At 53.1% G+C, this 62,721-nt stretch overlaps 2 protein-coding genes across 9 annotated transcripts; both read right to left on the reverse strand.

Annotated features, from left to right (window-relative positions):
* Positions 1–7,496: 7,496 nt before the first annotated feature.
* TBL2 (transducin beta like 2) lies at positions 7,497–12,997 on the reverse strand. Of its 2 annotated transcripts, XM_047779853.1 has the most exons (7): positions 12,813–12,997; positions 10,628–10,752; positions 10,181–10,365; positions 9,544–9,695; positions 9,099–9,225; positions 8,415–8,567; positions 7,497–8,182 (listed from the first exon to the last, which is right to left on the reverse strand). In XM_047779853.1, exons 1-7 carry the CDS (start codon positions 12,937–12,939, stop codon positions 7,720–7,722), a joined length of 1,332 nt encoding a protein of 443 aa, XP_047635809.1. In that variant the 5' UTR covers positions 12,940–12,997; the 3' UTR covers positions 7,497–7,719. The 2 variants fall into 2 exon arrangements, with proteins under 2 accessions (XP_047635809.1, XP_047635811.1); XM_047779855.1 differs by lacking the exons at positions 10,628–10,752; positions 12,813–12,997 and adding an exon at positions 10,460–10,621.
* Positions 12,998–19,226: 6,229 nt separating this feature from the next.
* On the reverse strand, positions 19,227–37,240 carry MLXIPL (MLX interacting protein like). Of its 7 annotated transcripts, none has more exons than XM_047779859.1 (17): positions 36,903–37,240; positions 33,134–33,240; positions 28,829–28,911; positions 28,596–28,685; positions 28,272–28,316; positions 27,575–27,776; positions 27,376–27,456; positions 24,306–24,475; positions 22,421–22,976; positions 22,146–22,213; positions 21,921–22,071; positions 21,655–21,764; positions 21,435–21,554; positions 21,140–21,267; positions 20,932–21,055; positions 20,216–20,345; positions 19,593–19,938 (listed from the first exon to the last, which is right to left on the reverse strand). In XM_047779859.1, exons 1-17 carry the CDS (start codon positions 37,199–37,201, stop codon positions 19,820–19,822), a joined length of 2,583 nt encoding a protein of 860 aa, XP_047635815.1. In that variant the 5' UTR covers positions 37,202–37,240; the 3' UTR covers positions 19,593–19,819. The 7 variants fall into 7 exon arrangements, with proteins under 7 accessions (XP_047635814.1, XP_047635815.1, XP_047635816.1 ...); XM_047779860.1 differs by having other exon boundaries at positions 19,690–19,938; positions 21,655–21,674; XM_047779857.1 differs by having other exon boundaries at positions 19,690–19,938; positions 21,655–22,068.
* Positions 37,241–62,721: the final 25,481 nt, after the last annotated feature.

Below are 62,721 nucleotides of genomic sequence, written 5' to 3' on the forward strand. Positions count from 1 at the left end.
ATAACATTTAAGATCAAGGCAGACTAGCACAGGGCATGGTTCCCAAACACTGGTATCAGACTCACCTGAGAGTTCATAAAGAACACAGATGCCCAGGCCCGTGGAAACAGGAGAGGTCCTGGGCCCTTTGTAGTTAAACCCTGGCCCCAGGTGATTCTGATTCCTGCCACAGCTGGAGAACCAGCAGGAACATGAGCTCTAGACCCAGACTCCGCCGCCTTGAATCCCAGCTCAGCCATGTGCTGCCTAAGTGACCGGCAAGGCTGTCAAGTCACCGATTGTGATATGGAAATTGTAAGAGTCAGAGACCTGCTGGGAGGACGAAATGAGTTACTATCAGTACAGAACTGAGAATGGTGTTCGGACTATAATGAGTACTCGACAAATGGCACCATGATCATCTCATCAGTTTTAGCTGTGGCAGAAAGGAGCCATTAAAGAAGAAGAAGAAGAAAAAAAGGAAAGGATTAGAGGGTAAAACAGGGTATTCAATCACTAGTTTCACTGAGATTTTTATTTTTTATTTTATTTTTTTGCTTTTCAGGGCCTCACCCACGGCGTGTGGAAGTTCCCAGGCTAGGGGCTGAATCAGAGCTGCAGCTGCAGGCCTACACCACAGCCACAACAATGCGGGATCTGAGCTGTGTTGGCGCAACCTACACCATAGCTCACGGCAACGCCAGATCCTTAACCCACTGAGTGAGGCCAGGGATCGAACATGCAACCTTATGGATCTTAATTGGGGTTTTGTTAACCACTGAGCCACGAAGGGAACTCCTCACTGAGATTTTTACAAAAACAAAAATCCTACTCAATAAGTAGCATACACAAACAGCCAGAAAGCGGTTTGAGACGTTTAAGCGGGAGGAAGCCAAGTTCGCCTTGGGCGCTGAGAGCATCCACGATGACTTCGGGTGGAAAAGCTCCGTCAGTTTATAAGAAAGACAGTGTGCTCAGCCCCCCACAGCTTCCCTGCTGTCCTGTCAGACTGATCCTGGGATGTGATGGAGGAAGGATCAGGGTGTAGATGGTGGCCATGTTGGCACCCTGGCTGCAGCTGGTCTGTGGGATGCTTGGAAGAATTGAAAGGTGAGACTGGAGAGTCAGTAATAAGGCCACAGATACCTGTTAAGAAAAGGCACAACTGGGAGTTCCCATCCTGGCTTAGTGGTTAACGAATCTGACTAGTAACCATGAGGTTGCGGGTTAGATTCCTGGCCTTGCTCAGTGGGTTAAGGATCCTGTGTTGCCATGAGCTGTGGTGTAGGTCACAGACATGGCTCGGATCCCACATGGCTGTGGTGGAGGCTGGCAGCTGTAGCTCCAATTCGATCCCTAGCCTGGGAACCTCCACATGCTACAGGTGTGGCCCTAAAAAGCAAAAAATAATTAAAAATAAAAGAGGCCTCCTCCAGAGGGACCTGTCCTGGCCCTCACCCTGCCAGGCCCCTCCCCATGAGGCACAGCTGTAAGACCAGGGAAATGTGATTACCCACTAGACCCTGGACTCCCTGTCCAAACCACCCCAAGCCTGCTTCAAGGGCTCGGATGAGCCTCTTTCCTGGCCCATTCTCACAGAGGTGATGCTAGCATGAGGCACACCCTAAGGCCCTAGTGGCTGCTGGCTGAGAGGCAGGTGGGGCCTTTCCAGGGACAGGATGGCACGACACATACCTGAATCTGAGAATTCTAAATTTGAACTTGGCCTTCCAGGATGTTATATCAAGGTAGGACATAACATTCTTGCACTCAGCTTAATTCATAACAAAGTCATGGTCTCCATTTGTATTCTTGCCTCTGCCTTTTTTTTTTCTTTTTTCTTTTTTATTTTTTTTGTCTTTTTGCCATTTCTTGGGCTGCTCCCGTGCATATGGAGGTTCCCAGGCTAGGGGTCTAATAGGAGCTACAGCTGCTGGCCTACACCACAGCCACAGCAACTCGGGATCCAAGCCGCATCTGCGACCTACACCCCAGCTCACAGCAATGCCAGATCCTTAACCCGTTGAGCAAGGCCAGGGATGGAACCCGCAACCTCATGGTTCCTAGTCAGATTTGTTAACCACTAAGCCACAACGGGAACTCCTTGCCTCTGCCTTTACAACTACTGGGGATGGGCTGTGCTTAAAGGCATGCACTTTAGTACCAGATAGGCCTGAGCTCTAGACAAGCCATTTATTGGTTATGGGCCTTGGGCAGTTTACTTGGACCCTCTAATAAACTGATGTCAAGGCTCTTTCAGTTCTGAATATCCCAACTCAAACTGAGAGTCAGGAACAGGAATTTATTGGCTCTTCTATGGCCAGTGGTGTGTCTGGATCCAGCAGTCTAAGCAAGCAACAGCCCCAGCTGACTTTCGACATCGTTAGCGGCTTTCCTGTGCTGCCTTCATTCTCTGGCGGGACCACACAAAGTTTACCTTACCCTCTACATACTAGGCAATCTCAGCAGAATATTAGAGATATTTTCACTTTCCTAAAGTTCTGGCAATGTCCAGGGATCGGCTGATTGGTCATATGCCCACCATGGAGGGTCTGGGTCTAACCCCTGTAGATTATATGGATTAAGAGTCGGGGAAGTGGAAGTTCACCCCATTAAAAACTAAGATGTGGTTGGTTACTGGGTTTTGCTGAGGCAAAAACAGAAGTGAGGTGTTGGTGGTTGAAAGCTTAGCATTCAGTGTTAGACACGATTAATGTGATCAAGAAAATGAAAATGGGCTCAGACTGGGTCTGTATACTGAAGAGAAAGCAAGTGCAAACCACATTCATTTTCTGGCCGCCCTGAACTCTGGGATCAGGGTTGGAAGCTTGAAGAAGTGAAGAGCTGGACATACAGTCACAATCTCAGAAGATGCTGCCAGGTTTGGATATATGACTCACACTTTCAGTTGCAGTGGCTGATTCTGCAATGCCGGCCTGTGCCCATCAGTGGACCTCAGCCTCAAGAGCTGTGTGCTGGAGTTCTCTGGTGGCTCAGCAGGTTAAGGATCTGGCGTTGTCACTGCTGTGGCTCGGGTTCGACCCCTGCTGTGGCTCGGGTTCCACAAGGTGTCGGGGTGACCAAAGCAGGGGGGAAAGAGCTGTATGCTGAAACTAAGACATACTCACCTGGAAGACTCATATTTCTGGAATTTTGTAAAGGAGTACATGAATCCCCAAATTACTAAGTTTCTAGATATATGGCCAATTTAAGGTCTATGATATAACCCACCCGCACCGAACACTCATAGCACAGAGTATGTACTTCCTAGTCACCTCCTCTAATCTCCGACTACAAAACACTTTTTTTTTGGTCTTCTTTGTCTTTTTTAGGGCCAAACCCACAGCATATGGCAGTTCCCAGGCTAGGAGTTGAATTGGAGCTGTAAGCTGCCAGCCTACGTCAGAGCCACAGCCAAACCAGATATGAGCCATGTCTGCAATCTACACCACAGCTGACAGCAACAGTGGATCCTTAACCCACTGAGCAAGGCCAGGGATCGAACCCGCAACCTCATGGTTCCTAGTCGGATTCATTTCCGCTGCGCCACAATGGGAACTACACAGAATACTTTTTCTTTTTTTAATCTTTTTTTTTTTTTTGGTCTTTTTGCCATTTTTTGGGCCGCTCCCACGGCATATGGAGGTTCCCAGGCTAGGGGTCGAATCGGAGCTGTAGGTGCCAGCCTACGCCAGAGCCACAGCAACGCGGGATCCAAGCCGCGTCTGTTACCTACACCACAACTCACAGCAATGCCTTAACCCACTGAGCAAGGGAGCAAGGGCAGGGACCGCACCTGCAACCTCATGGTTCCTAGTCGGATTCGTTAACCACTGAGCCACGACAGGAACTCCTTTTTTTTTTTTTTTTTAATCTTTTATTTTATTTTATTTTATTGGTCTTTTTGCCATTTTTTGCAGAATACTTTTTAACATGAGTCTTGTTATTACCCTAACCAAAAATTTGGATTTTTCCCGTGGCATACAGAGGCATACAGAGGTTCCCAGGCTAGGGGCTGAACTGGAGCTGCAGCCAGCAGCCTACACCACAGTTCACCGTAACGCTGGAGCCTTAACCCACCAAGCGAGGCCAGGGATTAAACCAGTGTCTTCATGGATACTAGTCGGGTTCATTAACTGCTGAGCCATGACGGGAACTCCTTACCTTAACTGAAATTGACTACAAGTATAAACTCGTCTTTAAATGTGCACTTCTGTAATTTTTTTTTTTTTTTCATTTTTGGCCACCCCACAGTATATGGAGTTCCCAGACCAGGGATCAGATCCGAGCTGCAGTTGCGACCTAAGCCACAGCTGTGGCAATGCTGGATCCTTAACCCACTGTACAAGGCCGAGGATCAAACTTTTGTCTCAGCACTGCCAAGATGCTACCAATCCTGTTGCACCATAGCAGGAAATCCTATTTTTTTCTATTCTTGATGACTGATAAAAATAGTCTATATACCATTTTTTACTATTTCCCCAAATTTTTATTTTGAAAAATTTCAAACCCATAGAAATTGAAATATTAATATTAAAGTATTAATGCTGCCTTCATACACAAGTTTTTTTTAAATTAAAAAAAAATACAATGGCCTCTGGTCTACATTAATATCCAGGTAACTTCTCCATGCTTATAAGAGAAGCAGCCTCATCTTCACTGAGAAATTTGTCCTCACGAAGTCTCTGTAATGACTTTCTTGTAGTGCTGTCACTCATCTTAGATATTCACAGCCCTAGAAGGCAGGCGGGACAGAGCTTATACCCATTTTACAGAAGAGGAAACAAATTCAGAGACGTCAAGTGATCTGCATGCTCAAGGTCTCAAGTCTCTAAGTGCCCCAGCTGGTTCTAGTAACTCAATATTCTGTGGTCACTTCCTCTCCTGGTCATACAATGAAAGTAGAGCCAGAGCCAAGCAGATATGCAAAGTGGTTTAGTCTCATTCTTCTGACAACCAGAAAGCAAATATTCACCAGGACCCACGTGCACAGTGTTATCAGTCTGTTAGGAGGAACATAAAACCACAGTACACAGAGGGTACTGAAATTTCTGTCAACTGCCCTGGTTTGAGTCCAACATTTACTGAGTACTTACTCAATCCCAGGTACCGTGTTTGGGATACAGAGCAAATCGGAAAGACTAGGATTCCTACGGAGCTCACATTCCAGCGGGTTAACGAACAATCCAGAAGCTGCCAAACAGAGACTGTTGGGCTGCCTTCTCCCCAAACTAGCTTTTTGTTTGGCCCATATAATGCTTAATTTTTTTTTTTTCACAGTAAATTGCCAACTTCTAGCTCCTTTCAAACAGGCAACTGCTGCTGGATTCCTAATGATTAAACCACAGCCACCTCTGCCCCTGGCCCAGGACACAGGCCCTGTTAAAGACCACCTCAGTCTCCACCATTTCCTGCACAGACGACAGTGGCCCAATTCACGCATTTATAGTACCCACTTGACGTCCATAAGCATTTAAGCTGAGACCCTGAAACTAACAAATACCCAAACAAGGTAATTCCAGATAGCATTAAGGAATGCAAAATATGTCATCTCATTGGTGGAAAGGGCTACTTCAGATTGGGTGGTCAGGGAGGGTCCCTCCTAAACAACTGAGAACTGAATTCTGACAAGCGTGACAAGTCTGCCAACAGAAAAATAATAATGCTTCTAAGCAGAGGAAAAAACACAGGTACAAATCCCCCTTGATGGCTGGAAATAACTTGGCTTGGTCCAGGAACAGCAAGGTTGGGATGGCTGGGAGAGTAGGAATAAAATCTCAGAGCAAGAAGCCAGATAACACAGGACTTTATAGGCCTTGGAGAGTATTTTGGATTTTATTCCAAGGGCAATGAGATGCCTTTGGAGGGTTTTCACTTGGGAACAATGTGATCTGTTTTAAATTTTCAAAAGATCACTCTGCTACATAGAAAAGTGACTTAACGAGACAAGAGAGGAAGCAGGGGGGTGGATGAGGAAGCTATGTTATGGCAGTCCAGTAGGTGACAACGGCTAGGACCAGGATGGTAACAGCAAAGATGGAGAAAGGTAGCAGATTCAGGATATAAACTGGAAAGTGACTAAGAGTTTTCTGATGGAGTGGATGGAACTAGTGTAGCAGGGCAGAGGGAGCAATGAAAAGGGAAAAATTAAGGGGGGCTCCAAGGTTGGGACTTGTTCAAACCTTTTGAGTTGAGTGTGGCTGGCGGAGGCTCTAGCTTTAGGGAGAGGGAGTAAGAACTTATTTGGATGGAGAAATTTTGCCTAGGCTCAAGTCTTCCTAGATTCCTCATTTCCCTCACGTCATATCGAAGCCGTCCTCAAAGTCCAAAAACTTGAACTTCTACATACTTAATATCTCCTATCAAGTCTGTCCTTCCGATTTCAACTTCATATCCATTGCCTCTTGTCCTAAGTCAAGCCTCTCTTGCCTTGACTTTGATTAACAGCCTTTGCCAGCTATGAATAAACTAACAAAAAGCACTTCACAGACGTGTGTACCTCCCTCCCGCCAGCCGTCCTGGATGGCAAAGATGTCTTATTCATATTTATCTCCAGTGTCCAGTGCTGGGCTAGGCACAGCATAGGTCTTCGGATATTTGATGAACTGAAAAGAGGTTCTCCTCAAACAGGCTCTACCCTCCTGGAAGAGAAGAGCCCCACCTTGGCTTTTTTTTTTTTTTTTTTTTTGGTCTTTTTGCCATTTCTTAGGCCGCTCCCGCAGCATATGGAGATTCCCAGACTAGGGGTCGAATCAGAGCTGTAGCCACCAGCCTACGCCAGAGCCACAGCAACGCAGGATCCGAGCTGCGTCTGCAACCTACACCACAGCTTACGGCAATGCCAGATCGTTAACCCACTGAGCAAGGGCAGGGACCAAACCTGCAACCCCATGGTTCCTAGTCGGATTCGTTAACCACTGTGCCACGACGGGAACTCCAGCCCCATCTTGTGATTCTGTGATTCCCCCACACAACTTAAAGCAGAACCAGACAGGAAATGTACGATCAAGTCCCAGAAACTTGGCCTTCCCAAGGGATATGTTTCTTTCTAATGTAGTTTCAAACTGCCCTGTTTGAGTCCCACTTTTACCCAGTAGTCAATAAATCATGTTGCACAAAAGGTAACATGTATTATGACTTTTCCACTTTTCTTCCAAATCTAGGAATTTTATACTCTCATACTGTCACATCTTTGTTAAAGATGTCAAGAGATAATTCTCCATTTTACAAATAAGAAACTGAGGCACAAAATGAAATCCCTTAATTACTGTGTGATGGAGTTAGGAGCTTTGCCTTTCCCTGAGCCATAGCACAGTTCTGGAATTGGAAGCTATTCTCATCTCCTACCCCTGCAAAACTGCTGGTTGGTACCCCGGCGTTCCCTAGGTTCTCCCCCACAATTACAAGCTTCTTTGGGTAGCAGGGTGTGTTGCCACAGGTCAAAGACCATGTTCTCTCTTCTAATTACCACTCTCCTCAGTGCCTGGTGAAGACAGACTCCACTCCTTGGGCCCAGGAAAAAGAGAAGCACCTTGATCATTAGCCTGGGAGGTCAAGTAAGGCCAAGAGTCACAACCAGCAAGAAGGGAGAGAGAGATCTAAGTAGGCAAGAATAGTTTCAATGGGAAAAGAGAGGAGCCACCATTAAGAAAATTAGGACACTCCTTTTGAACGGTTTCCAGCCAGGGTGTACCTGGAGAAGAGGCAGCAGTGGCGGCAGCAGTGCTGTACCCCCCAGAGTCATTTCTTCAAGGCACCCAGGCTCTTCAGGGCCTCCTGGGCCTGAGTCAGCTGCTGCTGTAGCCTCTGGCGGGTGCTCTCATTGGAGGCCCGCTTCAAAAGGCCCTGCATCTCTTCCACCACTGCTCGGTGGCCAGGGGCGTTGTGGAAGAGCCGCACCGCCCGGTCCCCGCAGGAGGCCAGAAACCGGCCAGTGATGTCAAAGGACAAGTCAGTGATACACTCTCCATGGACCTGCTCAAAGCGCTCCTCCTCCTCACCCCGCCGGGTACTGTACAGACGAATACTGGTGCCACAGGCCAAGGCCAAGACTTGGGAGTCAGGGGAGAGTGCCAGGCGACACGGCATGGTGCTCGCTTCTTGAAAGCGGCCTGTCCTCAGCAAGTAGGGGTCCTGTTGCTTCTTGTACTCCACATCTGTGTCCCACAGTTTCCAGGTACCGTCCTTGGAGACAGAGGCCATCCTGCAGCATAGAAAGTCACAGCTGTAGCCCCAACACTCCCCAAAGGGAGGCCACTGGGACAGCACTAGGGAATCCACTCCAGTCGGGAAGCCAGCTCCACCACTCTAGCTATTTCCTGCTGAGAGCCAGGCACCCCACCTGCTTCAGAGCTGCTGCAGGGAATGGCACAAGGATCCTGGTTGCCAAGAGGGGCTGAGAGCCGTTGCTAAGAAATCAGAGAGGGTTCACTCACCTCCGGGAGTCATTGGAGAAAGCGAAGAAGTGGACAGCTGCAGAGTGGCCCTTCAGTTCAAAAGCTCGAACAACTTCCTGAAAGTCCCCTTTTTTCCCAAAGCAGACTTCCCAAACTTTTACATCTGGGGTGAAGCCACACGAGGCCACAAACCTGCCAAGAAACCCAGTTTCCTTTAAAACAATTTCAACGGCAGCTTTTTCTGCAAAGCCACCAAACCTTTTTCCTGAGAAAGTTAATAATCTTGTATCTAAATAACACCATCTTTAAACTTTTATACGTGACCTCAGTTCCTCCTCATGGCCATGCTGTAAGATACACAGTACGCCCACCCAAACTCTTTAAAAACTATGGATGAAGAAAAAGACTAAGGTCTTGAATCTAGGTTTCCTGATTCCACAGGTTTTGCTCTTCCCCCCGCCCTTTTTTGGCCAAACCCACAGCCTAAGGAAGTTACCAGGGACAGAATCTGAATGGCATCTGCGACCTACGCACACACTGGATCCTTAACCCACTGCACTAGGCTGGGCTTGAGCCGGCAACACCACAGAGACAAGCCGGATCACTAACCCACGGCGCCAAAGCAGGAATTCCTCCTCCTTTTGAAGCTGGCTCTCTGCTCTATCCCTGGCCCCCAGCCCCAACCTCTGCCCATCCCTGAGGCCAAGGTCCCCCCTTCCTCACCTGCTACAGGGGGATATAGCCGCATACGTATTATTCATCTGGTTGGTGTTGATGGTGGACAGCACCTGACCTTTCAGATTCCAGATGAGGATGGTCGTGTCACTGGAAGCAGTCATGATGAACTTCCCTGAGGAGTGAGGGGCGGCACATGCGCTGAGGTCAATGACCAGATCAACTGTCATTCTCCAAAGAGACACTTATGAAGGCCTCTGCGAGCCAAGGGTTGCCACAGATAAGGATCTGGCTGAGGAGGACGGCTATTCTTACCTGTCTTCTCGGGGGACTTGCAGCGACTCCCAGGACTCCAGGGGAGCCCAGAGCCAGAGCCCCTTCTGTCACCCTGGGGCTGAGCAAAACTCTCGGCTACTATTCAGTGATTGAGTAAGTGTAACTGGGTCTCTTTCCTCTTGCCTTGGGCAAGCTCCAGCCCCTGAGCGCCTCTCACCTGTGTCAGCAATGCCAATGTTGACGATGGAAGCTTTGTGCTTTTTAGGAAAGTCCTCTGGGGTGGCTGTGAAAGTATAACCTCCGTCCTCTCGCTTAGTCATCTTGAAGACACGGAGGGTGTCTCCATTCGCCAGCCAGACGATGAAAGCTCTAGAGACAGAGAGCAGACAAGTCTCTCACTTGTTTGGATAGAGACCTGTGTGTGCCAGGGCCTGTGCTAGGCAGACTCTGAGCAAAGTCAGGATCTCCCTTGAGGACCTTAGTCCAGCCTCACAACTTAACCCCTTGGTTCCAAATCACTTAAAACTCTTTACAAGGTAAGACTCTCGTATCTCTGGCTCCTTTAACCGTCTCTCTAGGTTTTAGAAAACCATTAGAGCTTCTAAGACTAATCTGGAAGCGAGGCTTTGTTACTTCCCAAGCAGGAACAGATTTTCCCCCCTCTGCTTCTTTGCTATGTAGCTGCCTAGCTCTCCGGGATGGCCCAGGCAATGTCTGAACGGTCTGGATGTTCCCTTTCTGCTGCTGCAAAGGAGACCCTGGGTCTCCCCTTACTCTCCCAAACCAAGTATGGGAAGGACATAAGCCTGGGCCAGGGCTTCTGCACGCAAACCTGGGGCTTCAGCCTGTCTCACCTGCAGTCAGGGCTGAAGCGCACCAGGATGGCATGGTCCAGCTCCACATTTGCTCTCATGCTGCGATGCTCCCGCTGCAGGAAATCCTTGGTGCTCCAGATGCGGATGGTACGATCATCTGCACAGGTGGCCAGGTACTTGCCATTGCTGCTAAAGTCCATGCAAGATATGTTCCCATTGTGGCTCTAAGGGAAGGGTTGTAGGAAGTATGAACAGCAACCCCTTGGGCTGATGGAGAAACCCAACCTGCAGTCATGACTCTGGGGCCCTGGTGCTTACATTAACAGCAAGCTGCTCATGAGCTGTGATGAGAAGGGACAGGATGGGGCATCCCCACTGAACTGGTCAGAGGCAGAGGGGTGTGTGGCACGCACAGAACACTACAAAGGAAAAGTCTGTGGGGTACGAGTCTTTGTATACGTGTGCTATGCATGAGTACCGATGTACCTTCAAGGCTGCAGCCAGGAGGCGGTGGGTGAAGTTGTGTTGCTGAGGCTTCTCCTTGCGAATCCGCTGTTTCTGCTTCTTGGATTTCAAGGACTTGTCAGGTGGCAATCCATTTGCTTTCTGGCCTATAAGAAAGGGCCATGCCATCCATCCATTCACTCACTCAATAAGCACCTACTGATCACTTATGATTGACCTGGCATTGAATGACCAGATATGGCCCCTGTCCTCAAGAAGAGAGAGGAGCAGGGGAAGGAAAAAAAAAAAAAAGAGGCTTCGGAATCAGTCCTGGGTTTGGATGGTCTCTACCACGGAGTGGTCTCAAGGAGGCTGCTTGCTGTTAGTGTATGTGAGTGAACTATAATCACATAGCACATCAATGCACATTAGAAAAGCCTCCCTCAGAATTCCCCTTGTGGCTTAGAGGTAACAAACCCAACTAGTACCCATGAGGACGCAGGTCCGACCCCTGGCCTCGGTGGGTTAAGGATCTGGGGCTGCAACGCAGACATGGCTCAGATCTGGCATTGCTATGGCGGAGGATGGCGGCTACAGTTCTGATTCGATCCCTAGCCTGGAAGCTTCCATATGTCACAAGTGCTTTTTAGCCCTAAAAAGCAAAAAAAAAAAAAAAAAAAAAAAAGAAAGAAAAAAGAAAGGAAGGAAGAAAGGACAGAAGGAAAAAAGGGCTTCCTTTCTGGGCTGACACAGCTCAGTGGGTACACAGTATGGCCAGTGGAATGCAGATACTTTGCCAGGTATCTCCAAGTAGGGAATAATGTGCCCAATGGAATCTGGTGGCCCTGGTCCTGGGTAAGTTACTTAATTGCTAAGGGCCAAAAGGGAAGTGGAGAACTGGGTGAGATAATCTATACAAAATGACAGGTGGAGTACCCAACACAAGCATTAAAAGGCACAAAGGAATCCCAGGGACGAGAGGTAGCCAACATGGGTTGAGGACCTGCTCTGTGCTGGAAATGGTGCCCGTCGCTTTTGTACAAAATAGCTAATTTAATTGAGAATCAAGCCAGGAGCAAAGCTGGCAGGTGTTAGATCACTCCAGATGCTCCTCAGTTCCTACAGCCAGAAAACTCCTGAGGCCACATACAGAGTCTAATCTGCCCTCTTGCTTGCCTCTCCAGCCTTGTCTACTAAGCCCTCTCCTCTCCCCTCCTACTACCGTCAAATCAAATGCTGTTTCAGGACTCCCTGGCTTCCTGCATGTTGCCACTGCAAGAATTTTCTCCCTCTCTTGGTGTCCCAGCAAACTCTGACACGCCTATCCTTCAAGACCCCCACCTCACGGGTTCCCTACCTGCCCCCCCACCCCCACCGAAAAAAGGAGGGCCGGCGACTCCCACCCTTGGGCTTCCTGTTTCTAGTACTGCCCTTCCTATGAAACCTACCACACTGGAGTTCCCATCGTGGCGCAGTGGTTAACGAATCCGACTAGGAACCATGAGGTTGCGGGTTCGGTCCCTGCCCTTGCTCAGTGGGTTAAGGATCCGGTGTTGCCGTGAGCTGTGGTGTAGGTTGCAGACGCGGCTTGGAACCTGTGTTGCTGTGGCTGTGGTGTAGGCCGGCGGCTACAGCTCCGATGAGACCCCTAGCCTGGGAACCTCCATATGCCGTGGAAGCGGCCCAAAGAAATAGCAAAAAAAAAAAAAAAAGAAACCTACCACACTACAATTTTCACTTATATTTTCGGACATTCTTCCTTACCTGACAGGGGACTCTCTAAAGGAAAAGACCCCAAAGCCTACAGAGGCAGTAGGTACTTAGTGAGTATACCGGGGAATCAGAGCGTTCACATCAAACGAATGCCCGCCCCCCTCCACCCCTTTTTCATAAAATAACGACCAAGGGGCGCGCTGGAGAGTTTACTAGCGCTCCCGCAGCGGCCCCGGGGAAAAGCTGCGGCTCGGAGGGAAGGCGGCTTGGTCTCGGCCACGAAGACCGCGGCCACGCGGGACCCAGGTTCTAGTAGGTCGAAATGGCGAGACCAGCCGGGCATGGAGTCGCCTCGTCTCCGGATGCGAAACTCAGGTCACAACAGGAGAAACTGAGGCCCAGGGAGGGGGGTGGGTCTCTGGGACCCCCGCAGGCCCAACCTGCAGGTCGGACCCCGAGGAGGCCGGGAGCGAGGTCCCCGCGGGTCGCCCCTACCCGCCCCCGTGCCACTAACCGACGGGCCGGCCGGTCTCTTCCTCTGCGCGCAGCCACCCTCGCGCTACCGCCGCTGTTGCCATCAGGGCCAGCAGCCCGAGTAACAGCGACAGCCCCATCAGCTCCGGCATCTGCGGCAGCTCCATGTTTTCAGGGCCGATGCCACCTCAGCCTCTGGCTTCCCGGGCGCCTGCACGTTTCCGCGGGGCCGCGCGCGCACGCGGGGCGGAGCCTGGCCGTTGGCGCGTCCTGAGGGGCGGGGCGGGATCGTTGGAGCGCCCCGAGGGGCGTGGCCTGGTTTTGCCCCCCCCCCTTGAGAGGCGGGGCCTGAGAGCTGGGCGTCTCAACCCACTTTTTTTTTTTTTTTTTTTTGCTTTTATATTTTTTTGTTGTTGTTGCTGTTGTTGCTATTTCTTGGGCCGCTCCCGCGGCATATGGAGGTTCCCAGGCTAGGGGTTGAATCGGAGCTGTAGCCACCGGCCTACGCCAGAGCAACAGAAACGCGGGATCCGAGCCGCGTCTGCAACCTACACCACAGCTCACGGCAACACCGGATCCTTAACCCACTGAGCAAGGGCAGGGATCGAACCCGCAACCTCATGGTTCCTAGTCGGATTCGTTAACCACTGCGCCACGACGGGAACTCCTGCTTTTTATTTTTTTAATTTTTTTAAATTTAAGTTTTTGGTTTTTTTAGGGGCCACACCCATGGCATATGGAGGTTCCCAGGCTAGGGGTCGAATTGGAGCTGTAGCCACTGGCTTACACCACAGCCACAGCAAGGACGGAACCAAGAGGGTCTGCGACCACAGCTCACCGCATTATGGGATCCCTAACCCACTGAGAGAGGCCAGGGATTGAACCTGCGACCTCATGGATACTAGCCAGATTTGTTTCTGCTGCGCCAGGATGGAAACTCCATTAATTTTTTTTTTTTTTTTGGCTTTTTAGGGCCACACCTGCTGCACATGGAAGTTTCCAGGCTAGGAGTCCAATAGGAGCTATACCTGCTGGCCTACACCATAGCCACAGCACTCTGGGATCCAAGCCGTGTCTGTGACCTACACCACAGCTCACAGCAACACCAGATCCCTGACCCACTGAACAAGGCCAGGGATTGAATTTGCATCTTTATGGATACTAGTTGGGTTCGTTACCACTGAGCCACAAGGGGACCTCCCAGATCCGCTTTGTAAGGGGGTCTGGCTCTTGAGGCTCTGTGACGGTGGAGGATAGCGGGCAAGAGATGCAGACTCTGCTCAAGCTTCCCCTTGAATAATTAGTTATTAAAGGCATTGTTCCAGCCATCATCATGCTGGATTCTTTCAAGGAGGCAAGGGAGTGATTATCACTCCCATTCAACTGGTGGGAAAATCTTCTTAGTATCAGGAGAAATTCAGATGGACTTTGAATGGAGAGGGGAAAGGGTAGTTCTGCAGTTAGGGGGTGGGACAGCAGGAGGGTGAGCCGGAGGATGGTGTGTGGAGGCAGGGCATGAACAAAATAAAAAGCAGGTAAGACTGGAGAGGTCGGGAAGGCCTTGAGTGTCATCAGCTCGATCCAGCAGAGAGAGGCCTCTGCTGGTTATCTCAGGCTGACGTAGCTCAAAATCCATGAATTGAAGATTCTTTGAATGGACTAGTTTGTGCCAAGACCAAAGACAGAAGGAAAACCAAGAGGTGGTTGCAAGGATGCCAGAGGGAGGTGATAAGAGCCTGGACTTGGGGTATTCTGGGAGTAGAAAGGAAGTTGAAAGGAGATTTTTAACAAGACAGTTTTTTGGGTTTTTTTTTTTAACTTTTTTCAGCCACGCCCACAGGATGTGAAAGTTCCTGGGCCAGGGATCAAACTCACACCACAGCAATGACAACATGGATCCTTAACCACTGAGCCACCAGGGAATTTCAAGAAGATTCTTTCAATTTTTTTATAACTATCTATATTCATTTACTAATATATAGAAAACTGTGAGTTCCCATCAGTTGTTTAACAGGAAATATTTCATTTTGGTTTTCTCTGTTTCCATAATTGTATTCTCTACCAATGAGACTCGCTTCTCTAACAATTAGAATCTTGCAAGAAGACACTTTTAATTTTGAAATAATTAGAAATTCACAGGGAGTTGAAAAAAATGAGCAGGAACATTCCATGAACCCTTCACCCAGGTTCCCACAGTGGTAACATCTTGCATAACTATATTGCACTATCAAAACTGGGAAATTGGTTTTGATACAATTGATACGATCTACAGAGTTTATTCACCAAAAAACATTTCACCAAAAAGGAGAGATTCTGAAAGACTAATGATAGAATATGGATCAGACTGCTTAGCAAGGGAATCTCCAGAATAGGTGTGCGCCATGGGCCCTCCCAGCTCCACAACCCAGAAAAAGAGGAAGTACCAGGGTCAGGGATGCCAAAAGTTCATGGCCACCAGGGAGCCCTTCCTGGCAGTGCAGCCCTCTAGCCTTTAGAAGGACCGGCTGATGACAGACTCACCCACAACCTCGGGTGAGGAAACAGATCCAGTCAGAGAGCAAATGAAGTGGCCTCATTTCCTTCCCTTTTGTCCTTGCTGAGGGAAGAAGGGGAGACTGGCATCGGCTCAGCTGTGGGCAGTGGGGTGGGGAGGGCTGGGAGGGGTTGTCCAGAACATTCTGGGGCTTTTCCTCCTCCATTTGCTGTTTAGAAACACTTTGTCCACCACCTAGAGACAAAGCTGTACTTGTAAGAATTTCATTCATCAGGCATTTGGCAGGTGACATTTGCATTTTATTTAATTTTCTCACATTCCCGTCCCACAGATTAGGATACTCATGCTCTAGGAGATGTTCAGCAAGTGACTTTCCAGAGGTGACACAGGTGAAGCGTGAACTCAGCCTTGCTCTGACCCTCGAGAATCTTACAGCCCAGCTGGAATTGAGGTCGACACTCAGAAGGACAGCTAATGACACAAAGCAGGATTTGGGAAAACTGGGCAGATCGGGGAGGGAGATCTACCAGTGGAGTTTGAGGGGCAGGGAGATTTAGGGGTGGGTATTTAGACAGGCAAAACAGAGGGTCAGAGGGAATTCTAGAAGGGAAGGGCAGTCTTGCTTTCTTTTTTTTTTAGTGCCTTACCCATGGCACATGGAAATTTTCAGGCTAGAGATCAAATCGGAGCTGTAGCTTAGAAGGCTACACCACAGCCGCAGCAACTCGGCATCTGAGCCTCATCTGTGACCTATGCCACAGCTCACAGCAACTCCGGATCTTAACCCACTGAGCAAGGCCAGGGATCAAACCTGCATCCTCATGGATGCTAGTCAGATTTGTCTCCACTGAGCCATGATGGGAACTCTAGGAAAGTAAGTCTTGAGCAAAGATGTGGCTGCAGGGGTAGAAGGGCCCAGTCACAAAGCACCTTGAACCTCTGCTCAGAAACCTGACCTCACTGGAGGCGAGAGTCCGAAAAGCAAAGAACCACAGCTTCGACTTTCAACTGAAATTGATTGGATTTTCAAATCTTGCACTGATCGGAGCCTCCTTACCTCTGGGCTCTGTGTTAGGGGAAAGGATACATTCCCTCATTGTTTAAGCAGTGCTTCTCACAGTTTGGGCCCTGGAATAGCATCATTAGAAATGCAAAGTCTGGAGTTCCTGTTGTGGCACAGTGGCATTGAATCCGACTAGGAACCATGAGGTTGCAGGTTCGATCCCTGGCCTTGCTCAGGGGGTTAAGGATCCGGCATTGCCGTGGCTGTGGCATAGGCCGGCAGCTATACCTCTGATTAGACCCCTAGCCTGGGAACCTCCATATGCTGCGGGTACGGCCCTAAAAAGCAAAAAAAAAAAGCAAAGTCTTAGGTTTCATCCCAGATCTGCTGACTCAGATGCTCTGGAGGCGATGGCAAGGCAATCTGTATTTTAAGGAGCCCCGCTAACAGATTCTGATGCCTGCTGAAGTGTAAGAACCAATGATTTCTAACTAACTTGAGCCCCAGACATAGATTTGTGCAGCTCTAGGCCGCCATTACAGTGGTTCTTAACCTCAAATGCATATTGGAATCACTTTTATTTATGTTTTTTGTTTTTGCTTTTTAGGCCACACCTGTGGCATATGGAGGTTCCCAGGCTAGGGGATGAATCAGAGCTGCATTTGCTGGCCTACACCACAGCCACAGCAACGCCAGATCCGAGCCAAGTCTGTGACCTACACCACAGCTCACGGAAACATGGGATCCTTAACCCACTGAGTGAGGCCAGAGATCGAACCCGCGTCCTCATGGATCCTAATCGAGTTTCTTAACTGCTGAGCCACGAAGGTAACTCTGGAATCACCGTTAAAATTGCTTCTGTCTGAATCCCACAGCCAGGGATTCTGATTTAATTGGTCTAGACAAGACCTGCTCATGAAGATGTTTAAAAGACCCTCCGAGTTATTCAAATACACATTTAAGTTTGCGTTGCAGTTGTATGGGGCACAAGAGGTTCATGCAAGAGTCTATGTACAGGTAACGTTCTTATGGACCAGGGTGGTGGCCCTGAGACAGATGCTTATGAGATCAACTGGCCAGGTTAGGGGTTACCACTGGGTATGGGAAAGAGCAGAAGAGGCCTCTTCCCTGTTGGCCTCTTCCCTGATGGTGGCGCCCTTCCTGGGCATGGGGAGCATGCAAAGGTTCAAGTGGCGGGGGCAGGGGGCTGCTGCATCACAATCTTGGAACCAGTGAGTTCTGTTTCGGCTCCTTCAAGGTTAAGGGAGCTGTGGAACATTTGGGGGGAAGGGAGGGCAAGGTGGCAGTCGGATACGTGGTTGTGTCACTCCGGGGAGAGGTCAGCGCACATCCAGAATAGGGAGCCCTCGGCAGAGAGGCCAAAGGAGATGGCATTGCCCAGGGCTTGCGGGGAGAGCGAGAAGGGAAGTGGGTCTCGGAAGGGCCGGGTGGGGGAAGAGGCTCCCACAGCAGAGACTGGGAAGGCACTGTCAGGGAGGAGGCAGGAGAGCCTGGCGAGAGTTCTGGATTTGCAGGAAAGAGTGATTCTAGGAGGAGGTCCAAGGGTGGGAGAAGGCAGGAAGAGCATTGCAAAGTGGTTGGAGGATTTGGCCACGAGGGAGTCAAGTGACCCTGGAGCAGACAGAGTCAGCACAGGGGTGAGGCTGGCGGAGGGGGCGGAAGCAGGGAGGGAGGCGGAACCTAAAGGCAGGGGCTGGGGGCAAGGGAGAGGAGAGGAGGGAGGGCAGGAGGTGGTGGCATCTCGAGGGCAACACAGGGTCGAGGGGATGGCTTATGGGGACCTTCTTGGTATAGCCAGCGAATGGGTGGAAATAGTCGGGATTGGCCTTTCAGAGAGCCTCTCCAAGCCTCTGTCTGCAGCAGCAGAGCACATAAAGCCTGGGTACACCTGTCACCTGCACAGTAAAAGGCAGCTCAAAGCAGAAACTCTGAAGATGGTCTGGGTGGGCAACTCCCTAACCATTATAACCTTGGGCTAGTTACCCTCTCTGCGTCTCAGTTTTTCATCTGTAAAGTGGGGAGAAGAGTAATTAATCATCACGATAACGCTTCCATCCTGGTCCCTGCCAGGCACTTGTGCTGCATGTGCATTTACCCCTCAGTCCTCACCAGGGGGCTGCCGAAGTGGGTGTGGTGAGGATGAAGCAAGTGAATATGCACAAAGCGCTTAGAGTCGTGCTTGGCACGCGGTAAACACTAGCTAAGCGTGCAGTTATTCATGTGATTGTTCTTATTATTCTGCATGAAGGAGGGAACGTCAAAGCCCAGGAGACCGTCTGCTGTATGTAGCCCGCAGACATCTCCAGAAGTTCTGAGGACGGCAGCGGATTTGGACTCGAATGTCAGCTCCATGAGGAGAGGGATGCAGCGGTGAGCAGGCTCCTCAGGGCCAAGACCATTGCCTGGTCCATAGGGACCCTTGGGAGATACTTGTTAAATGGATCAGTGAGAGAACCGAGGAAATATTGGAGCCAATATTGACCCCATCCCCCCATCTGCTGCATCAGTTCCTTCTAAGACCCAGTGACCAGCCACCCTCTGCTGGCACATCTCACCCAGCACGTTCCTCTGAACGGTTCCCATGGAAGGCCCTGTCATTTCCATTCCATGGTCCTGGCTCTGCCCTCCTCCAAAGTGGAAGGTGGCGGACCTCCCTGAATCTCCTGCCGGCCGAGTGCCTGTCACCTCTCGCCTGGATGGGGACAACAGCCTGCCCTTGCCCTTGTCCGCCGGCCACCTGTTCTCAACTCAGCCCCCAGAGGGATCCTGCTAAGAAGTTGCAGCCGGTCTTGTCCCACCTCCATCTAACACCCTCCAGGGGCCTCCAGAACAGAGGACAAGCTAAGGTCCCTTCAGGGCCAGTGAGGCTCTCCACAAAGCACCTCCCACTGCCAATCTCTCTCTCCATCCCAGAGAGAGATATGCTGACAGTCCCCGACTGTTTTTGTTTTTATTGGTCAAGAATGCTTTACAAAATCCGCACACACGTGTCCACACACATACACCCCCCCAGATGCCTGCCCTGGGTTGGCCTCCCCCTGCCCTGCTCTCTCCTGGCCTCACCCAGGGACACCTGGCCACAGCCCCTCCAGGCTACCAGTGGAGGAGCAGAGAGAAGGAACCTCCTTTCTGGCTTCCCTGCCCAGAAACAGGGGCCTGTCCCCCACCTGTGGGGGAGCAGGTGGGAGTGACGGGGAATGGGAGCGCCCCTCTTTTCTCCTTCAAACTCCCTGAGTCGACGGTTTAGGTCCCCAAGCACCACAGCTGCTAAGGCCTTGGGATCATCTTCTAGTGGAAGCCTGCCCTTCCCCATATTGCAGCCTGGAAAACGGAGGTCCAAAGAGGAAGGATGAGCCTCCCCCAGGGCACTGTGCTCCCCCGGGGCACAGTGTTGGTTGCCTGTGGAGCAGGGGCTGGAACTCAGTTCTTCCTGGCTTCTGGGAGGTCAGAAAAAACCCTCTTTGACAGCCAGGGCCTGGGGCAGGAGGCGGCCCTGGGCAGCTGAGTGAGCAGCAGGGTCTGGCCAGCACTATAAAGGTTTGCCAAGGGTGCCCTCTGTGACTGCCCGTGTGGCTTGCTCGGGTATACAGTCCGGGTCCGTCAGGATACTGGTGGATGTACTCAGCTGGCGTAGGGAGTTCAGAACAGCTGGGGAAAGAGGTGGGGGGGGAGAGAGACTTTCTGGGTGGGGCCCTACCCATGGATGCTCCAGATAGAGGGATGGGGAGGTGCTGGTCTGACACACTGCCAATCAGCCCCTCCCAGGACCTGTCTGCAGGTGTCCTGGTGGCCCATCTGAAGGCCTGGTGGGATGACCAAAATCCTAGGCTATATCGAAGACAGACTGGACCAGGGGTCTGAGCAGGGTGGAACCCCCTGCCCTGAGGCCTGGACACTCTGCTGGGTGGGCAGGTGGCTCACGTACTTGGCCGGAGAGCAGGCAGGGAGCAATACTGGTCCAGCCAGGCCAGTGAGGTCTGGCGGAGGCTCTGCAGGCTTGCTGTGGACACCATCCCATTGAAGGACTCGAACAGAGGCCGGATGAGGATGCTGAACTGGGCCCAGGTCAAGGAGCAGGCCTGTCATCCAGCTGGTACCCTCACCCACTTCAGGTGCAGCCCTGACAGCTGGCATAAACCAGGGGAAGGGTCTGGCCACTCTCTAGCCTTGAACCTCAGGGACCCTGACTGTAGCCGCCCCTCCCATCCTGCCAAGGGCCACCAAGTGCTCTGGCTCTCAGCCGCTCCCCCAGCTCCTCCATGGCCCTCCTTCTGGGCTGGAGTATCCCCCATCCCTGGGCTTCCTGTCCCGGCTCAGTCTGAGGCTTGACTAGGTAAGGGAGTGAGAGATTCGATGTCTTCCCGAGGGCCCACCCCAGTCATGTCCCTCAGAGTTTAGGTTCTCTCAAACTGTCCCTGGAACTTTCTGAGGGTAGGGCTGTGGTCCCCCCACCCAGGGGCTCCCCCTCAGTTTCCCTCTGCTCCCAGCCCATCATTGGGCAAGGCTGCTGGCCAGCGTGCCAAGGGCATGGAAGCAGGGGGCAGAACCAGAGCCCCGGCCCTGGAGCCGTTCTGAGAGCCTGCCTAGCCTGGGGAGTGGAGCCTGCGCTGGGCACAGCCTGGTCTGGCCGAGTCAGGATACCACCCAGAACTTCCAGTTATGCAGCGTGCGGGTCCGGACATAGTCATCGAACATGTCTCGCATTTGGTTGAACCGCTGGTGTGTGATGGGCACCCCGGTAGCAGGCAGCTGCTGCTGGCACAGGCTGGGGGCACGGGGCGGGTCAGGGGCGGGGAGCCAGGCAGCAGGCCCCCGCTGTCCAGTGCCCGCAGGGCCTCCCCCAACCTACTTGATGGCGGCGTTGAGTTCCTCGATCTGGTCCCGGAGCTGCTGAGCCTCCTCCTGCTTGGCCGCGCGCTCCTGCTGCAGCATGGTGATGTACTCAGCCGTCTTCTGCAGTGTGGTGGCCTTGCTCATCTGCGGCAGCACAAGGCGGGCTCAGGTGCCGGAGGCCCCCCCCCCCCCGCCCCCAGAGACCCACTGGGCCAGGAGGAGGAGGGAACCGGGCGTGCAGAGGGCCCTGGGGTTGGGGCTCGGGTGGGAGGGTCATGAAGGGGCCGTGGGGCTCCAGGCTGCGGGCTCACCTTGAGGTTGGGCTGGGTGCTGAGGGTGCTCACCAGCCCGTGCAGCGTGTCAAACCCCAGTTTGATGTTGAAGCGCCGCTTCTGCTCCGCCGAGATGTGTGTGATGCGCCGGTTTTCGGTCTGGGGGGCAGAGAGTGGGGTGAGCCCAGGAGGGAGTGCGGGAGGGCCTGGGCGGGGCAGGGAGGGTGCAAGCAGATCTCTGGGTGAGACAGGGCGCCACCTTGTCTGACCGGCCCCGGCCTGGGATGGGTTGAGAGGGAGAGATGTGGATGCTCAGAGTCCCTGGGCCCGGCGCCAAGTTGAGCTCCCCAGACAGCCGCCGCTCACCACCTGTGCCAGGGACAGACAGACCCACAGACAGACCGACACAGGGGACAGGGTCCCATTGCCCTGTCCCTCTCATCCTGGCCCTGGCCCTGGTCCCCCCTTCTTCCTTTCTCTCCCTCCATCCCATAGAGCTCCCCGATCCCGGCAAACCCTCTTTACCGCTGGGTGCTGGGGGTGAGAGCCGCTCCACTTTGGGGACAATCAGGGGTCTGGGAGGGGCCAGGGTGGCCGGGCCCGGAGGTGGCCGGGGTGGTGTCGGGGCCGGAGTTGGTGGGAAGAAGGTGCAAGGGAAGTCAGGGACTGTCTCCTGCTGGGGTGGAGAAGGGCAGAGAGTCGGGGTGAAGCCCCAGGACTCCTCCCCACCTCCCATGCCCGTCATCTTACCGGGGACCCTGGGGACCGAAGGAGGGGGCCAGACGCAAGTGGCGGTTCCAGCGGTTGCTCAGGCTTGGCTGTGCACGGGAAGAACTGTGAGGGCTGCTGGGCCCCCAACCCCATCATGTCCCCAGTCCCATCCCTCCCCTCGTAACAGCCAGTACCCTTTTTGGGTTCGGGGCCCCAGTTCCTAATTCCTTGTTACCTGCCCCTTAACCTTCACCCACTGCTCCCACAGGCTCCCCACTTTCACATGTGGTCCCCTCTCCTCCCGCTCAACTCACCTGCTGTGAGCAGCTGTGTGAGGCAGGGGTTGTTGCCCCCGGCAGTGGCAGTGGGGCTGGCAGTGGCAGGGGCCAAGGTGGGGGCACTGGGCTTCCGCCCCCTAGGGGACAGGGTGGGGGGCTTGCCTCTGGGCCGTGCACTTTGGGGCACCGTGAAGTGAGGCCCAAAGGGGGGCTCCGAATACCCCAGGCGTTGAAGGTCTATGGGAAGGGGGGCGGGGGTAGGGCCTGGGCCCGGCTGTGCAGTGGCCGGGAAGGCTGTGGGCGTAGACAGTGGGGACACTCCCAGGGCAGGAGGGATAGTCGGGAAAGAGAATCTGGGAGAGAAGAGAGGCTCTTCCTGGAGCATAGCCGGTGGGGGCACCATGGGAGGGAAGGGGGGTGGGGGGCAGGGCTCCAGGCCGAGCCCCTTGGTAGGGCTGGGGTATTGGATGAGGGGTGGGGCTGCAGGAGCTTGGGCTTGGGGTGGGAGCTTGGGCTTGGGGTCTTCAGCAAGGAGGAAATCAGAGCTCAGGAAGGCACTGGAGTCCAGGGGGCCAGGGCAGCTGCTCCGAGCCTGGTTGGGGGGACAGAGAGCAGGGGAGAAAGCTGGCCTTTTTGAGGCCTCCCAGGAAGCCTCTTGCCCTGGCTGAGCTCTGAATGAGGCACTGGGAGCGTCAGGAGCAATGACCCCTGCCCTCCGACACACACACACACACATACACACACCCCAGGGAAATTATAATCTAATGAGGAAAAAGAGTAGAACACATTTATGCACAAATTAGGCATGAGAAAGAGCACCAATCTTCTTGCCCATCCATTCCTTCACCAAATAACTGATTCATCCATCCACCAACCCGTCCATTCATCCATCCATCCCTCATCCATCCATCTATCCATTCACCTACCTATTTGTTCCATCACCTACGAGCTAGCTCATCTACCTATATGTCCACCAGCCCACCAGGTACTAACCCATTCACCAATCCATGCAACCATCCATGCTTCCTTCATTCACCCAAACCCACCCTTAGCCCATCCATCTACCCACCATCTATACAGTCACCAGTCAAACATCCATCCACCAGCCCATTTATTGATCTACCAAACTATTTATTCATTTATGAATCCATCCACCAGCCTGTCCATCCAACTGACCACTCACCTACCTATATGTTCACCAGCCATGTAAGCATCTCCCCCCATCTACAACCCGTCCATCTATTCTTCAACTCACTCCTCCATCCACACAATAATGCATTCACTTGCTCAATTACTGGGCAACCATTGACCCAGTGCCGGTAATGTGCTCGAACGGTGCTAAATATGGAAGATGCAGTGGAGAGTAAAGGAGCTTCCAGCAAGGAGCTCACTGTCTAGCCAAGCTCTCAATGAACGACAGTAGGGTCTTGAAAAGGCTGGTGAGGAGGGAAAAGGCATCTAGCCAAGCATCGGGGGGCAACATCTGAACTGGCCTGGGAACTGGCCATTTCTGACCCAAAATGGTAGATGCACTGCTTCCTAAACACACATGTGCAATTCAGAAGCTTCTGGTCATGCTTCTCCTCCCATCCGGCTTGCCCTCTACTGGTCTCTTCTGCCCAAACCCAAATCATTCATTAAGGCTCAGAACTGCCCTCTCTTCCAGGAAGCCTTCCACGAGCAACCCAGCCCTCGGTGGTGCTGTGCTCCACGCTCCTCTGTCCTCAGCTTCCCTCCCACAACCATCTTGTCAGATCTGCCTCACAAAGGTCTTTCCTCCGCAGCTGAGCCGTGCCCTTCTGGAGGGCAGAGATGGGGTCTCGTTCTTGGTGGAACAAGCATACCCAGGAAAGTGCCCTGAGCACCTCCTGGGTGTAGACAGGTGAGCTGGGCAAGGCTGGGTGGGGTGAGGGAAACTCACCTGCAGGCGGTTATGCCCTGAGAGCTGGGTCATGCCCAGAGAGGCGGGGGGCAACTCGGAGCCCAGGACCCCACTGCTAAGGACGGGATCAGCCATGGGGCCGAAGCTGGGGGGCTCAGGGAAGTTTGAAGGTGTAGGCGTCTGTGGGGGGCGGTAGTTGGTGAAGAAATCTGTAAGTCAGACACACAGGGCGGCAGCCATTAGTGCTGAAGCCACGGCTGGCAGCAGAGGGCTGGCCCTGTCCCCAGGCTGGGGCGGCGGGGGGGGGGGGGGGGGCTGCCACAGGAGATTGTGAAACTGGGAGAGTTTCTGTCTCACTCAGGGGAAGCAGCAGCAGAGGCTTGGGTGGGATGGGCCTGAGTGGGAGACAGCAACGGACCGTGTGGGGTGTCAGCAGGACCTTTGGAAGCAGCCCTCCCACCGAGCCCCACAACTGGCTCCTGAGGCCCCCCCATCCCTGGGCCTGGGCCCCCCAGGCCTTATCTGCTCCTATTGCCAGCTGCACTGGGAACACAGAAGAAGGAGCGGTTCTAGAGAATGCCAGGGCGGGGTGGGGCCCAAGGGGAGGAGGGATGGGATGGGAAGGGCAGTGGTGCCAGGAGGAGTTCAAGGAGTGAGTTAGGGGTGAGAGGTTCAGAAGGTCAGTGGGTCTGGAACCAGCTGGGTTTATTAGAAGGCCAGCCAGTAGGGCCACAAGGGTAGCGCCCAGAGGCAGGGTGAAGGGGCTAAAGGGGTCAGGGCAGGGGTCGGAGGATGGACACAGAGTGAGGGCAGGGGTGAGGGGTGCTGGGAGGCCCAGAGGAGCTGGCGGGAGGGGGCAGCCAGATTGTTTGAGGTGCAGGTTGTGTAAGGCCCAGGCTATTCTGGTTTTGGGAAGCAGCTGCCTGCGGCCTGACCACATCCCGGGCCCGGGTGCCGCCCGCCCGCCCGCTCCCTTCCGGGCACCTTTCTCTGACCCTGACCAGCCTTCTGTCTGCACCAGCTCCCTGGGCCTCCTGGGCTGGTCAAACACGATTGACCCTACCAGCCTTGGGCAAGCCCCAGTCCCCCAGCCAAGACAACTGGTCCAGCCTCCCTCCCAGGGGCCGCCTCGAAGGAAGGCTGGGAGTGGAATGGCACAGCTTCAGACTTGAATCTGACGGGGTCTGATTTGTGCATCTTCTGTGACTCTGGGGCCCGTTTGTTGCCGGGTGGCCGGCTCTGTGTCAGTCTCACGCAGCACCTATCTGTCTGCCTCGCTGTGTGTCTGTCCTCTGTCTGTGACTCTGTCTGAGTCTGCATGTACCTGGCCTGGCGTGAGGTGCTCAGCTTGTATGTGCCTGCCCTGTGCCCATGTCTGTGTGTATCTGTGTGTCTTTCTCAGCCACACAGTCAGAGAGGATCTTCTCGCTGTCCCCCTGCCTCCCTTCAGAAGGACTAAGTGGTAGAGGGTGAGTGGTCACAACCCCCCAGTGACCGTGAGCCTCGTCACTGGACTCCTTTAGGCCTGGCCCCAGGATGCTCACTGCTGCCACTCGCCTGCCCCCCAGAATCCAGCGGGGCTCATGGGGCAGCAAGCGCAGCTCACTCCCGAGCCACCGCCATTCCCTCACCACGGCTTGTCTCCAGCCCCACTGTGGGAGAAGTCACTTCATAGTCCTAGCCACCACGGAGCCCTCCCCAGCCTGTCCCCCCCACTGACCTGCCATCCCCCAGCCCCTCTCCTGCCCCACTTGTTCCCTCCCCCAGCCTCTTCCCTTCATAAGCTCCCACCTCACCAAGCCCCCTCCCTAAAGGGAGTTAAGGCCCCCTCACTGGGTTTTCTTTCAATCGAGGAGCTCTTGGGGACAAAGCCCTGTGGCCCTGGTGCTGCCTGTCCTCCCAGGTCAAGGGGGCTTTATGAGCCACCTCCCTATGTGCTCACACCCCTTACTGTAGGTGGCCCTCGCTGGCCCCCACCAGCAGCCGCCTGGCACTGAGAGAAGCTGCTTCCTAGCTCCAGCTGGTCAGGATTTGCCCAGAGCCAGGAGTCGGGGTGGCTGGTCCTACCTGTATCAGGGGTCTGTGTGCCCAGACAGGGCTGCTGCCCTCCCAGGCTGGTCTGCTCCCAGGGCAGTGCCATCAACACTTCTGTCCCTGCAGCCCCCACCACACCCCCAGGCAGGGGTGGGAGTGGTTCCTCATTCCCTAGTCCCCGCCCCAGAGGCCTCCACCTCTGAACTGATAGGCCCAGGACGCTGTCAGTTAGGAAGGAGTGGAGGGGTCACCAGAACAAAGCCTTTATCCCAGGAACCCCCACTTCTGCCCCCAGGCCTCGGCTGAGACAGGCTGATCCCCAGCCTGCCTCCAGAGGCCCCTGAGTGTGTGACGATCGGGCATAGTTTCCAAGGTCTACAGCCAAGTGGGGAAAACAATGCGGGAAAAGGCGGCTATGGAAACAAAAAGAGACATCTGTCCACATGTGCTACACAGACCTCGTGTCCCTAGACGGACACAAGAAAACAGTGACTGGTGGCCCTGGGGGTCAGGAGAAGGAGGGAGGGCAAAGGACTTCCTTAAAGAATGCTGTATGAGATAAGACCCCTGAATTTCTTAAAAGTAACGTAGGAGAAGTGGGTGAGGTCTAGGATGGCCAAGACTTGATAAATGTTGATGTTGGTGGTGCTTTCCTGAGGGTTCCTTGAACTACTTCCTACCTCTGCGTGTGCTTGAAGTATGCTTGAAACGTTCTTTAATGGTTTTTAAAGTGAATTATATGAATGCTAATAGGTAGACCCGAATAACGGAAAAGGATCAAAATCTCTCTCCCTTGAGGGAGTTCCAGCTGCTTTCCTGGGAGCTCCCCACAGCACGCAGCCTCATGCCCTGGTCCCCTGGCCCCTCCTAGGGGCCCTGCCTGGCCTTGCTCTCACCTGAGGCCACACCAACTGCATCGGAAGGCCAGACAAAGGGAGACCAGGACGTTCCCTCAGAAATCACCCAGATCATCTGCCCTCCCAGAGGGGCCGGGGCCTGAGGCCTCAGTCAAACTGGGGATTTCCTCCCACTGACCTCGCTCATCCACCCACCCGGAGTGGGGAGATTGCCGCACCTGAGATCTCCATGAAGTCATCCAGGCTGGGCTGCAAGGGCGTCAGGTCAGGCTGGATCATGTCAGCATTGCCGACATAGGCTGGAGGGGGCAGCGGTCATGTCAGGAACATTAGGGTAGAGTGGGGACACAGTCCCTGGCCACTCTCCCTTGACTGCCTGGATTCCCACAGGCCTCCCTCCCTGGTGCAGACACTCACCGTCCTCCGGGGGCAGCTGCAGGGGTGTGGGGCTGGGCTGAGTCGTGGTGAAGAGTGTGTCGGAGATGTCGGACAGAAAGCAATCGAGATCCAGAAGCTGCCGCCCGCCGGGCTCCTCCTCTGGGCCCCCCAGCAGCACAGGCACCACGCTGGTGAAGAGCTGCTCGCACCATCGCTCCGGTGGCTGCCACCCCCCTTCCGCCTAAGGGGACAGAGGCGGTCAGCAGCCCCAGGAGGACCCCACTGCCCCTGGTCCTTCCATGCAGCCCCCCGCCTGGGGGATGAAGTGGCTGGTGGCACAGAGGGTCCTTCTGCATGGCCCCCGCCTCTCTCCTCTCCAGGGCACCTAGTCTGCTGCCTGAAAGGCTAGGGTCACCCCATTGGCCTCTAACAACTACCCCCAGGAGACAGAGACAGCCGGCTGAAGAGGTAAGAGTCCCTTCCGGCCCCGTACATGTTTCCCTGCATGGGACCCCACTTCTTAGAGCCCTCTGTTTCCCCATGCCTCCCCATCAGCTGCTTAGTCAACCAGAAGCCGTGGGGTCTCCCCACCACTGGGATCCAAGCCTTCCCTTCCCAAGGGCAGACGAGCAGAGGCCCGCGGCCACGCCCACGCCCCTCCTGCGCACCCTCACCCCGCCCCTGCCCCGCCCACCCAGAGGGAAGCCGCCGCCTTCTGGGTCCTGGGAGCACCCACCTGCTTTGGGGCCAGGAGATCCCCTTCCCTGCTGGACTTGCGGAGCTGCAGGAACACACAGACGTGGACACGGGATTCCTCGTCCCCTCCTCCACTGCTCCCCCCAAGGCCTCCCCGATTCGCGAGCTCCCCCAGATCAACCGGATCCCTCTTTTCCCCTCAGGCGCTCTTCCGCCGGGGGAGGAAAGGAGGCCCTGCGCCCACGCGGTGGCGCTGTCAGCCTGGATCTCAATGGAGGACTGGGTCGAGGGTTGGGGGGTGCCCCTCCAGGGCTTTGGCAAGAGGCGGTGGCCCGCAGCCCCAGGAGAACGGCTCCCCACTGACCCGCTTCTTGTAGTAGATGCGCCACTTGTGGTATTCGCGCATCACCACCTCGATGCGCCGCTTCCAGTAATTCCCCTCCAAGATGACGGCCTGGGGAGAAGGGGACTCAGTGCAAGGGGGGCACTGACCCCACCCCTCACCCAATCTCCGTCTGGGCCAGCCCCTCCCACTCAGCACGAGGGTCCTCCCTCCTTGGTGGGGCTTCAGGTGAGCGGTCCAGTGGTCTCAGCTACCTCGGGTTTCCGATGCTCATCAGCCTCAGGCCCCTGCAGGGGGGTCACGAAGCCACACACGGGGCTCTTCCTCCGCTCCACATCTGAGAGAAAAGGGCCAGATCAGAGGTGCCCAGCTCCCTCATCTGCCACTCCAAGGGGACTGGAACTAAGTACCACACTATGAAATCCTGCCTAGCCTCTGATTCTCAGATTAGGTGCTACCTCCGCCAGGAAGTCTTTCTGCTTGCTCTAGCTTGCCTAGATCGGCCTCTTCTGTGTGACCGCCACATCCCCTCTGCCTCCCTTGGGAGCCCAGTAAGTGTGCAGGCAATGCTTGCTGAATAGGATTGTGGGACCACAGAGAGTGAGGTGCCCCAAGAAGGCCCTGATCAGACGGGCAGGCTAGAGGTCCAGAGCCCTGGCCTCTGCTTCAGGATGCTCAATTCCATTGCAAAGAACCACCCCCAGCCACTTCAGCCCACCAGCCTGAGCCTTTGCCTGCCTCCTCCACTCCCATCCCTGGATCCACCCTGACTTCTCTACAGGCTCTTTGGCCTATAAACCAATTCCAGGCCCTCGTTTACCTCTCAGATGTCTCTCTTTGCTTCCCAATGAGCTAACTTCTTCCCATCATCCCTGTGCTTTCCTCTCAAACTCTGGAAGAGCCGTCACTCACCACCTCTGCTTCTGCCAGTCTCGTCGCCACCTCCTGTATCTCAGCATCTGCGCCCACCACACTCCACTGACCCAGCTCCTGAACTCAAGACCCTGGCCCTCCCCTGTCCCATCCTCCTAGACCTTGGCTGCAGGGTGCTCCCTCCTCTCTAAGCCCCAGAACCTTCATTTTGTCCTCCTGCTTCCCTGACCACTTTTCACTGGCCCTTCTGCCAGGCCCACCCCCTCAACTTCTTTCATTCTGCTCCTTTCGAATTTCAGCACACCTTCCTGCTGCCTGTGGAACCACCACTAGGATGTCTTAAAACATCAGTCTCGGATGTTCGGGAACTCCCTTTTCAAACCTGGGCTTCCTCTGGACTTCCAACTCTACCTCCCCGTCCCCAAAACTCCCCACCATCTCCTGGCATTCCCATCTAATCCATGGGATTAACCATTTCAATCCCAAGAATGTGTGACGTTTCTTCCACTGTCCTCTTCCCTCCATATTCTGTCACCCCCTGGTCTGGTGTCGATTCTCACCGGGACCTCCTTGACTCCAGCCTCATGTGGTCCAGCTCATCTTCCTGCTGTGAACACATCAGTTTCTAAAGCACAGTGTGGGCCTAAAACCCTCCATGGCTCCATGAACCCCAAAGACAAAGTCACATCCCTTCTCTTGGCTTCCAAGCCCTGCGTGACTGGCCCCTTTCCAATCTCTGCTTCTTTGGCCTTTCCATCTCCTTCATCTGCCCCACCTTGAAGCCAGACAGCTTTCTGCCCCAGTAGCGCTCTGGTTTTATTCTCCATGGAACGCCCTTCCCTCGTCTGAAACTCATGGTCCTGTGCCCCCTCACTCTCCACCCTGCCCCAGACATGTCTCTGCCCGCTGGCCTGCCTCCCAGGAGTGAAAGCAGGAGCTACGTCCTTGAGCCCCAGATCCCTGCATCTAGTACAGAGCTTGGCACACAGCAGGCCTTCAAAACCTGGGGACGCCCTACTCAGTGCCTTTTCCTGGCATCTTGACATAGAGGACTTCAGGGGTATCTGTGGGGCCCATGCCACCTCAGCCCACAGCAAACCTCCTCTGGGACAATTGTCATGGAGGAGGGGGACCACCTGAACATGAAATTTTTTGGGACCTTCAGCATCATTTACAAAGTTCTGTCCTAAAGCACATTCTCCAAGACTATCCCTGTGGGATTTGGGAGGCGAGTGGTATCCGTTGCTCAGTGTGGTTTGGACAGAAAACAAAGGAATAGGTCCTTGGCTGCATGGGTGCCCAGGGGTTAGAGCAAGGAGGGTCTCAGAGTCTCTGCCCCCGGCTTCCCAGTTGAGGATATGAGCTCCAGGACAAAGCAGGCTTGCCCAGCGGCCCCAGAGAGTCAGTGCTGAGCAGGCCTGGCCAGGCTCTGCCCTCCCCCACCCAGTCACCTTGTCCTCTGGACAGAAGGGCAGTAACCACGTGGCTTCCTGGGGCTGGGACAGGCTTTCTTTAACAATGTAACTTCATCCATTCACGCAGCATCCTAGCCCCCTGCACTTATGCTGGGACAGAAGCTGGAACAGCGTGCCCAGGGGTGAATCAGGGCACTCCCAGCTTAAGGGAGAGAGCAGGGCAGTGCACACATCATGGGAGCTAAAGCAAAGTGGGCAGTCTGTCCGGGCTGCTCTGGGCAACGAGAGGAAATCAAGACCATTGGGGAGCAGGGGAAAGGAAAGGATCTCGGAGGCCAGGAGCCTGCTGAGGGGCAGCAGGTGCCAGGGGGATGAGCCAGGCAGCCCTCCAGCAGTCCCATCCCCCCCTTCAAAGCTTTTGTGCTCAGGAAGGAGGGGGAGTCCTGACATTCGTTATAGGCCAGCTGTGTGCTGTTGTTATTGTCACACTAATAGTAAATCCCAGCCGCTCACCTTTCAGGGAGCCCTTGTGTGTGTCAGGCCCTGTGCTGAGATATGGACCATCTGTCTCTCTGGAAACTCACGGCAAACCTCAGCTGTAGGATATGTGATGATTCCCACTTTACAGATGAAGGAGCTTCAGTGAGGGAGGCTAGGGGCTTTCCCAAGGTCCCAGGTTTGCTAGAACTTGACTCAGCCACCTTCTGACTCTGTGCCTGGGGCCCTTCTGTTAACTTAAGCCACAGTCTGGGTGAGGACACCAGGGTGGCATCAGAAATTCCTTCTGCAGAGAGAAGGGTTTGCATCCCGTCCAGCTTTGGGGGTAAAGGGTAGAGGGTGAAACCTCAGGGCGGGGTGGGAGGGTGAGGAGGGTGCTGACACCTTCTCCCCCTGGCCTATCAGCCTCCTGGTTTGGGCAGGGCCCCATGAGCATTCTCATGTGAGGGCTGGAAGCTACCCAGCTGGGAGCAGTGGAAGGAGCGCTGGGCCGAGCTGGAGAGCCCTGAACTCACAGCCAGCCACAGCTCTGCTCCTTTTATGCTCTGTGACCCCGAATAAGTCACTCACCTTCTGGGCCTCACTTGCTCGTCCATCAAATAGGGGTAATAAGACCTATCTCCCAGGGTTGTTAGGAAGCCTAAGTAAGATGATTTATGAAAGTGCCAGGCACTTAGACAAATAGAAAACAAACAAAAAACACCAAAAAAACCCCTCCAAACCAAAACAAAACCCACTCCTTTTCTCTGCATGAATGGAAGCCAATGGGGCCAGTGCAGAGGATACCATGTGAGGGCCCTCCCGGGCTGTGTGTTCCCAGCTTAGCACAGCCTTTAATTCTGAGGCAGGACCTTAATGAGCTGGACGAGGTCTCGGCACAGGACCACCTGGTCTGAGGCCTCTCAGCTCTATTGCCTGCCATGGTGGGGGGAGGGGGCAGGTAGGTGGATTTGAACCCCCAAATGAATGACCGTGACCTCCTCAAGGGTACATCAGATTCAACCATTATTTATTAAGCACCAATTTCATGCCAGGCCTGTTTATACCCATTATTCTCATGCCAGCTGTGAAAGTTGGGACCCTTGGCCTCACATTATAGATGAGGAAATGGGTTCAACTTGCCTACAGTCACACAGCCAGCAAGGAGCAGAGACAGGGTGGGAAATCAGTTCTGGATGACTCCACGAGCAGAGTCCCTTCCATGCACCACATAGCCTCTCTGGGCCCTTGCCCCCCAAATCTCCATGGGGGGCACCTGATGGAGGTTCAGTAAGGACTTCAATGGGAGGCAGGATTCTCAGTTTACCCATTTGCAGAGTGGTGTGATTGGCCCAGACAGTGGGGTGGGGTGGGGAGGCGCGGTTGGCACATGGCTTGTGGAGGTTCCCAGGCAGGGGATCGATCTCCTGATTGCATTGTTCATTTGCTGAGCCAAGAGGGAACTCTGGCCCTGATAGGGTTGAATGTCTCTTTCTACCCTGGCATTTGGGGCACCTGACGACACTAATGGGATGCAGAATGGGCTGTGAACTGACCCACCTTGGGACATCCAAGGGGTGACACCTGCTAGACCCACCTTCACAGTGGAGAGTGCCCTTTGGGACACATTCCCCAAGACCCTCTGGGAGTCAGAAGCTGCTGAGAGGTCCTGATGCTGGGGCCCTGGTGTCCCCTGAGCACTCCGCTGGCGCTGGCACTGCCCCTGAGGGCCCTGGGGGTTTCGGGGGCAGCCCCGCCTCAGCCCTCCTGCTGGGGCCCTCGGTGCCCACTCACACTGGATATACCAGGCCCTCCAGATGGCGTTGTTGAGGCGGATCTTGTCCCGGCACAGCAGCTTGAGGCCTTTGAAATTCTTCCACTTGGGAGAAACCAGCTTGCCGCTGTCAGAGGGAGAGGGCTGGGTCAGGGGGGGCATGAGAAAGAGGAGGGCTGGAGAGGGCTGGCTCCATTCTCTTCCCATGCACTAGGCATTCATCTATGATGGGCAATTTGAGGGTGCCCCCAAATCCTGCCCCTCACTCTTACCCGCCTGAAATAGCTACGCTGAGAGGAAGACCTTTAAAATGCTCTCTCAGGCCGACCTGCTGAAACCTATTTATCAGCTCAGTCCTCACACCAACAGTACCCAGCGGCCTCATAGGCAGCTGTCTTGTTGGCTAAGAAGGGGTCTCGCCTGTTTCTTACTGATGGAAACGAGGGTCAGGAAGGAAAGGGGACTCACTCAGGCCCTGTGGCTTTTCCTCCACCAGTCCTGCTGGCCCCCTTAGGCCTAGAGGATAGATAAGGTCTTTCCAGGTGCAGAAGGAGGCTCTTCACTAGAGGCAGGTTCCAAGCAGCTGGCCGCTGCCTTTTTCCTGCCCTTCTGGTGTCTGCCCAGCCCAGAATCCCAGGATGGCAATCTGGACTGAGCTGGAAGATATTCCCTTTTGGAGAGGTGCATGCAAGACAGTAGCCACGAGGACCCAAGGGAAGGCAGCTAGGATGGGGGAGTGATGGGCAATTGGCACATAACCCTAACTCTGACCCTGACCCTAGTAGTCAATCAAATCCACGAGATGGAAGGGCTCTACCAGGTGAGGGGTTTGACTGGGCACAGGTCGAGTCTGCTACCTTCAGGGAGCTGACCTAGGTCAGGTTGTTCAAGGTCTTAGACCCTTGCTGGTCCCTCCCTCCCCCTTCCCTCCCTCCTCATGGTCCACAGCTAGGATCATGCACCAGTCCCCTCTGGCCCACCTTCTCCAGCCCTCGCCCACATAGAAGGCTGAGGCTCCAAGGCTTAGTCTTTCAGAATGCCAGGCCTGCTCTCTCCAGGGGACTGTCTCATCCCGGAGGTAAGGGGTGGGGGGTGTGTGTGCAGTCTGACTCCTGTAGCCTCTTTAGCGCACCGGTCACCGAGTCCCCTCTCCTCTCTGGTCTCCAAGCTCCTGTGTTTGCTTTGGGGTGGGGGAGGGGGAAGACTGCCACCCCAGGACATACAGGCCTCATTACCCAAATAGAGTACATGGCCCAAGTGCCCAGGCCTGCTGGCTGGCCCCCTCCCTCCTAAGTTAGATAAACACCATCTGTCTAGTAGGGAGATGTGCCGGGGGGGGGGGGGGGCACTCTAATACCTCCTGGGCCAGCTTCTTTTGTGGCACCTGGGGGCATGCCTGAGTGTGTTGCCCCAGCCTGTATCCCAGCAACCTCCCAGCTCACTCTGATCACCCAGTGCCCCCCTCCCCAGCCTGCCTACCCTCCCTCCTCCATTTCCCTGCTGAGATGACAGGTAAGGTTGACAGAGCTGGGACAGTGACATCCAAGCCCAGGAGGAAAGGATTTGGTCTGTGCTGGGCCTGTCCGCTGGAAGGGGAGGTCTGGAGCAAAGACTGTGGCCAGGGTTCAAGAGCTTCTTATGACTAATAGAAATTCTGGAAATCTTGAGGATGGGATGAGAAAAACTCAGAACACTCCCTAGCGCTATCCCTCCCATCTACCTTGCGGAAACTCCCTTAGAGTCTCCCTGATAGGGTCCTGCTCCCTCCCCACATCCCTGAGGCCATTCTTTCCAGAGCTAGCCAGCTCTGACCATGAACAAGTGTTTTCTTGGAACTTCCAGTTCCTGCCTCTCTGTGGCTTCCACCCACGGAACCATGGAACACGGGCCTCCTCCCAGTGGAGCAGCCGTCTCTCTGTCCACAGAGCCCTGCTGAGGATGAAAACTGGCCAGACATCCACAGGTGTCCTTTGGGTCCAGCTGGCCAGTTCCTCCCAGCACCTCTGGAGGTACTCACTGACCCTTCCCTTGGCTTACTCTCTTGGGACACCCTGGCGTCCTCAATCCTCCCCCCTCCAAGGAACCCCTGTTAGGGGTCTTCAAGGGTTACCACATTATCCCAGGCTGAGCCTCTGTTTTTCTCTCTACCAAATGGGAGAATCCAAAGACTCTGCTGGTACTAAGCCACTTGCATCCCTGACGCTCAGGCCCCCACCCCGGGCAGGCCATAGAGATCGTGTACTCTGTGTTTAGGGAGAAAGCCCAGTTCTCTCTACCCCAGCTGCCACTGAGTGGGGGTCCCATCAGCTTCCAGTCAGCCTCCTAGTGGAGTGTGCTCTGTCCCCTGCCTTGTCACCTCTCCAGAACCTCCCCTTTTGGTCACCCATGGTCTGGGATGGGGGGTGGGCATGAGCCAGCCCAGGGAGAGCAGTGTACAGTACAAAGCAAGAAGCTTAAGTTGGGAGTGGGTGGGAAAAGGGGGAGATCTTGGGGGGGGGGGTCTGGGGAGCGGGGGTGCCCACATCCGGTGGACCATGACCTCAGGTGCCCTGTCCCAGGAGGTCCCGTGATGTCCCAGGAAGGGAGGGAGGAAAGGGATGGGAATTTGAACTTTCCACACTGGACTGGTGCTCTGGATGATCAGATTGCAACATGACCTGGGCCTGGGGCCAGAGCGTGTGTGGGCCAAGGTTACAAAGCGTACAGCCAATGGGGTCGCGGCTGGGCACCGGGGTAGGGGGCGGGAAAAATTCCCCCGCAATCCCCACCTCAGCTCCCACTCCCAGGCAGAGCAGCAAGTGCCGGTCTGTAGCCAGCAGTTCTCAGAAGAGGAGGAGGAGCAGCAGAGGAAGAGGAATATTTGCACAGAGAAAAGATCAAGGCCGGGCCGATCCCCCTTTCTCCCCTACGGTTTTTCAGTTGATAATTGATCCTGGCCCCTCCGCTCTGGGGAACTTTGCTCCAGGGCAATGAGCCAGGACCCCGGTTCGCACCCTTCCCTGAGAAGCAGGCGTGGAGCTGGGGCTGGGCGCGGCCTGTGTGCTCTGCAACATGCCAAGCAGGGGTCCCAGACAGCATTAGGCGCTCAGACTCCAGGGACGACCTAGGGAGGGGAGCCCAGGCCTCCCAGGGACCAGCCCCCCTGCAACCCTCAACACCCTCTGCTTGTCCACGGCTGGGAAACTTCGAGCTGAGCCTCCCTGGGTCCCAACCGAGCACCCTCCAGCCACCTTTGACCTAGCAGGTCAAGAACAGGTGTCCCTGCATTTGGAGGGTGCAGGGTGGAGGAGATACTGGGTTTCAGTCACCTTGGCTATGAACTGGGACAGTAATGGGCATGAGGAGTACCAGGAGGGTGCAGGAATAGGGTGGGTCTGGGCCAGGGCTGCTGCAAGCAGTTGGCTAGAGTGGCCCCTGGAGTGGAGGGTGGGATGTTAGGACAGCCTAGGGTCCTGGGAGCGCAAGGGATGCCCTGGCATTTCTTTGGGGGCTGAGGGGTCGGGAGGTGGGAGGAAGGTCTGCAGCAGGCCTGCAGAAGTGGAGGTGGAGAGCAGGAGGTCCCAGCCCTAGGGAAGGAGTCATGGTGGGGAGGAATGGGACCCAGGAGGTGCAGCTGGGCTGGGTCTGAAAAAACTCCAGGTTAAAGTGGAGGGAGGGTATCTAGGATGTGGCCAGAGTCTCTGAGAGCAGCCGGGGACCAGGACTTGGGGCCAGGTGGGGGTGTCCGGGGCCCCAGCGCGCGGTCCCGCCGTGGAGGACCGAGGCCGTCGGCCCCGGAGCTGCCCTCACCTGTAGGCCAGGCTCATGCACTCGAAGAGGCGGGTGAGTGTGGGGTCGATGCTGCGCGGCCCGAAGTCAGCGAGCCCCAAGGGCCCCTCCTGGTCGCGCCGCCGAGTCAGGGAGTCGCTGTGCGGGGACGACACCATGAAGTGACCGCTGTGGATGACCTGCGAGCGAAGCAGGCCGCCCGCGCTGCGACGGGTACTCGGGTCCTCTGAGTCTGTGTCCGAGTCTGAATCCGGGCTGGGGACGAGCCGCGGGCCCTGCAAGCCCGCGACCAGACCTGCCAGCGCCCCGGCCATGGCCATCGCCGCCGCCGCCTCGCCTGGGCTCGGTGCAGCTGCCCGCGCCGCCCCTGTGGCCAGACCGGCGCCATTAGCATAACCCCGCCCCTCCACCGGATAGGTCGCTCGACGAGGCGGAGCCTCGAGGCGCGCGGGTACCGACCGGGGTTCCTTCAATTAGCATAATCAACTTGTCAGGTGTGAGAGAGCGCCTGCCCGACCCGTGGGTCTGGGGTTTGTAAGAGGAGGAGGTCCCTACCATCCTTCCTGTCTTTCCTTCTGCTGCAACTACTTAAGAGTCCTGATGGGCCCGCCCCTCCTTCACTCAAAAGAGGTCTCGAGAAGAGTCGTTCACACCTGGGCCTGAAAGCACCTCAGAGTGAGGGATTCCTGCTTCCAGGGGTGCTCTCCCTTAAAGCCCCTTATTAATTACTGCCCCCTGCCCTCTCTGATCTACCAGGTCACATTCACTCCCTCTCAGTCCTCCACACAGCTGGAAGCACCCATCTCTCTGAAGTCTTGTGTGGTCTGCCTCCCCCAGTGACTTTCCTTTTTTTGCTTTCTTTTTTTTTGTTGTTGTTGTTGCTGTTGTTGCCATTTCTTGGGCCGCTCCCGCGGCATATGGAGGTTCCCAGGCTAGGGGTTGAATCGGAGCTGTAGCCACCGGCCTGCGCCAGAGCCACAGCGACGCAGGATCCGAGCCGCGTCTGCAACCTACACCACAGCTCACGGCAACGCCAGATCCTCAACCCACTGAGCAAGGGCAGGGATCGAACCTGCAACCTCATGGTTCCCAGTCGGATTCGTTAACCACTGCGCCACGACGGGAACTCCCTTTTTTTGCTTTTTAAGGCCGCACTCAAGGCACATGGAAATTCCCAGGCTAGGGGTCGAATCGGAGCTACAGCTGCGGGTCTATGCCACAGCCACGCTGGAGCCAAGATGCATCTGAGACCTATACCACAACTCATGGCAACACTGGATCCCTGACCCATGGAGCAAGGCCAGGGATGGAACCCACATCTCCGTGGATACTAGTCGGATTCTTTTCCATGGCGCCACAGCAGCAACTCCCCCCAGTGACCATTATAATCATCACTGCACCTGCTCAGAGGGCAGGCCCCAGAGTATAAATCCTGCCCGCTGCTGGGGTGGGTACCAGTGGTAATGGGTGACAGCTGGCAAGGCAGAGCCTTGGTTATCGTCCTCTCGACATTCCCCAGGCAGGCCATCTGCTCTGAGCCCCCTCCTCTCACTAACCCTGGGGGTCCAGCTTTGTGTTCCTGTTTCTGAAGGCCCATTTCTCATCCTGAGGAGACAAACTAGGCTGTTTGGTCTGGGGCATTCACACCGGTCACTTCCCTGGCACCTTTAAAAATCCTCAGAGGTGGGGTTATTGCCCCACATGAGAAGAGGCTCCAGAGTCCACAGGAGTGGAAACAGGCCTGGTTTCAACACAAGGACAGCCAAAAAGCCTGGTCTAGACGAATTCCAGACTTCCCACCCAGGGCTCTCTGGGTGGGAGGTGAGGGGGGTGGACGCAGGCCAGGCTAGAGGCTAATGCTAAGTTCCCTTGGCTTTGCAGAGGGTGTGGCCATGTCAAGTCACAGGAGGGGACAGGGTAGAAGGTGGTCAGCTGGGGACTGGAGGCTTGGAAAAGGTTCCCGCACACTTTCTTCAGGCCCATGGCAGGGTCACACAGCTCCCGAAATCAAAAGGCATGCCCTGAGGGCTCCTGGAACAATTGAGGTGCTGAAATGGTTACCCAGGCTGGTCACAGGCCAGCCCTTCCACCCACTATGTCCCTTGCACAGGTTCCCTCTGTCCCTGACAAACAGCAATCTCACGCTCCCAGGAGCCCCAACTGCCCTGCTCCACTGGCGCCCTACTGCTCTCTGCAGGGGGTGCACTCTCCCTGTCCATCTCTGCCTAATTCTGGGGTTGCTCAGGTGCCCACCTCAGCCTGCTTCCTCTGGAGGGAGGGCCATCCCTATGTGGCCCTTTCAGGGTTTATGGCACAGCCTTATGTGCCTGTCTGACTTCTCCCCTGGCCTGTGAGCCCTGAGGCAGAACTGTTCTTACAGTATCTGAACCCCCACGGTGGGTACCCAGGGACTTGGGGAATGCACTGTGGGGGTAGGGGGAGGAAGCAAGGCCTCCTAGCTTCAGTGGCCCTGGCTTAAGCAGACAACTGAATTGATCCTTGCTCTGCCACAAATTCCTTGAATGACCCTGCGCAATTCTCTGTCTTACTGGGGATCTGACGCTCTGTAAAATGAGGAAGTTGAATTTAGCGATTTCTTAGGGTCCTGCAACTTTAACCACCTCGGTTTTAAGTCCCTGCTATCAGCATTCCAGCTCACCTCTCTGCTCCTCTGGTCTCCTGTGCCCAGGAGGAAATCTCGGAGCTGTGGTCTGTGGTTCAAAAGACCTTCCCCTGATCTGAGTCTCAATAGGGTGGATTAGCTCCCTCACCCCATGCCCCTCTCTTTCTCAAGTCATCAGTTGGCCCCCCACAGGCATCTGTACCCCACTTCTGCCCTCCTCAGGACCTGATAATACCTTTGGAGACCTGGGCACTGAAAAGAAGATCCCCTTGCATATAATTAAAAACAAAGCAGGAGTTCCTGCCTTGGCTCAGTGGAAATCTGACTAGTATCCATGAGGATGCAGGTTTGATCCCTGGCCTCACTCTGTGGGTTAAGGATCCAGCGTTGCCATGAGCTGAGGTGTAGGTTGCAGACACGGCTTGGATCTGGCGTTGCTGTGGCTCTGGCATACATAGGCCACCAGCTACAGCTCCGATTCAATCCCTAGCCTGGGAACCTCCATATGCCAAGGGTGCGGTCCTAAAAAGACCAAAAAAAAAAAAAACAAAAAAAACTACATTGTACAATAAATAAAAGGAAGTCCCAGATAAACAACAAGGATCTACTGTATAGCACAAGGAAGTGTATTCAATATCTCGTTAAAACCTACAACGGAAAAGAGACTGAAGAATATATATAAAACTGAGTCATTGTGCTGTACACCTGAAGCTAATACAACGTTGTAAATCAATTACACTCAATTTAAGAAAAACAATTTGACACCAAAAAAATACAAAATGGGATTTCTCACTGTGGCGCAACAGGGTCAATGGTGTCTTGGGAGCGCTGGGACACAGGTTCACTCTCCAGCCTGGCACAGTGAGTTAAAGACCGGCATGGCCACGGCTGCAGCTTAGATCGAAACTGTGCCTCAGATCTGATCCCTGGCTAGAACTCCACATGCCTTGGCGTGGCCAAAAAAGAAAAAACAAAAACAAAAACAAAATGGTTACCCAAGTGAATTTTGGGAAAAGAAAAATTGATTTATCTGAATAAAAAAAAAAGGAAGTCCACAAATTCTAATCTCTCCCATGATGACATCTTCAATTAAATATATATAAATATCAATTACTAAATTTTATTTTTAAAATTTTTTCACTTTTTAGGGCTGCACATGTGGCATATGGAAGTTCCCAGGCTAGGGGTCGAATTAGAGCTGCAGGTGAGGCCTACACCACAGCCACAGCAACATCAGATCCAAGCTGAGTATGCAATCTACACCACAGCTCACAGCAATGCCAGATCCTTAACCCACTGAGCGAGGCCAGGGGTCAAATCCACATTCTCATGAATACTAGTCAGGTTCGTTATTGCTGAGGCACAGCAGGAACTCCATTTTATTTAATTTAATTAATTTATTTATTTATTTTTGTCTTTTTGCTATTTCTTGGGCCGCTCCCACGGCCATATGGAGGTTCCCAGGCTAGGGGTCCAATCGGAGCTGTAGCCACCGGCCTACGCCAGAGCCACAGAAACGCGGGATCCGAGCCGCGTCTGCAACCTATACCACAGCTCACGGCAACCCGGATGGTTAACCCACTGAGCAAGGGCAGGGACCGAACCCGCAACCTCATGGTTCCTGGTCGGATTCCTTAACCACTGCGCCATGACGGGAACTCCCCACTTTATTTTATTTTGAATTGTTCTTCCTTTAACCTGAAAGGTCATTTTTTTTTGTTTGTTTTTTGTCTTTTGTCTTTTCTAAGGCTGCTCTGGCGGCATATGGAGGTTCCCAGGCTAGGAGTCAAATCGGAGCTATAGTTGCCAGCCTACTCCAGAGCCACAGCCACTTGGGATCCAAGCCGCGTCTGCGACCTACACCACAGCTCATGGCAACACCAGATCCTTAACCCACTGAGCGAGGTCAGGGATCGAACCCTCAACCTCATGGTTCCTAGTCAGATTCGTTAACCACTGAGCCATGACGGGAACTCCCTGAAAGATTCTTTATTTTATTTGTTTATTTATTTTTTTGGCTGCCCCTGTGGCATATGGAAGTTCCCAGCCCAGGGATCAAACCTGTACCACAACAGTGATACAAGCTGCTGCAAGGACAATGCTGGGTCCTTAACCCATTGCACCACCAGAGAACTCCTCAGTTACTAAATTTTTAAAAAGTGTTTCAACGCCCCAATCTTGCTAAGGCCTTGAATGTGTGCTTCATCCCCCTTGCCCAGCCTCCCCCAACCTATCTGTGTGGCCATTTAAGGGCGTGTGTATTCCTCACTCCAAGCACTGTGTCCAACACTTTTGAACCAGCATCTCTAACCCCACTGAAGTCAGTGCTATTAGACTTGAAAGTCCAGATTCCTTCACCTATGAGGCTGCCACTCCCATAGACCAAGGACACAGCCAGTCCAGTGCCCTTGCCCAGATGACAGGGCCAACTTGTGTGCACCTGCTCAGCTCACCCTTTTGTTCCATTTCCATTTGGCCTCTATCACCCAGCGTTTCTAACCTCTTGCTACAGACACATCTTGTTCACGGCCATGGAGGTGCAGGATGAGGTCTTGGCTGGGGTGTGAAGACCTGGCTGTCCCAGAGGTCCCGCCTGACACCAAACACTCCTTGTCTTCCAGCCTGCGTCTCAGGACTTCCATCCCCCCCCCCACACACACACTGACTTTCCTTGACATCAGGAAAGCCCCCCCATCCTAGAAGTACAACCTCCACCTCTGGTATCTTTCCCAAATTCCAACAACCCTTGTTCAGCTGCAACTCTAATTTCATTCTGCCCAGCGTTCCCAGGCACATGCCTCTCTTTCCCGCTAGATGGCAAATTCCTTGAAAGCAAGAATCGCATCTTATTTCTCTCAATAGATCATTTTCCTCTCAAGGGCAAATGTGCAAATTGTTGAATGAAAGCACATTGAATCTATTAAGGGTGCCCTATCTATCTATCCTACACACACACACACACACACACACACACACACACACACACTTATTAAGTGCATATTATGTGCCTGTTGCAGTATTAGATATTTCATGTTTTCAAAAGTTAAAAAATATAGAAAAGCCAAGATCTGGCACTTTTAATATCCATAGAGATGGAAAGTAGATTAGCAGCTGTCAGGGGTCTGAGATAACTGGGTGTGGGAAATGGGGAATGGTGGCCATAGGGACAGAGTTTCTATTGGGGGTGATGAAAACGCTCCAGAATTAACCAGTGGTGATGGCTGTAACTTTGTGACTATACTAAAAGCCACCAAAAAGGGAAATCTGATAATAAATGTATTGTATTTCAGTAAAAATATTAGGCACTTTAATATGTTATTTCACTCACTGGTAATCTCTGCACTTGAGTGTATGTGGGTGTGTTTATATTTTTATTGCCATTTTACAGAAGGGAAAATTGAGGGTCTGGGAGGGGAAGTGATTCAGAGGGTTGTTGTAGGAATTACCTATAAATAGCTCATGTTTATGGAGCGTCACATAATTTGTCTAGGGACTCTTCCTAGCAGCCCCATGACTTTCAACCCATTTTATAGACAAGGAAACAGGCTTTGCTGAGGTGACAAGGTAAAAAGAGAAGGGATTCAAGCCGAGGCAATCTGATGGAAGCCTGCCCCACAAATACGTGATTTCTCAAATTAAAAGGACTAGCAATTGTTTATGAGGATATGCTGTGAGCAGAACCTCAGCCACGGCCACCACCACTATGTGGCTTGACACAATCATTCTAGAAAACTATTTGTCAGTATCTACCAGCGCTAAACATTGACAGACAGCAGTACGTGGACCTAGTAGTTCCACAGAAACGTACGCATGTGTGCACACAAGACACAATGTAAGGACTATCAGAGCAGCAGTATTCTTTTTTTCTTTTTTCTTTTGTCTTTTAGGGCCATACCCGCAGCATATGGAGGTTCCCAGCTAGGGGTCAAATCAGAGCTGTAGCTGCCAGGCTACACCACAGATCACAACGATGCTGTATCCCTAACCCACTGAACAAGGCCAGGGATCGAACCTGTATCTTCAGGGATGCCTGTCAGATTTGTTTCCACTGAGCCACAACAGGAACTCCAGAGCAGCATTTTTCTTATTAGCTCAATATTGGAAACAACTCAAATGTTTATCAACAGGCAATTGGGTAAGTCTATCTTGCGCAGACACACAACGGAACATTAACACAGCAATGAGACGAACATTCTACCACCAAATGCAACCATATGGATGAATCTCACTGACAATATGTTAAGCAAAAGCAGCCTGACATGGAAGTGTGGATGCTGTAAGGCTTCTTTATTTAAAGCTCCAAATGGGCTAATCTCTGATGTTAGGAGTCAGGGCTGTGTTTTAGCCTTGGGATGACTCCAGGGGATCAAGAAGGGGCTGCTAACATTTTGTCTCTTTATCAGGGTTCAGGTAACATGGGTGTGTTCACTGTGAATATTCACTGAGCCTGATACTTATGATGAGTCCATTTTTTAATATGTATGTTAGACCAACAAGTTTTTGCTTTTTTTTTTTTTTTTTTTTTGTCCTTCTAGGGCCATACCCGTGGCATATGGAGGTTCCCAGGCTAGGAGTTCCCAGGAACTCCTAGACTAGTTCCCAGGGTCTAGTCGGAGCTGTAGCCACCAGCCTACACCACAGCCGCAGCAACATGGGATCCAAGCTATGTCTGCGACCTACACCACAGCTCACAGCAACGCCGGATCCTTAACCCACTGAGTGAGGCCAGGGATCGAACCTGCAACCTCATGGTTCCTAGTCCGATTTGTTAACCACTGAGCCACAACGGGAACTCTATAACAAGTTTTCTTTAAAGAGAGACTAAGTTTGCACATGCACATGCAGTCCTCCTGAAGCCTCGGCTGGAGGTGGGGTGGGCATCTATGTTGGCAGGGGTGAGGGTAGAGATGATGCATCAGGCCCAGAGGAGGATTTGGCAGGGAGAGAGAAGGTGGAATGAGTGCAAGAAATAGAGGATGGAGAGGTCTTAGAGAGTGAGAAAGAGGAGTCTTGGCTGTGTCTCTAACTGGCAGCGAGTTAGAAAGTCATTCTTCTTCCTGTCTGGGTCTCAGTTTCTGTATCTGTTAAATGGGCAAACAGATCATGAAGGAAAATTTGATAAATAAAATTTGACTATATTAAACTGAGGAAGTTGGACTGCATGAGTTTTCATATCAGAAGCACCCACTTGTTTTGTCAAAAAATATGGGTCTTGGAGTACTCTTCTGGCCCAGGGGACGAAGGATCTGGCATTGTCACTGCAGTGGCGGCCCGTGTGGGTTTGGTCCCTGGCCCAGGAACTTCCACATGCTGTGGGCACCCTCCAAAAAAAGAAAACTGGGTCTCAACTTATGAGTAAAAAAATCACTTTCCTTTGCAAGAAACACACTTCATGCTTATAGACCTCCTGCTTCTCTATTTATGATGAGCGATACCACACTAACAGTACATGCAGTAGGATTCCACATGATACTACATAGAGAAGCCATATTGTACCTATTTTTTTTTTCTTTTTGGCCTTGCCTAAGGCATGCATAAGTTCCCAGGCCAGGGATTGAACCTGTACCACAGCAGCGACCTGAGACACAGCAGTGACAACGCCTGATCCTTAACCAGCTAGGTCACCAGAAAATTTCTTTGTTTATACACTTTTAAATTATGAAAATACCAAGTTAAAAAAATCCTGTGTCGGAGTTCCCTTTGTGGCTCAGTGGTTAACGAATTCAACTAGGAACCATGAGGTTGTGGGTTTGATCCCTGGCCTCGTTCAGTGGGTTAAGGATCCAGTGTTGCCATGAGCTGTGGTGTAGGTCGCAGATGTGGCTCAGATCCTGCATTGCTGTGGCTGTGGTGTAGGCCGGCGGCTATAGCTCCGATTAGACTCCTAGCCTGGGAACCTCCATATGCCGCAGGTGCAGTCCTAGAAAAGACAAAAAAAAAATCCTGTGTCCAATCTGGATTGAGAATCATGGTCTTTGTGCTCTGAGATTGTGAGAGTGAAGGAGGAGGCAAGGGAGGAGGAGAGGCTGAGGAGGAAACATAGCAGAACGGAGATCGAGTGAGTATCCAGCTGTCTTCCCACCCATCCACTCATCTACCTGGACAAGGATCTAGATGAACTAGATACTTTACCTATCTGTCTATCCATCCTATCCTCTAATAGTCAATCTGTCCACCTATCCATCCATTTATCGGTCTCTCCATTCATGATCTGTCAATCCATCCCTCCCTCCATTCACCACCCATCCAGGTCCTACCGGCCAGTCTGATCATCATCCTTCCATCTGTACATCTACCTGAGCTACCACCTATTCATTCATGCCTCTACCCAAATACCCACTCACCTACCCACCCAACATACATATTTTTAAAATGATTTTTATTTTTTTCCATTATAGCTGGTTTACAGAGTTCTGTCAATTTTCCTCTGTACAGCAAGGTGACCCAGTCACACAATGTATACATATATACATTCTTTTTTCTTGCATTATCATGCTCCATCGTAAGTGACTAGATATAGTTCCCAGTGCTATACGGCAGTATCTCATTGCTTCTCCATTCCAAAGGCAATAGTTTGCATCTGTTAACCCCAAATTCCCAGTCCATCCCACTCCCTTCCCCCTTTCCCTTGGTAACCACAAGTCTGTTCTCCATGTCTATGTGTTTCTTTTCTGTGGAAAGCTCATTTGTGCCATATATTAGATTCCAGATATAAGTGATATGATATGGTATTTGTCTTTCTCTCTCTTTTTTTTTTTTTTTGGTCTTTTTGCTATTTCTTGGGCCGCTCCCACGGCATATGGAGGTTCCCAGGCTAGGGGTTGAATCGGAGCTGCAGCCACCGGCCTACGCCAGAGCCACAGCAACGCGGAATCCTAGCCGCGTCTGCGACCTATACCACAGCTCATGGCAACGCCGGATCGTTAACCCACTGAGCAAGGGCAGGGACCGAACCCTCAACCTCATGGTTCCTAGTCGGATTTGTTAACCACTGTGCCACGACGGGAACTCCTGTCTTTCTCTTTCTGACTTACTTCACTTAGTATGAGAGTCTCTAGTTCCATCCATGTTGCTGCAAATGGCATTATTTTGTTCTTTTTTATGGCTGAGTAGTAGTCCATTGTGTCCAACATACATCTTAACTGCCTGCTGGTATCAGGCCCTCAGTTAAGCCAGGGGTAGGTGAGTGGGGGTGAGGTGGGGCTCAGACACTTATAACCCACCTCCTGTCTCCAAGCAACTTAGTGCGGGAGAGTAAAGCATGGCCACCAGCACCTCAGAGAGGGGCAGAGATAGGGCCCGGGACAATTTTGAGGCCCACCACAAGCACATCCTCTTCTAGAGAGCCCTCCCTGTCCCCCAGGCTGTGACCAGGGAAGGCTCTCTAAGAGAAGTGTGCTTGAGGTGGGCCTCAAAAGACAGAGCGGGAATCAGACACACCGAGAAGGGAGAAGGAGTGGTGGGAGGGAAGAGCAGTGGCAAAGGCAGGGCTGGGGGAGCGCAGATTGGCAAGCCTGGCTAGGTGAGAGCAGGGAGCCAGCAGCCCACACAGCTGCCAAGCTCCTGGCACCCACCTCCTGGCCCTGGCCCTCATCTGACTCCAGTGGGCACTGAGGCAGCTACTCCACTGCCAGGCCTGGATTTCTTTACTAGTTGGTGATGAGACTAATACATAAATTGCGAGGAAGTATTTAGAAACGTTTATATCAATTTAATAGAGTAAGCTGATATCTGTTAAATGTAATAATAAGAAGCTGAGCTTAATATTTGTCTGTTTTCTCAACTTTGCTAGTAATTTGTTTTCTACTGCTTCTGCCCTTTGCATCCTCATACAGCCAAGGTAGATCGAAAATACAAGTGGGCCCTTGCCCATGTGAATGGGCTGCAGTTCTTAGAGAAGCTCCGGGGGACAGCGCAGCTTATGCCCACGTACCCTTTGCCAAAGTGGCCCGGAGGGCTCATCACATTCCCCTGAGAGTGGGAACGGCCTACCGTTACTAGTTAGTGTTGGGGCACTGCTCTAACTAGTGCAGCCCACGGTGCAGACATGACTGGTCTGGGTTGTCACAGATGGTAGGCAGCAGGGATGGGCCTTGAACCCAGGGCTGCCACCACATCAGGTGGCCTCCCATGAGCTCCTGCCCCTGGGTAGGCTGAGCTGGGGGATGGGCCCGGGGAGGAAGAGGGAGCACCTGGAGAAAAAAGAGCAGCTAGGGTGGGAGCCAGGGTCCAGGGCCTGTCCCCGGTGTCAGTGGGTACTCAGGGCACTGCAGGAGGGCGGAAAGGGCTTCCTGAGGAGGAGGGCGGCCCGAGCGAAGATCAGCCTGGGCTTCCCCACGTGGTCCCAGAAGAACTGGACCAGGCCCTGGGATCTCTGGGGACGTGCGGCGGGGCTAGCTCTTGGCCCAGCCCGCTTCAATCCCTCCCCCATCTCCTTCTGTCCCCAGCTCCCCATCAGCCAGCCTGTGAGCTCCCTGAGGCCAGGGCCTCTGCCCATCCCTCTTGTGCCAAAGCCCAAGGTTTAGCCAACAAGACTGGTCTCTGTCTGGCCCTTGGAAGGAACCACAGCACTTTCAGATCCATCCATACCTCCTCTCATTCTCCAGGAGACTAGAAACATGGAAATTATGATCACTCCCTATCACCTGTGCCGGGACAGGTTCAGAGAAGTTAAGTTACTTGCTCGAGGTCATGAGGCTCTAATTCCCAACCGCATCCTATTCTTTTCTTTTCTTTTTGGCCGCACTTGTGGCATGTGGAAGTTCCTGGGCCAGGGATTGAACCTGTGACACAATAGTGACCCGAGCCACAGCCGTGATAATGCCAGATCCTTAACCCGCTGAGCCACCAGGAAACTCCAAACCCTGTTCTTTTTGACCAGTATGGTTAAATACTAGTTAGTACTGGGGTACTAATACTAACTAGTGCAGCCCATGGTGCAGGCAGGGGGTGGTCGGCGTGCAGGGCCAGCCAGGGAGGAAGAAAACAGTGACACGTGGCATGAAACAATGGCACGTGGCATGACCCAGCAGTGATCTGCCCAGAAACTTTTTCTCCAGCACTGTGGCTACTTCCTGGGAAGCTTGAAAACCCTCGTCTAGACCCGGAAGAGGCAGGAATGACATGGGTTGGGTCTCAGGCCTTTTCCCTATTCTGTCGGTGGAAAGGTAACATGGGATTATATGTTGGTAGGACCATTTGGCAAAATCTATTACACCAAAAGCACTGGTACTCTTTGACCCACCAAATTCAACTGCAGGAATTTAGCCTACAAAAATATTTCCGTGGAGTTCCTGTTGTGGCGCAGCGGAAACAAATCCGATGAGGAACCATGACATTGCGGGTTTCACCCCTGGCCTCGCTTGGCGGGTTAAAGACTGGGCATTGCCGTGAGCTGCGGTGTAGGTCGCAGATGCGGCTCGGATCCTGCGTTGCTGTGGCTCTGGTGTAGGCTGGCCGCTGTAGCTTTGTTGCAACCCTTAGCCTGGGAACTTCCATATGCCGCGGGTAAGGCCTTAAAAAGCTAAATAAATAAATAAATAAATAAATAATAAATAAATAAAACTATTTCCATAAGTGTTGAAACATGTACAAGGATGTTCGCTGCGGCACCGTTAATAATACTGAGAAACAAAACATTTGAGTAAGTTTGGATAAATCCCTAGAGTGGGATACTATGCAGTTGCTAACAACATCTTCTGTGAAATGGGGATAATGCAGAGCCCAAGGAACCCTTGGGAGGCACCTTTCCTTTTGGGTGCAAGGCCCAGGAACCTGGCTCATCAGGGACCCTGTGTCATCTCAGGCAAGTCGTTGCCCTCTCCAGGCCTCAGTTGCCCTCCCTGTAACACGGGCTGAAGGTGCTCAGCGTCTTGGTGTGCTCTGAACATCTAGGGGAGTAGAACGTGCTACTGGCACAGCAAGGGATGGGGGCCAGCCTGGAGGTGGTGTTCCACCCAGATGAGGCACCATGCCGAGAGTCGAGGGCCACAGGCTGTTTTTGCTCACTTCTGACACCAAATGTGTGATTTTTTTCCAACACCACTTTCCCAGTTCTCCAGTACCGGCTGGATTCCTCCAATTCGATTCAGTGCTGACACTGTCTGCCTGGAGTTGGTGTCAGATCCCACAAGTTAAAGGATCAGTCCCACAAGACCGCCCCCACCTCAGACTCCCATCACAAGTCCAGGCTGTCACCTGTACTTCGCATCAACTGGCTGTAAATCGGGGGATCCCATGACCCCTGGCTAAGGTTCCATAATGTGCTAGAAAGGCTCCCAGAACTCAAGCAAACTCTTTACTTATATTGTCCATTTTACTCTTAAGGAGAGAACTCGGGAAAGCCAAATGGAAGAGACGCACTGGGCAAGGCACGGGCACAGGGGGCGCCCGGAGCTTCCGTGCCCTCACTGAGGCGCTGCCCCCCACCCCCCAGCACCTCCACATGTTCACCAATCCAGAAGGTCTCTGAACGCTTTCATTTAGGGGGTCTCATTACACATGCACACTTGATTATTAGCCCTTGGGAACTGAATTCAAATCTCCAGCCCTCTTCCTCCACAGAGGTGGGGGGGGAGCGCTGAAAGCTCCAGCCCTCCAATCATGCCTTGGTATTCCCAATTATAGGCTCAGAATGATCTGGGGGCCACCAGTCATCTCACCAGCATGCAAAAGACTCTTATCACCCTGGAGATTGCATGGGTTTGAGGGGCTGTGTGTTAGGAACCAGAGACAAAATCCAAAAACCCGTTGAATCACCACCATGCAGCTCAGTGGCCTGCCAGGCCCTTGAACATTGCTTGTTGTGTCTAATCACTCCAGCCAACCAGCTGTCATGCAGGGCTGATGGTCCCCGGTTTACAGAGTACACCTCGCTCAGGGAGTTGTTTGTTATTTCTCCCACACAGTAAACATGTGTTAGAGTCGGACAGTCATTCCAGGTCATACAGTTAATGAGTAGTATAGCCTGGATTTGAACCCTTGCACTAGGCTGCTCGGAGGAACTAAAGGCTGACCTGCCTTCCCCAACATATCAAATATCAGGTGCACCCACCCAAGACTAGGGTGGAAGGGCAGCTGGCACATAGCAGGTGCTTGGTAAATACTTGCTGGGTTAACAAAGGACAGGCAAGCCCTTCTCCCTAAGCTCTCCAGGAAGTGGGGGTGAGGATCAGGGTCTCATCGGCTGCTCAAGACTCATCCGCAACCTCGAAGTCTGTAAGTCAGCAAAGGCCACCGACCTCGTGTTACTCAGAGGGAAACGGGCTTGGTCTGGCTCAGGGGCTGTGTCAGACCACAGGCGCGTCCTTTCGTTGAGCGAGCCTGGCCTCCTGCCTCTCAGTTCTGGGCTCTCTGTACTGCCCCAGAGGAGCTTCACGACAGAGGGCCTGGAGAGGTGGAACGGGGCCCCCCTCTGTTGGTCCACCCATTCTACAGAGGAGGAAACAGAGTCCCGGAGAGGAGGCCATCTGGCCACACAGTTGGTGTCTTTTTACCCAGACAGAATTTCTGGTAACTTCCGTGTGTCAAGGTGGGGTCTGGGTGTGGGTGCCCAGAGTCAGTCCCAGGAGAGTAGAATGGAGGGTGCCTTGGAGGGTTGGGACGATTGTCAAGGCCAGGGCCCCTGTGACTCCTCAGAGCCCTGCCCGTCTGGGAAACGTCAAGGCCAAATGATGTCCTAGCCATCTGCGGCTCCATGGCACAGAGGTGTGAATTGTGATGCTCAAATCTGCCCCTGTTCTTTGACTTTGGGTCCCTCTCTGAGTGTGACCCCCACACAAGGATGGAATGGTATCATGGGCTTTGAGCACTAGTTTTTCAACTTTAAAATGAGTGTGGTGAGGAGTTCCCATTGTGGCTTAGCAGTAATGAACCCGACTGGTATCCATGGGGACTCGGGTTTGATCCCTGGCCTCGCTCAGTGGGTTAAGGATCTGGCATTGCTGTGGCTGTGGTGTAGGCCAGTAGCTGCAGCTCCAGTTTGACCCCTAGCCTGGAAACCTCCATATGCCACAAATGCAGCCCCAAAAAGACCAAAAAAAAAAAAAAAAGGGTGTGGTGATAAGATGTTACACTCCCCCCACAGGGCTGTTGTGAGGATTAAATGAAATGCGGGTGTGACAGCCAGTGGTGGGCACATGATTAGGCTTCCTCTCCCCTTCCCTCTCTGCCGCTCCCAACCCTGCGCCTTCTCTCCTCCGTCCTTCTGGCCAGCAGCCCTGGGCGTGGAGGAACCAGCTGCTGCAGGACACAGACAACGAGGGGACAACCTGCAACAGGAGACTCGGGGCGGACAGAGTCTTTTCCAACCAGCCGTGGGTGGGTGAGAGCTCTGCCCTGCCCTGCATCTCCCACGCTAGGGATCCCCATGAGCCATGTGTTTCTGGGTGAGAGAGGTGTGCCTCCCTGGGGCCCCCGTTCCAAGTCAGTCCAGGGGCCTGATGCCCTGACGGGGCTGGTGTAGGACACAGCTGGGAGGACCCCCAGGGCTCCTCTGCCCTGGGGAGGCCCAGGGATGCTGGATGCTCACTTGCCCACCCACCTGCCAGCCAACCTCCATGTCTCAGGGCCAGCCAGGGGGAGGTATCACCTATTTATGGTGCCAGACCCTGCCCGGGGAATGTTCTGTTTCTTCCTGCCCTGTCAACGTCCCTACACAGGGTCAGCTTAGCCCACACCGTAAAAGGAAAGACAAGTGTGAGCTGCCTTGGCCCGTATCTCAGGAGCAGGAAAGACAGGTGGGGAAGGACGAGGTGGGCACAGGCCAAGAGGACAGCCACGGGCAGCCATGCGGACACACTGTCTTGTGTACCGATCTCCATACCCATGGCTGCTGCCTGACAGCCCAGGTAAGAACGCTCAGGCCCAGGCTGCCGATGAACAGAATGAGGCCCGGAAGAGGACAGGGTCACCTGGGGGAAGTCACAGGCAGCAGGGGGAAAAGGAACCAGAGCTTTGGAATCCAGCTGCCTGGCTTTGAATCCCAGACCTGCCATTTCCTGGCTGAGTGACCTTGAGTCAGTGCCTTGACTTTGCTGGGCCTCTGTTTCCTCATGTGTAAAGTGGAGAAACTATCCTTTCTTTTCTTTCTTTCTTTCTTTCTTTTTTTTTTTGTCTTTTTGCCTTTTCTAGGGCCACTTCCTGTGGCATATGGAGGGTCCCAGGCTAGGAGTCTAATCGGAGCTGTAGCTGCCAGCAACACGGGATCCTTAACCCACTGAGTGAGGTGAGTGAGGCCAGGGACCGAAGCCGCAACCTCATGGTTCCTAGTCAGATTCGTTAACCACTGCACCACAACGGGAACTCCAAGAAACTATCCTTTCCATCTCAGGTTATTGGGAAGAAGGAAACAGTGACAGAAAAGCCCCATAGAGTGCCTGGCACACAGTAGGTGTACAGCAAATTTCAGTTCCTCCCCCACGCCCAGCTCCCCTGAGCCTCAGGGAGCCCCCTCAGTTCCTCCATCCTCTGCTTCATATCCCAGCCCAAACCCTTTCTTCAGCTCTGACCAGGGAGCGAGATTTGGCCTAAAGAGGGCCTCGCCCAGTCTGACAGCTCCCACACAGGTCTCAACCTGCCTTCGCCCCCCACAGGGCCAGCGGCGGGGTCAAGGGCAGACTCAGAGGGAGGCCTTGGGAGGTGAGTTTGAGTATCTGGGCAGGTGAGGTCACAGGACCTCAAAAGCCCCCTCTGCTCTGTTCCACTTTGCAGTTTGTCAAAGCACTTTACTGTCCATCTCACTTCACAAATGTCACCAGCATCGCTGTCACATACTTTCATTCACAGGAATCCAAGCCCCGAGGCATGGCCCTGACCTCAGTTCTCGGCAGCCCTCTCACCTGGGCCCCGGCTGAGTCCTGATCCCAGCCTGAGCCCTGAGCACGATTCGGTCTGAGCCCAGGCCTGAGGTGGATTGTGTCCTTGGAGGGGTAAGGGGGATGGAGGGGTGCAGTCAGAAGGATCACCCTCGCCAGAGGGGGGACATCCTCCAGAATGCCCCCGCTGGAATCTCCCACCTCCTCCAGAAGCTGGCTCTGCCCTGACGCTGAGGAATTAAGCCTCCCTGGGGTGGGCCTGAACCCACTGCTCAGGTTCCAGGGCCTGAGGGACCCAGGCCCCTCTTCTGAGGATCCGGGGCCTGGGCAGGAGCTGGCCAGATGCTGAGAGAACTTGGGCAAGATGGAGGCCGGGTAGATCCCTGGCCCCACCTGCCGCCTGATTCAGCTGCATCCTCCCCCTTGCAAAGGACAAGTGAGACCTTGTTTGGAGGGGGCTTCCCTGTCCTTTGAGGCATCCTGTTGTCCCAGTTTATTCTGTCCTTGTTTCCATACCAGTGGCCCAGGAAGCCTCCCCATGTCACAGAGGGAGAGCCAGGCCCAGAGAAAGGAAGTAACAAGCCCAAGGTCACACAGCCAGACAGAGACAAGCACCCAAAGCTCCTAAACCAGCCCAGGCTGGACCCCAGCTCCTGGCCCCCACGTGTGGACTCAGGGGACACAGGTGGGGGCAGGGTGGCTGGGAGTTGGCAGGGAGCCCTGGCCTCCCTAAGCCAGACCAGCGTGGGTGGCCTTCACTTCCCTAGCCCCTACCTGTTGGCTAAAGCCTGGTGGCTGGGAATCCACACGGTTTCTCTGTCCCACCATGACATGTGGCTTCTCCCTGCCCAGCCAGGAGGAGTCTGAGTCCTGGTCCCTCACCCAAGGGCCCACCTGGAACCAGCTTTACTACTGGCACCCACCCCTGCCCAGGGCAGGGGGACGGCAGCGAGGAATGCCCTCCCTCTTGGCTCTCTGGTCCCACACCTAGCTCCAGGGAGAGCCCCCTGGACCAAGATTAGTCCCAGCCCAGCCAGTGGGGCCCGGAGGCAGTGGGAGTCCGTGAGTCTCCAGGAAGAGCAGGCAGGATGAGCTCGTCTGGGATTCTTGATCCTGAGCCCTCTCTGGGGTATGAGGTTTCCTCTTCCCCACACCCCACCCCCGCAGAGGCGCCTGAGTGAAGGGCGGCAGGTACACAAGAGTATTAACCCCTGCAGCCCAGCAGAGCCATAGAAGCGCCCCCTCCCCATCTGACAGGTGAGGAGACTAAGATCCAGCATAAGGGAGGCTCTGACTCCCCTCGCGCTAAGCATCTGCCCCCAGCGGACCCCCGTCCGTGCCGCTTACCTGGATTCCGCGGGATCTGCAGGTAAGGGAACTCTCAACCAGGGCCACGGGGTCTCCCCCGGGAGGCGTCTGTCCAGGGGAGCACGCTGGATGCTCGGGGCCACAGCCGCTCTCGGCGGCTTCTCTACGCCGGCGGCAGAGGGCTCTGTGCGCTGCGCGACGCCGCGGGCCGGCTTTTAGCAGCGGGTGTGGACGTGGGCACTGCCCGGCCTCCGCCCTCCCGCTCGCTCGGGGTGTCCTTTGCCCCTTGATCCGGTGCCTCCTTCTCTCCTTAGCACGTGGGTGGCAGCCGCTCACCCAGCTGGAGGCCTGTGGGGCAGCCATGGCCCGGGCCCTGGGCCCAGGCTCCTGCCAATCCCCGTCTGGGACCCGCTCATGCCCGCTCACCTTTAACCCCCCTCTCCGCGGGGGCTTGAAGCCTGGCTCCCAAACCGCGGGCTGGGTTGGAGAAGGGAGGAGCCAGGGGCGTGGAGCCAGGCCCAGGTGGGCAGAGGTGGCGGCCGGACCGCCTCGGTTACTCCCTGAGCTCCAGCACCTCTTCCAACCTCACGTCCGTCCTGAGTTCCCATCTGGCTCACTGAACCCCATTCATCCCCTGGACGCCAGCTCCATCCGAGGCCCAGCCCTGAGCCGCCTCCAAACTTGGCTCTCTCCCGATTTCCCATCGCCCTCACCGACCCCCACTCCCTTCTCTGCGCAGCCCCCGCGGCTTCGCACACCCGCCACTCCTTACTGAGCCCTCCCCCTCCCCAGCCTCTGCCCTCCCTGGGCTCGCTGCCTCCTGGAACCCCCTTCTGACCTCCTTGCTCTCCTCCGGGTCCCTGCTGCCTCCTAAGCCTCCTCCCTCTCCCTGCACCACCCTCCCCCCTGCACGCTCTGCCTTGAGCCTCTTGCCCCCTCCCTGAACCCCACACTTTCTGAAGCCTCTTCCCTCACCCCCTCCTGCCGCCTGGAGCTCACCAACCTCCCTCAGGTGATCTGCCTTCTGGGTCCTCACATTCCTCCTGATGTCCACAATCGTTCCACAAGCACCCTGAACACCCACAGGGTAGCCGCACAGAGAGAGGACAGGGACAGGCCAGTGGTGGCCCTAGGGTGGGCATCTTGGGAAGGGGAGCGAGGAGGACACCCCTGCTCCTTCCAAACCCCCATACTCAGTGCCGTCCTGGGGGGCAAGCTCAGCCTTTGTCTGCACACGCTTCCCTCTCCCCATGCTCTTGGCCTCGGTCCTGCCACCTTGGACAGACACCCATTCACGGCCAGAGCTAGGACCCGAGAATGAAATCAGAAGGTGTGTGTGTGTGTGTGTGTGTGTGTGTGTGTGTGTGTGTGTGTGTGTGTAAGGGGCCTGGGGCTTGAGCCAGGCAGGGGCATTCACGAACAGGCTCGGCAACCAGAGAAGATACTCATTCCCTCTCCCAGGGCCTCAGTTTCCCTCTACTTAGGGTTGCCAGATCTAGCAAATAAAAATCCAGGAGGCCCAGCTGAATTTGAATTTCAGATAAACTATATGTATATATGTTTTGTCTTTTTAGAGCCGCACCCATGGCATATGGAGGTTCTCAGGCTAGGGGTCTAATCAAAGCTGTAGCCGCTGGCCTATACCACAGCCACAACAACGCCAGATCCAAGCTCAATCTGCGACCTACACCACAGCTCACGGCAATGCCAGATCCTTAACCCACTGAGCAAGGCCAGGGATCAAACTCACAACCTCATGGTTCCTAGTCGGATTCATTTCTGCTGTGCTATGACAGGAACTCCAAGATAAACAATAAATATTTTTTAAGTCTAAGTATGTCCCATGCAATATTTGGGGCATTCTTACACTAAAATATTATTCATACTGTTTATCTAAAATTCAGATTTAACTGAGCATCCTGGATTTAACCCACCCTTTTTTTTTTTTTTTTGTCTTTTTGCTATTTCTTTGGGCCGCTCCCGCGGCATATGGAGGTTCCAGGCTAGGGGTCGAATCGGAGCTGTAGCTGCCAGCCTATGCCAGAGTCACAGCAACACGGGATCCGAGCCGCATCTGCAACCTACACCACAGCTCACGGCAACGCCGGATCGTTAACCCACTGAGCAAGGGCAGGGACCGAACCCGCAACCTCATGGTTCCTAGTCGGATTCGTTAACCACTGCACCACGATGGGAACTCCTAACCCACCCATATTTAAAACAGGGGTGTTTGGACAAGTCTTCTCTCTCCAGGGTCCCTCTTAGCTCCAGCCACACCTATGGAAAAATGTCAGGTTGACCTGGAAGTAGTCTGGAGGTGGTTATAACCCTTGCAGAACAAGAGGAGAGCAGTGAAGATGAGAAGCAGGATGGAGGATGGAGGGATGGCTGTGGTCACAGGGCCTCACCTTGGAGAAAGACAGTGGGAAGAAGTTCCTTGAGGCAGTCCAATCCTGGAAGGCTTCCTGGAGGAGGAGGATGTTCATTGTTACTTTGCTGCTGAGAAAGAAGAGAGGCGAGTTAGATGGCTGCTGGTGAATGACTCCTCCCCTGTTAATGGAAACTGAGTAAGTTTGGGGTCTTCCTCGTTTTTTGGTTTTTGGTTTTGTTTGATTTTGTTTTTCTTTTTTGGCTGTCCTGGGGCACATGGAGTTCCTGGGCCAAGATTAGATCCGAGCCAGAGTTGCAACCTACCCTGCAACTGTGGTGGTGCTGGATCTTTTAACCCACCAGGGATCGAACCTATATCCTGGAGTTGAAGAGAAGCTGTCAATCCCTTGCACCACAGCAGGAACTCCGGGGGTCTTTTTGTTTAAAGGAGTGTCCTCTGGAGTTCCTGTCATGGCACAGCAGAAACGAATACGACTAGGAACCATGAGGTTGTGTGTTCGATCCCTGGCCTCACTCAGTGGGTTAAGGATCCCACGTGCTGTGAGCTGTGGTGTAGACCCCTAGCCTGGGAACCTCCATATGCCGCGGGTGTGGCCCTCAAAAGACAAAAGACCAAATAAATAAATAAATAAATAAATAAAGGAGTCTCCTAAAGATCAGTAGAAAGTATCTCCTCCTTTATATGAAGATTCTTTAGCGCGAGGACAGGGTTTCATATCAATAACAAATGACTACTACTTGTAGCTCACGTTTGCTAAGCACTGATCATTTGCCAGGGTCCTGCCTCTGCTTCCTAAGCCCTTTATGTGGGTTAATTCGCTGAATCCCTTCAACACTCAAATGGAGGGGCTCTTTTCTCCCCACTTTACAGATGAAGAAAGAGAGGCAGAGAGGTCGAGTAATTCGTCTGAGCTTCATACAAGTGGAATTTGAGCCCAGGTGTCCTGGCCCTGCACCTGTTGTGTAATAGATCCTGCGCTGGGGGCTGGGACTGTAAAAATGACATAAATGCTGTTCCTGCTCTCAGAGGACCTCTAGTCTAATGAAGGAGGAGGGAATGAGTGAGTCTTTAACGACTCTGGTAAATGTCAGGCTGGGATCTGGGCTGGGGACAGAGGGTGTTTTGATCCTGCCTGTGGAAGACAAGAAGGATGGGTCGGCTCTTCAACAGCTTTAGGACAAGGTATCGGGAGGAAGAGAATTCCAGGTAGAGGGACATCTTCGGCAAAGCAGGAGAGGCATAGAGATGCAGCGTGAGGTTGGGGCATAGTCAAGGGTCTGGTTTGACTTGGAAAGGGTCTATAGTCAAGTATGAGACAAGGGAAGAGGAAAAAGGGAGAAAACGATGGAAGAACACAGACATCAGACAAAGAAACGTAGACTCCATCCAGGAGAGGACAGGCAGCCATAGAAGAGTGTCCAGCAAAGGCAGGACCAGCCAGATTTGCTGGGGTTACAGCAAGAGGGAAGCAATGCCGTGGAGAGCCTGAAGGCCAGCCTGGGGGCGGGTGCCTCGGCCCAGGACTGGCCAGGCTGCCTGGGCCAGGACCACACAACCATCTTGGGGAGGTGGATGGAGGACTTGGCAAAATGAAGGGACTGACTATCACGTTGCCAAAGGTCCTGGGTCTCATTCAACTCCAGATTCAGCTCCAGAACAGGACCTGGGAAACACACACACACACACACACACACACACACACACTTGTAAATACCGGAAGAATTGAATGAAAAGGATTTGGGGACAGATGGAAGGTTTAAGAGTGAGAAAGGTGTTCATGGTTTGAACCGAAGTGCCTGGCAGGACGCCAACCCCCTAAATCAAATAAGGGGGTAGAGAGAAAACTGACTGCAGGCAGAGGTTGGAGAAACTGCATCAAAGGGTCACCATGGGGTGACGTCCAGCAGGCTGTTGTCCTCAGGAAGGCAGGTAAGGAAATGTCTGAGCCTCTCACGAGGAAGATGGTGAGGTTCTGCGGCTATTAAGAGTGTCAGGCAGCTTATTTCCTCAGCCTGGATAGATGCCTCCCATGCACCCAGCCCCAGGCTGGTGGGAACATGATCACGGTGTGGTAGGAGGGTGATCCCTTCCGCAGAAAGGTGGGATAGCTCAAGTCAGAGCCTCTGCTTCTTATGAGATTCAAAACAGCTGTGAATCATCTATCGTTTAGATTCCTGTGTCTATATACCAAAACGGTTTTTAACAAAGGAACTCCGCATCCATTACAATGGCTAAAAAGAAAAAGACTGAGCATAGAAAGTGTTGATCAGGAGGTGGAGTAACTGGAACTCATATACTGCTGGCAGGGATGTGAAAACACTTTTGAAAACTGTTTGTTGGTGTCTTAAAATGTTAAACAGATACCCACCACCTAACCCAGTCATCTCATGGCCTAGGTATTTGCTCAAGAGAAATGCAAGGATATGTACGTTCAAAGACTACATGCAATGTTAATAGCAGCTTTGTTTGTAAAAGCCTCCAACTGGCAACAATCTGAAGGTCCAGCAATGGGCTGATGGATAAATAAACTGTGGCCTACCCATACAATGATATACTACACTGTGATTAAAAGGAGCAAACTGGGAGAAATGCAACCATCCAGATGAATAACAAAAGAATTATTCTGAATAAGAGAAACCAAATAAGAAAAATAGTATACACAGTATGATTCCATTTTGAATTCTAGGAAATGCAGTCTAACCTGCAGTGACAGAAGACCAGGGTAATCTGGGGATGGAATTGAAGGGTGTAGGAGAGACTAGAGAAGCAATTACGAAAGAACATAAAAGAATTTTGGGGGTGATGGATATGCTCATTTGCTTCGCTTTTGGCAATGATTTTGGGGTGTATAACTGTGTTGGAATTCATCAAGTTGCACACTTTAAATACGTGCAGTTTACTGTGCATTAATTATACTTCCATAAAGTTATTTTTTAAAAAGCAAGGGAGTGATAATCCCTACATCGAGGGGTGTGCTTACTTTGGGTGTGGGCAGGCAAAGTAGGAGCAAGCACCCAGATTTATAGTATTGGTTAGGCCCCAGTTCTGGGTTGGGTGGAAGATTCACTGGTGCTCATTATAAATGAATAAATCCACAAATATAAAAAAAAAGAATGACCCTAGCATGGGAATTTCCATATGCCACAAGTGTAGCCCTAAAAATGAAAAAAAGAGTTCCTGTTGTGGCTCAGCAGTAACATATCCAATCTGTATCCATGAGGACACGGGTTCGATTCCTGGCCTCCCTCTATGGGTTAAGAATCTGGCATTGCCATGAGCTGTGGTATACGCACAGATGTGGCTCAGATCCTATGTTGCTGTGGCTGTGGCATAGGCCAGCAGCAGCAGCTCTGATTTGACCCCTAACCCAGGAACTTCCATATGCCCCAAGTGCGGCCCTAAAAAGCAAAAAAAAAAAAAGCCATGTATGGACCAAAGATGAAAGTGTATTAAAAAAAAAGAAGAAGAATTGGAGTTCCCATCGTGGCACAGTGGAAATGAATCTGACTGGTAACCATGAGGTTGCGGGTTCGATCCCTGGCCTCACTCTGTGGGTTAAGGATCCAGCATTGCCATGAGCTGTGGTGTAGGTTGCAGATGCGGCTTGGATCTGGCATTGCTGTGGCTCTGGCGTAGGCTGGCAGCTGTAGCTCCGATTAGACCCCTAGCCTGGGAACCTCCATATGCCATGGGTGTGGCCCTAAAAAGAAAAATAAAAAGGAAAAAAAAAGAATTGAGATGACTCTATTCCTGTGTAATTGAGGTTGAGATTTTAAAAGTGTAGGTTGTGTATGTGTGTGCTTGGATAATTGGATATCCACAGGCAAAAGTGTGAGGTCGGATCCCTACCTCACACCACATACAAAAATTAACTCAAAATGGATCAATGACCTAAATGGAAGAGCTAAAACTATAAAACCCTTAGAAGAAAACATAAGGGTAAATCTTCATGATCTTGAGTTAGAAAATGGTTTCTTAGATATGATGCCAAAGCACAAGCAACAAACAAACGAAAAAAAAAACAGATAAACTGGACTTTGTCAATTTTTTTTTTGTCTTTTCTAGGGCTGCACTCACAGCATATGGAGGTTCCCAGGCTAAGGGTCTAATTGGAGCTGTAGCTGCCAGCCTACGCCAGAGCCACAGCAATATCAGATCCGAGCCTTGTCTTTGACCTAAAGCCACAACAGGAATTCCCATCAAATTGTTCATAAAAACTTCTGTGCACCAAAGGACAAGAAAGTGAAAAGACAACTCACAAAATGGGAGAATATTATAAACCATATAGCTGATAAAAGACTAGTTTCCAGAATATATAAAGAATACTTACAACTCAACAATAAAGAGACAAATATCCCAGAGTTCCCATGGTGGCTCAGTGAGCTACAAACCCAACCAGTATCCATGAGGATGTGGGTTTGATCCTTGGCCTCACTCAGTGGGTTAAGGATCTGGCTTTGCCATGGGCTGTGGTGTAGGTCACAGACGTGCCTCGGATCCTGTGCTGCTGTGGCTGTGGTGAAGGTTGGCAGCTACAGCTCCGATTTGAGCCTTAGCCTGGGAACTTCCATATGCTGCGGGTGTGGCCCTAAAAAGACAAAAATAAATAAATAAATACATAACCAAAAACAAGAGTTGGGGAGGAAATTGGAACATTCATACCTTGCTAGTGTGAGTGTAAGATGGTACAACTACTTTGGAAAACAGTCTGGCCTTTCCTTAAAAAGACTAAACATGGAATTACCGCATCCCCACTCACTGTTACATAACCAAGAGGAAAAAAACATGTCACATACAAACTTGTGCGCCAATGTTCATAACAGCATTACTTCTAATAGCCAAAAAGGGGGAACGATCCCAATGTTCACCAGCTGACGAATGGATAAACAAATTGCATGTATATGCACGATGGAATATTACATGGCCTTAAAAAGGAAGGAAAGGGAGTTCCCGTCGAGGCACAGTGGTTAACGAATCCGACCAGGAACCATGAGGTTGGGGGTTCAATCCCTGGCCTTGCTCAGTGGGTTAACGATCCGGCATTGCCGTGAGCTGTGGTGTAGGTTGCAGACACGGCTCGGATCCCGCATCGCTGTGGCTGTGGTGTAGGCCGGTGGCTACAGCTCCGACTGGACCCCTAGCCTGGGAACCTCCATATGCCGAGGGAGCGGCCCAAGAAATGGCAAAAAGACAGAAAAAAAAAAAAGGAAGGAAATACTGACACATGCTATAACGTGGATGAACAATGAAGACGTTATGCTAAGTGAAACAAACTCATCACAGACAGATAAATACTGAATGATTCTACTTACACATGGTGCCCCGAGTGTAGCCAAATTCTTAGAAACAGAAAGAATAGTGGGTATCAGGCTGGGGTGAGGGTGGAGGGGAAGGAGTATTTAATGATTACAGAGTTTCAGATTGGGAATTCAAAAAATTCTGGAGATGGACAGTGGTGATGGTTGCAGAACAAGGTGAACAGACAATGTCACTGTATACTTTGAAATGATTAAAATGGTCAGTTTTATGTCATGTATGTGCCACAAAAAAATCAAAAGGAATAATGTGCTAATAAATGCTACAACATGAATGAATCTTGAATACATGTTAAATGAAAGAGTGTATTAAAAAAAAGGTCACAAAGTCACAAAGGACCACATACTATAGGATTCTACTAGTATGAAATGTCTGGAAGAGGCAAAT

The sequence above is a fragment of the Phacochoerus africanus genome, chromosome 5, assembly GCF_016906955.1.
Source record: "Phacochoerus africanus isolate WHEZ1 chromosome 5, ROS_Pafr_v1, whole genome shotgun sequence".
Classification (NCBI taxonomy): Eukaryota; Metazoa; Chordata; class Mammalia; order Artiodactyla; family Suidae; genus Phacochoerus; species Phacochoerus africanus.

What these genes read in the sequence shown, in the direction of transcription:
- MLXIPL (XM_047779856.1), bottom strand. Translation starts at nt 37,201, where the DNA reads ATGGCCATGGCCGGGGCGCTGGCAGGTCTGGTCGCGGGCTTGCAGGGC. An exon ending in TGCATGAGCCTGGCCTACAG is followed by an intron (nt 33,241 to 36,902) that starts GTGAGGGCAGCT and finishes TCCCTCTGACAG; the next exon opens with CGGCAAGCTGGTTTCTCCCA. An exon ending in GCAGCTGCCCCCGGAGGACG is followed by an intron (nt 27,457 to 27,574) that starts GTGAGTGTCTGC and finishes TGCCCCCTCCAG; the next exon opens with CCTATGTCGGCAATGCTGAC.
- TBL2 (XM_047779853.1), bottom strand. Translation starts at nt 12,939, where the DNA reads ATGGAGCTGCCGCAGATGCCGGAGCTGATGGGGCTGTCGCTGTTACTC. An exon ending in TCCTGGCTGCAGCCTTGAAG is followed by an intron (nt 10,366 to 10,627) that starts GTACATCGGTAC and finishes CCCTTCCCTTAG; the next exon opens with AGCCACAATGGGAACATATC. An exon ending in TTCTCCAATGACTCCCGGAG is followed by an intron (nt 8,183 to 8,414) that starts GTGAGTGAACCC and finishes TCTATGCTGCAG; the next exon opens with GATGGCCTCTGTCTCCAAGG.